The following is a 55,743-nucleotide window of genomic DNA, read 5'->3' as shown; positions in this document are numbered from 1 at the left end:
AAAAAATCAAAACACCTCACATTTATTTTATTGCCAATAAATAACTATAATATCGGTCTCAGCTCTGTGCAGTTATTAACGCGGAACTGCATCTGATGATCATCATGCATGCATGAATATTCGGAAGTTTCGTAAACCTGACTACAGTTTTACCGTGTTTTCCATCCGTCTTTGTTTTTTGCATTTCTTACACATCTGTTGTATTGCAATTTTTACGTTTTTCTCTGCTCCGCGTTTTGAACATTCGGGAAAGTCGTGTCATTTTGCGGATCAATAAGAGAGCAAAGGAAAAATTCACCATCCTTTTGTTTTTGGGTAAACTGATTATTGTTCTCCACAAAAAAAAAAAAATTAAAGATGCACGTTTTAGACTTAACTCGGTGTCACTGAAACGTTTAGAACGAGATTCATTGTAAGCGAAAGGTTGAACTCAAGTGCGCAAATTTGAGCTGGAAAAAAATGCAAATATCTGATATATTGACATTGCACTACGGTACATATCAGTAATGCCCTTTTTAAAATAAAATAATCCCCTTGATTAAGCGTGATCACCTGTCACTCACCGCTTATTAGACATAATAAAGCCCCCCTCAAGGAAATTGACCATCAGAGACTCAGCTGAAGGTTCGAGTTATAACACCACTACCTGTAAAATCTGAGCATTGGTGCCATTGAACTATTGTTAAACTCTTTACACCATCGTTTTCCCAACTGTCTCCATCACCGGGAAACTGAAAAACATAAACATGAGAAAAATACTTAAAGTTATGCACAATCCAAGACTAGTCAGTGTAATTTGCCACTAGAGGGCGCGTTCTGCTTGTACTATAATCGCAGGCAAATCATTTGCAGCCAAACCAGTTTACAGGGCGCTTGTCTCAAATATAAAAGCAAAGCTGTCGAGTTAAGGATAGGAAAAATGTGACTTGATTTTTATTAAAGGCAAGTTTATGAATGCTGACAGTGTTTGCAGCATCTGTGATATCCAAGCAAGGCAGCGGTGAGTGACGAATGAGTAGAGGTGACCTCTCAGTGTTCTCTGGCCTGGCAGTCATGGAAGGGTTTTCTTAAATGGTCAAGGAAGACTATTCCTGGTTTCTGTTGGCACATACAATCCCAAAATGCCGAGAAGCAGGTCCCTACAACCAGGCTATAGGCTTCATACCAGCAGGTAGGCAACATCAGAAACAGACTATATTATAGAGCACATTTAGCCATAGCATAAGTAAACCAAAGCATAGTGCTATGTTTTATATCTAAACATTGCAAAACACTTCACTATATACACACCTTGCCACAAAGCTTCACTACATTTATTCATTTAGCTGACATTTTTCTCCAAAGCAACTTACAATTATTTACCCATTTATACAGTTTGGATAATTTTACTGGAGCAATTTACAGCAAGTACCTTGCTGAAAGGTACTACAGCCAGAGGTGAGGCTCAAACCTGCAACCTTTGGGGCTAAAGGCAGTTGTTTTAACCCCTATGCTACCAGCTGTCCTACAGATGTATACATACACATTGCTGCAACATTTCACTATATATATACTGTATATCTACACCTTGCTCAGTGGTGTAGCAGTAAGAATGAGGATTAAAACAACTTCATCTTGAAGGGCCCCTGATTACCCACTCCACCAGCCACCACCGAAGTGTCATGGGTTCTTATATAAAACATCTAGTTTTAGCAAAAAACTCAGACTAGATGTAGTCATAAAAATAATTAAACTGCATTTTTATGAGTGGTATGAAAAAAAATGGACCAGTAAAAATGTAGTCTTCATAAGGACCTGAAATTATGGACCTATGCCAGAAGGTAATGTGGGGGTTTGAGCCGCCACCAAACTGAAGGTCACCAGATTGAAATCCCACTCCTGCTGTAGCACACGTGATCAAGGTTCTTACCTTGATTTACTCCATGAAAAAATGCATTTATAAATGGGGGCACCATTGTTAAGTCACCTCGAGGAACATTCAATTAAATAAAGTTTAATAATAATAATAGTAATAATAGCATGCAAGTTTTCTGGATCGAGATACATGATGATGGAGATAAATAGGTAATATGATAAATGTGGCATTTTTTATACGGAAAGATAATATTGAATAAGTCCTGCTCTACTAGGGCGGTCCGAGTCCCCGACAGGTGGCAGAAGAATGTCATCCATGGTGGCGACCGCCGCCCGGAAGGCGGGGTTACCGTGTCGCCCTAGGAGACAGACACTGCGCTTCTTAGCAACCGCTCGAGCGCGGCTGCGTGTCCGCACTTCCGCGCCTCTTCACCGCGTTCGGCCACGGTGCCGCCAGCGCACCGAGAAGGAACGGAGGAAGTTTACACTTCGGGAGAGACATGATCATGTGTTGAAGATCCCGAGGAGAAGCCGGCCGGAGAACCCATATGCGGACCCGGAATAGACGGTCCCGAGTCGGCGGCGGGCGAAGTGCGTTTAAAGGAAAACCGTCCGGACCGGAGAGTCAGAGTGAGGAGAATCGCCGCATTTTAGGTAACACTAGACTAGTAGTAAGAGTCCCACGTTTGCTCTACGACGTGGTCTAGTGTTAAACTGACCGCTGAAGGCCATAGCCTATATAGCCAGTCTGCGTTGTTGTCTCTTTTATGAATAAGAGGCCGAATTGAAGTTAGAACAAAAGAAACGGTGGAATCAAAGAAAGAACATTTTTCTGTGGTTTTTGTGGGCTATCATATTAAAACGTCGGATTATTTTTAATTTCGAGAACTGTGTGATTTGCTTGTTTTCTCTGGCAACGCGTTTACTTTATTTAGATTTTTTGCGCTATGCAATTGAATAAATATATATTCACGACTATATGGTGTGAGAGCTGCTGAACCTCCTGTATTAAAATTAAAATAAAAATAAAATACAGTACCACGGCACGATGAAGTCGCGCTGCTGGAAATGCCGCAGCGTCATCATTTAGATTAATGAAGGATTGATTGATCGATCGATTGACTCCACTGAATGATGGACTTTTCCAGGTTCCACCTTCCTTTGCTTCGTCGGACGGTCGGTTTTGACAACCGTGAGAAAGCGCGCCCTTCCCCCCGAAATGGGCTGTTTCTGCGGCGCTCCGGAGGAGTTCTACTGCGAGGTGCTGCTGTTGGACGAAAGCAAACTGACTCTGACAACCAAGCAACAGGGGATAAAGGTGAGACCGGGCCCCCGACCCTCGCCTCGGTACTCCTCTCCTGTACACCGGTGTCCGCAGCAGCCCCACGGGGTCGGTCGCGCCGCATGAACACACCTCTGACTGTCCTAAGGGTGATGTTCCAGCCTCTAGAGTCTAGGCTATGTGTGGTGCCTTCCTGAGAAGATCAGTACGACTTGGGGGTTTTCCTCATTATGCTCTCATAGTTGAATCATTAAGCATTGCATTTGTGCTGGAATAAAAGGCTGGACGTGCAATAGCTTCTCCACTGGAAATGGGTGCTTTGACATTTATATTAGGATGGTCAATACAGATGGCGGCACACTGGTGCAGCGGGTAACGCTAACGCCTCACGGCGACCGGGTTGTGCGATTGTGAGTTTGAAACCAGATCAGTTTCTCTGCAGTTTAAATGTTCTCCCGTGACATGTGTTTCAAGAGTATGTTGAAGCCAATGTGTGTGCAGGCCCTGTGATGTACCGGGGTACCACCCAGGTACCCTGCTCCGTGCCCTGTCCTTCTGGCATAGGCTCCAGATCACTGTGACCCTGCCCTGAACAGACTTGCCATTCATGTAAAAGGCAAATCATAAAGGTTGAATGAATGAAAGTGGTTAATGAAGTCTCTGCTGTTTCATTTCGATTCCTCTGATCTGTATAAGCAGTGATGTGTTCAGCGAATAGTGAAACAGGGTTGCAGTAACTAGAAGATGGCAGGTTTTCAGTCGTCTTTGAATCATTACGTAGTGTATTTACACATGGCACATAACCAGTGTTCCTCTGGTTCTACAAGCAGGTTTTGTAATCTTGGATGGAAGTGTCTGCTTGGCAGCTTCCTACCTAAGTGAAAATTAAAGCTCAGTTACCTTTACAGTTTGACGGTTATATGTCAACATGTCAGCTGGATTTAGCTTATAGAAAACAGCATAGCTCTCTAACTGCTTTCATTATCATAAAACCCAGGAAATTACATGTTTTTAGGGATAGAGCCTATTTTCATGCTTCTGCAATGAAGAGTAGTTGTGTGCTTTTTTGCGGTAGCCAAATACAAAAAAAGACTTACAGTTTTGTTCCACAATGGCATTTTTGTGTATCTGGAATCCTCCTAATTGATCTATTAACTGATGACAGCACAGGCGAAAGCAGCTATGACCTGAAATTTTCAGTGCGAGAGGTACAAGGAAAAGGGTCCATTCACTGAATTGGTAAAAATCCTATCCAGGAACCACTTGTTATTGTGAATGAAGGTAGAAGACATTTTCCTCTAATCAAGAAAGACACCAACAGGACATATTAAATACAGATACCGCACCATTCTCTCAGTCCAGAGTTATTGTTTTTTAAAAATGTCTGGCTTCCACTTATGATGTTTTGAAAGTAGGTGCCTTGGTCAATATTGTAAACGGAAAGTCTCGCTCCGGCTGCAAGGCATTGTTTGCAAATTACCCGTTAGATCTGACATAACCTGAAAATAAACATTTCAACGGTATGGAAGGTGTGTCAATCCAGTCGATAACCGGTTATTTTTATGTGTAACCAATTTAAATGTAACCGGTCAATACACATAAAAACAGCAGAAAATGGTGGTCTGCAGTTTGGAATGAGGTGAAATGAGGTGAAGTTTAATATGTCAAAGTGTTTTCATTACTGCTAGTATAATGACACTATAGATCCAACATATTTTTACCCTCTCTGTATGCAAGTGAATGTAAATATGCATGCTATCTTGGGTAAGGAGGGGGTGCAGTGGCGCAGTGGGTTGGCCCACAGTCCTGCTTTCCAGTGGGTCTGGGGTTCGAGTCCCGCTTGGGGTGCCTTGCGATGGACTGGTGTCTCGTCCTGGGTGTGTCCCCTCCCCCTCCGGCCTTACGCCCTGTGTCACCAGGTAGGCTCCGGTTCCCCGCGACCCCGTATGGGACAAGCGGTCCTGAAAGTGTGTGTGTGTGTGTGTGTATCTTGGGTAAAGGAGTTCAACTGGCTGAACTTTTTAGATAAAAAAGAATTAGGCGGAGGGGGTGTGGTGGCGCAGTGGGTTGAACCGCAGTCCTGCTCTCCGGTGGGTCTGGGGTTCGAGTCCCGCTTGGGGTGCCTTGCGATGGACTGGCGTCTCGTCCTGGGTATGTCCCCTCCCCCTACGCCCTGTGTTACCGGGTAGGCTCCGGTTCCCCGTGACCCTGTATGGGACAAGCGGTTCTGAAAACGTGTTTAGTCTCTTTGTTGGCGCAGTGGGTTGGACCGCAGTCCTGCTCTTTGGTGGGTCTGGGGTTCGAGTCCCGCTTGGGGTGCCTTGCGGCAGACTGGCGTCCCATCCTGGGTGTGTCCCCTTCCCCCTCTGGCCTTACGCCCTGTGTTGCCGGGTAGGCTTCGGTTCCCCGTGACCCCGTCTGGGACAAGCGGTTCTGAAAATGTGTGTGTGTGTGAATTAGACGGAGACTGAATGTTTACCTCAGACTTGTCTATATGTATTGGGGTAAAATGCTTGGCCATTCTGATGTTTAGTTGAATAACATTTACATGTGCATGGAGCAGCTGGTAGAGTAGTGGTTAGAGCTGCTGCCTTTGGACCCAAAGGTGTCTGGTTTCAATCCCACCTCTACCTGTAGTACCCTTGAGCAAGGTACTTACCCTAAATTGCTTTAGTAAAATTCCTCAGCTGTATAAATTGATAAATAACTATAAGTCACTTTGGAGAAAGCATCTCACACACACACACACACTGTCTGAAACCATTGTCCCATGGGGGGGGGGGGGTCACAGGGAGCCAGAGCCTAACCCAGTAACACAGGGCACAAGGCTGGAGGGGGAGGGTACACACCTAGGACAGGATGCCAGTCCATTGCAATGCACCCCAAGTGGGACTCAAACCCCAAACCCACTGGAGAGCAGGACCTGGTCAAACCCACTGTGTCCCCACGCCCCCCAATAAAACATCAGCTCAATGGATAACATCTTTACATGGTTTACATTTTACAGATGGATGTCTGTACAGATGTGTACTTAGTTGGGCAACTTAGATTAAACACCTTATATGAGAGTAAAATAATGGGATCCATTGCAGGACTTGAGCTTCAAATATGCTCTTTTACTGTTGCGCTTTCCGTTTGCGCTGGCTGGCTGATTTCTTTTATGTGTGGCAAGAGATTATAGAGATGAAAGTAATTTCATAGGGTGCAGAGTTCTGCTAATCGGACTAGAGGTTTGTTTAAGGATAAAACACAAAAGTTCAAATGCAACACTCATTGTAGTTGTTCCCAAGGCCCGCGGTCTATTGTGTGGAAGTCGGGTTAGCCAGTCGCCGACTCGGGAACGTCGTCTCTCCTGCAGCTGTACCATAATGTATAGCTGAGTGTCATTGATAAACAGTCGTAGTGTTTTGTGCTATTTTGAATTGGTTCTGTTTTATCTGTGTACATAAAGCCAACAATGCCTATTTTAATGCGAAAGGGATTGAAACAGGGGTCATGATGGCGCAGCGGGTTTGGCTTGTTCCTGCTTTCTCGTGGGTCTGGGGTTTGAGTCTCGCTTGGGGTGCCTTCCGACGGACTGGCGTCCTGTCTCGGGCGCGTCCCCTCCCCCTCCAGCCTTACACCCTCTGTTGCCGGGTTAGGCTCCGGCTCGCTGCGACCCCCGCTCGGGGCGAGCCATTTCAGTCATTGTATGCATGTGTGAATTGAAACATAGGCTGTTCAAATAAAGTGTTTGTGAATGCACATTAAGATTTTATCAAGCTTAATTTGTGGCTCCCACTATACCGCTTGGCCACATGAAAGGCTCTTGCTATTAAACAGGAGGTTTGTGGCCCCAGTGTTGGAGGATCAAACAAGGTTAAGTGGTGTCTAGCGCTGAGCTGAACCCACACTGTAGCAAATGAAGCAATTTACTCCTTCCCTTTTGTGCCATGTGCTTATACCTAATTAATATACAGAACACATTACACATTCATAACTACATAATAAAACGAGAGCCAGAGGATAAGAAAACCTCTGAATATTAATGCAGACAGTGCTGATGTCTGCAGTTCCTTTTGCTTTTGTCGAGAGTTTTATGATCTTTTTGCTTTTCTAGGGGAAAAATAAAGTATGGTTGTGAAATGCCATATCAGTTTTGCCAAAACATCTATTATTAATGCTGTGTTTTGTTTTGAATAATTATCTTTTTTTTCAGTGACAGAACGTTTCGGGGTAACATATGCAAAGATATCTTCCGATTTAATTAAAAATGTCACCCGTATCGGAAGAGGAATTCAAATGCTAATTGTCACTGAAAATGATGCTGGGGTGTCAGAATTGTCTCACTCATAGATTTTCATCATCAAATTGTGCTGTTTTTCAGATGCGTTAAAACAACACATAAATGCTTTAAAAGGTGCCATCCTTAAACAGATTTAAAAGTGCTTTAATCCGCATAATCTGACATGAGAAGATATCTGTGAAATTATGACGGTGCTAGGTTGGCAGAGAGCCATTCTTGGTAGCCTTGTTACAACTGACCAGCAACACCTGAGCGTGAATGTAGCTTAAGAGATGAGCATGGAAATCTGTGGTATTGTTTTACCTGCTTTGTAGGGGTGGTATTCATTAGGCACACACAACCTTTGTGTTCGCTGCCAGGTAGGAAACAAACCTCCTTCTATTTTGGCGCTCGGATCACTACATCAACCTCCTCCTGCAACTAGGACTGCCCTCCCCTACCATTTCTATAGCCGGTGTCGCCAGGGTTCGGTAAGCAAGCATGTTCACCAACGTGTCATCAATTGTACTAGTCTCTTGCTCTTGGGAACAGAAAGTTGTCGGTGAGATCAGGTGGCTGTTTCTCATCTAAATGTTAATGGTACATTCTAGCCGAGTTTAATCAGGTATGTTGCATCTTATAAACCCAAATCATCAGTTGTTTTAGTTCTACTCAGTAAAAAAAAGAAAAAAAAAAAAAAAAACCGCCAGAGCATGACTTCAGATCCAGAAGGGTGTCATGTTATAATAATGTCCTCATGACTATCAATGACACTATAAGTATCAGAATCCTTAACAATGATGAACTTTTTAAAAAAAAAAAAAATCTTTTATTAATGAAGGTTAGAATTTTTAATTTAACTAAATATTTAACAATGTCCAAATATCAGTTGAAGTAATAACTAAATCATACTTCCTCGACGCTCTTTCTTCCGTTAACATTTGATGTTGTGAATAGTTACTTCGATATAGTCCTTAATACATGGAAAGTTTACAGTATTCTGTATTTGTAGTGTTAGCAAAGAGGTTGCTGGATGGGTAAATGCACAAATCAGGAACGCAGAAGGGACTGCTGGAAAAAAAAATTGAGATTTCTAGAAGTGGATTATGTCGATTCTCAGATTCAGTCACCTCCGAAATGTTAAAATATCTAATGTTTGTGAATGGTGATCTATATTAGATATAAATATTCAGTTTTCTAGCTTAGCTACACTCCCATTCCTTGAGAAAAAGCACCATACAGTGTGGCCATTTCACTGCTACTGGGTCTCTTTATAAAAGGAAACTGTTCATGGGGAGAGCTTGATTTTGTAGTGTTTGTTTGTGTTTTTTGTGAGTTTTTATGTCTTTTTTTGACACCCCATGTTTTTCTTTCCTCTCTTCCTTGTGTTCTGGAGCCATCGTGCCTTTTTCTTTTCCGTTTATGTAAAGATACTGATTCGTGCTGCATTTTCATTATGGAAAACCAACTAAGACCACCCATTGCTGCTTCGCTCGCATCTGTTCACTCCCTGTGTGTCACAATTACCACATCTTTATGTTCAGTCTAACTTGCATCTCGCACCAGCATAGAAAGCTCATCTTTACAGAGGAATATATGTTAGTTTAAATAGTTTAAATGCATAACGGCATCAAAATGTCACATCATTCAAGCTTGCAGTGGCTGTTAGTGATTGAAAACAGCCTGGTAAAGATATATAGATTAAGCTGTAAAGCTCTATGTCAGATGATATCTATTCTATATTTTCTAGCTTTCAGTTGTAGCAAAGTATATTACTTAGAACTCAGTTCAGTACGTAGTGCTCGTGGCTTCTGGAGTCACTAATGTTGTGATGGCATGCTGCAAAAAATGAAGACAAACAAGTTTATTTATAGCCGCATGGTTGGAAGGGATAAAAGCTTGCAACAGAACTGTGATGGCAAAGAAAGTGTTCATTCAGGTGACAAATTTCCCCAGAGGGACAAGGCTCTTCTCGGTCTGGCAGATTTCTCTTTGAAATGGGCTGAGACGAGCCTCTGGGAACGGCAGGGCCTGACCTGGCATGTCCCTGAAGTGTCGTGCAAGACATTGGCAGCAGCTGGTCCCCTGCCCAAGGCCCTACCTTTGCCTTTTCCGCCATAAAAAAAGCTGAACTGAACAAGACCGCGCCTGAATTTGACATTTTGTCACCTTCTCTGGTCAAATAGATTTAAAAGCTAGTAGCCTAGTGGTTAGAGCTGCTGCCTTTGAACTAGAGGTTGCAGGCTTGAATCCCACCTCTAGCTGTAGTACCCTTGAGCAAGGTATTAACCCTAAATTGCTCTGGTAAAATTACCTAGCTGTACAAATAGATGAATATATACACACACACATTGTGTGAAACCACATGTCCCAAGCAGGGTTGCAGCAAGCTGGAGCCTAACCTGGCAACACAGGGCGCAGGGGATACTCAGGATGGGATGCCAGTCCGTTGCAAGGCACCCTAAGCGGGACTTGAACTCCAGACCCACCAGAGAGCAGGCCCCAGTCAAACCCACTGTGCCACTGCATCCCTCGATGGATAAATAATTGTAGGTTAATTTACGCTGTAAGTTGCTTTAGAGAAAAGTTTTAGTTGAATGAATAGATGTAAAAGAGAAGCCAGGACTGAAGGTTTGGAGGAGGAGGAGGTGGAGTATTTTGTCCTTGGTCACTGGGCTGTCTGTAATACAGTAAGACATGACACAGTGCTGCATAACACAGACAAAAGCTCTACTGAGTCCAGCCTGGGGCTCTGGGAGACTTTGCATGTGCCACAGAACCATTCACGTGTTGCTACCATAATGAAGATTAGCAGCCTAAAAACAACATTTCTACCCTTAAAGGAGTTTTTTTTTCTCCCCCTGTTGCTTTTACATCTTATTCTTGGGCATTGATTAATGAAAGCACAGAGCTTTTCAGCAGAGGTTCCATTTGTATTTCTGCACTGCATGATTCTGCTTTCATTTATTTTTTATTGTCCATGTGCACCATACCCATTTTTGAAGGTGACTTATGAGCATAGAATGATCAAAATGTGTTTATTCCAAGGGTGGGGTGCAGAAGCCTTGACAAACCTGTTTACTCCCAAAGACATAAATTTTATTGGAACACTGGGATAATTAGCAAAATTTTTTTTCAAAAAAGCATGTCCCCTTCTGCTGTAAAGTATTTCACGCTCAGATTTTTAAAGTTTTTAAACTTGAGTTTTGTAAGTGTATTGAGTCACAATAAAAGTTTGACTAAGCGGTACTGTTAATACAATCCAGTTAACATCCCCAATAAATTATACTCTCACACACCTCCGGCATTCAAACCTCCCAACAAGGGTTAGTGGTGAGATGATTCATGCATTCTTTAATGAGAATTCACAGCCACACATTAAAAACAGGTGATACACTTCTCATGCGGAATTTATATAAAATATATCGGTATTTTTTCTTTTTGAGGTACATTTTGTCATCAACTTTCTCATTTCCTTATCCGTTTGACAGATTCTGCAGTTTAAGCTTTATTCAAGAGGCACCATTTACATCCAGATTTCCTTAAGATGTATATAGTTAATGCACCATGAAACTTGTTTGCGCCTCTGGACAGTGCATGAGCTGGCATGTGTCTGGATCGTGTTGTGTGATGTAAAAGTTATGGTGGAAGGAGGTAGTTATGGCACTCGAAAATAAGGTAGCTCTTAAGTCGCTGTTAGAAGGGTTGTGTCATGTTTCAAAGCAACCTCAGGGCCTGTCAGTAGAGAATAATTTCTAATATGAACTGATACATGGACAGCATTTTTACTGAAGAATTTGATTGCTCTGCGATGGACTGGTTTCCCATCTGACGTGTACCTTGTCTCATGCCCTGTGCTTCTGGCTCTGGACCAAGGTGCTCCTGCATTGCACAAGTGGTTAGTGAAAATTTTAAAAAGGGGGCAATGTATGTAGTCAGAGTATGAGAATTTAAAATTTGCAGGTACCTTTTTATCTTGACAGTCAGCAGACCTGTGCATATTATATTTGCCACTGCATAAGCTATTAAAGATCAAGCCTCACAAGCCCCCTTTAGACTTCAACAAATCAAGGAGATAGATGGGATTTAAGTACAAGTCGTTATGTCTCTAAATACAAAAATTTAAATCCTCCTGAGTTGTTCAGCTGTTTCCAGTTTTGGGAGTGGAGCAGAGCAGCTTTCCTGATCAGTCTTTCTAATAATGGGGAAAAAGTGTGTGCTTCCCATGTTAAGAGGCATCATGGTGGTTCTGTTGAATGCGCGCATTGAAAGCTGCATCGCAGATGGACGTAAACTATATAATCTTCTTTGGCATTAATACCCAGTGGAAATGCACCCCTGTACTGACACAGAATGTTGAGGGATGTGTAAATACCCAGAGAGGGCTCGCTCTGACAGATGGCGAAGCCCGATTTTTATTATGACACTGATATTCCAGCTTAATAGCGGCTTATCGGAAGCTGCTCTTTTGTTACTGCAGCCCGTCTCTGATGACTGGATTTGTCTAGAGAGTACCACTTCTCTATCTTCAACCTCCCATCAGGCAGTCTGAATCAAAGTTTAATGGAGAATATGATGTGGATTAGCATATCCCAGTGGTAATTGTTTCCATTTCGAAACTCAGGCACCCTTTCATATTCCTGTGCTTGAATTTGAGTTGAGTGTTACCTGGGGTAGGTTTTTTGTTTTCTAAAAATAAAATCAAAGCTATTTTACTTAGCCATTTTACTATGAAATGTATAGGAATAATCATGGTACCAAAATAAAGGCATTGATTTTTTTTTTTTTTCTTTCAGTATTTCTTTGAATGTAATGATCAGTAACCACTCCTGTCTACCAAGTCTTGCATTTTTGTTGCTAAAAATTATAATTAAAAAAACCCTGCTAAAAATATTTTTATAGAAATTGTTTATGTTGTATATTTAATATGGCAAATCAGGGTAAAATGGTCCTGACTGAGCAATAGTATTTCTTTATACTTTCAGTATCAAGCAGTCATGTATACAAAGCTATAAAATGTTGATTAAATTGTCATGAACTGCTTCTTCAGTGTAGACTTGTGGTGGTCCAGAGTCTATTCTGGAAGCATAGGGAGTGAGACAGGGTACAGGATGCCACTTCTTCGCTGGCCAAGTTATACAACTGATGGTGCTCAATGTTGTCTGAAGCACACCGAGGCATGAAGAGGACATTGTTCAGCTGTAATGTGAACTGAACTGTGTTCAGGTCACATCTTTGGCAGAATCTCAGCAAAAACCATATCATCAAAGGTTGTTTTGAAAAGGACCTTGTTGTAAGTGCTGTATCAGTGGGACACCACTTCACAGTCTTCTCGGGGATGAAGCTTGATTATTTTATTGTTTTATGCATACTTTTCCTGAACTCATAAATAGCTGGGTTTCCTGGTAGGCATGCTGAAATTCCGTTGTAATTTAGCAATGCCAGGTTTGCGCTGACTTTTTTTTTTTTTTTTTTTGACAGATGCTTGATAGACGGGCTCAGCTCTGGTTTCTTTTTTTTTGCTTTGTTTTTTATTTAGTCTGTGACAGCTGCAACCCCATTCCATTTCTCTCTAAAAGTAAAGATTATGCTCACGGTCCCCATTGACACACAGCCTACAGCTACATTGACTTTCATTCAGTGCTTTACTCCTTTTTTGACAGCTCTCATAAAGAATTGCCCAAAATTCAGCTTCTGAATGCCAGCAATGAAACCTGATTTAATACTGATTTACTCTAAGTAATTATAATTCTGTTGTGGATTAAAAATAACAAATTACCTAACTGTAACTCCTTTGTCTGCATACCAAGTTAATACATTGCTTTTAATGTTTTGAAACTAAAGTAAGCTTTTGGTCTGAAATTCTTCTACAAAAAAAAATCCCATAGTCTGGTGTTCTCAGTGTTTGGTAGTTTGTGTGCGTGGTAATTGTTTGCTCACTAATATTTACAGCCAGATATAAATAAATAGATCACTAACAAAGTTTAAGGGAGGGCCTTGCATGTAATTTAGTCATATCAGCTCCCATATTGCCAGGTGGGGGAGCATTCGATGTCTGCTCCCTAAATAACACTTCTGGGTTCTTGAGTTAAATCGTCTGAATTACCTGCCAGGGATATAATCTAATTTTGCTTCAGGCAAGCAGCTTTTACACATGAATAACATATGAACATTTTATTCGGTTTTCTGTTTACTGAAAAGCAAGTTATTCATGAAAAATGTGTTTTAAGTTGTACCTTAGAGGCATGTACGCTCTTCCAAATCCATAAAAACGTCTGCAAATGAAATTATAACTTTTCTCTTGGTTTTTCTGTGCTTTTTAAAGTTTTTAACTCGTCCGAGCATAATTTATTATTTCCCAGACTAGTTCACCCCTTCTCCCAGGGCGATTGTTCTGCGCTGTGATTTATTCCTAAATCAGGCATAATCAGGCTGGCTGCTCTGTGTTCTTTCTGTGGCATGTGACCATTCTCCTGTTTGTTCTTAAATTACAGCTTAACAAGAAGGTGAGCAAGTCTGTGTAACCAAGTCACAATGCGTGATGAATTTATATGAATCATTGTAAACCGCAATCACTGCATATGGCTATTAGACACACAGGCAGGTACTTAAGGGAACATTTTGGCTGGTGTTAGCCCTTGTGTAAGCCCTGCACAGAAAAAGAAGAATACACTTGAATGAGTTGTGCTAAAAATGTTAGATCCCCCCCCTCCCCGTCCCCTTTTTGTGTATTTAGGTAATCCCATGTTTTTTTAAAAAATATTAGTACCTGCAGAGAATTTCTTATCAGAGGGAAAGATATGAGAGGAATTCTGACAGCAGACTTGGGAGGTACTGAGTTGAAAGCAGGGCTTGGCAAGGCAGCTGCAGCCAGTAAAGTATTCGCTTGCCAGTCCCCATTTGGAATTAGACTTCTGTGCAGCAGTGGTTCATGCCATCCCCTGTGTTCACTCCTCCCCCTGGGGGGACAGCACAGTGTGCTGCTCCTGATTTACTGCTCCTGTAAGGATATTCATATCCTACAGGGTGTGGGAGATGTCTTGCTCTGTCCCAGGTGTGCTTCCATACACCAAGTAAGTCTGGCGTCCCATCACGTCATTGCAGTGCGAGATTTCTGTGTCATGCCCGACATCTCCTGTGGCATCGGAGACAATGTTGAGTAATCTGAGTAAGAAAACAGCTTTCACCTTGTCTGCTGCGAAAATGAGAGCATGCAAGATGGTGTCTGGAGGGCTGGATTCATGTTTACTGTTCACATTGTCCCAGTGGCGGGAGTGTTGCAAAGGGTGTTTAAAAATCACCTGGTGTTTTGGTAAAAACACGTGAAATATTTCAGATTATGGGCTATTATTTCACTACTTTTTTTTTTTTTTTTTTTTAACACATACATTTTTCCTGTGGTGTTTCCAACTATACACTTATATAACCAGCTATCGGTTATCAGTAATTTATCTTTGTCACCATGTTGCTGTAATGCCAAATGGGGAACATTGTTGGGTTTGTATAAATGTACTTTGTAGAAATCACACACACACACACACACAAGCTGAAACCGCTTGTCCCGAGCAGGGTCGCGGTGAACCAGAGCCTAACCCGGCAACACAGGGTGCAAGGCTGGAGGGAGAGGGGACACACCAGGACGGGGCTAAAAAAAATATTTCCCTAAATCAGGACTGGAGTATAAAGGTGACTATTTATGGCCCGATGTAAATAAAAGCCCGATAAAGAACTGTGTGCAAAGCTAGACATGGGTGTTGGTGCTTGAGGTCCAGAAAAAAGACACCCCTAAGACAGAAGAATAAAAATTTCCTTAATTATTTGTCCTAAGGCGTTATTGTCCCAGGAGGATTTGACCCACACTCGTGGTTCCTTGATCCCTTTTTTTCTTCACACTTGACACAAAATTCACTAATACCTAATATTAATAATCAATTAAAGCATAATTATAGGAATTTTTTAAAAAGTGAAGGTTGTATGTTGTTCACATGGAAGCGCAGACAACCACACATGAATTTGCAGCCAAGGTGTTACGTGGAGGGGGAGAATGACGGAGACGAAGCGCTATACCGACTGCGCGGAGCTGGTAGCTGTAGAACCACAGATTATCTACACCTCGTTCACCTTCAGTTTGCTTCTTTTTCTAACGTCTGTGCTCTTTTGAAAAACTTATCAAGTGCTGTTTGGCTGTCTTACCTTTTTCATTGTAAATATCTTTATAACATGAAAAGGCCACGCAGACTGTGTTTGACACGTATGTAAAAGTTTTGGTATTGAGGACCTGTGATACAAAAGAATTTAAAGCCTTTTCTATCAACCTGAAACCTTCCACTCATGGCAGCACTTACTGTTCACATTTGTCATTTGTCAACTCGTTGGATGAACATTTGGCACGCAGGTTAGATTAATACACGCATCCCATTTTCAAAAAAATTAGTATTAAATATTTCTCAAATGTTTGTAACTTGAGGAGTTATTGTATGTACCCATTTATATATTAGGGTAATTTATTACTGCAGCAGTTCAGGGTAAGTACCTCACTGAAGGGTAGTTGAACATTCATTCAGAGCACTACACAGTGCCTCTAACAATATTATGTTTGCACGCTTCGCAGGGTGAAAGCTGTAGGCGCTGATCTTGGAAACGTCATTTATTTATATCATAAACGTTCTTGAGCCAATTTATCAACATGTCTCTGTCCAGGATGCACCTTGTCTCACACCCTGTGCATCCTAAATATACTGCAGACCTCTATGGAATTGCATGAGGCCAAACAGTTATTGATAAGTTAATTAATGGAAATATAACATAAAGAAACAAGCTTCAAAAACATTAACTTTTATAAAATATATTGGTGTTTCCATCCAGAAAAATACATTGATTTTTATTTAGATATTTTGTCGAAGAACCAATTAGTTAAAGAAGAAATAATATTTCAATCCCCTAAAAAGTTGATTTTACAGCACGAATTAATGCAGTTATTTGAGAAATTGGTGATATTGATTATATAGTATTCAAAGAAACTTGACAGTATGATTTTCCTCATGGTGAAAACCTTCAGCAGTTTTATGAAGGCACTAATGTTCTATCACTGAACATGTTACTAATGTACTTTTGCAGTCATTTATGATTGCTGTTTAACATATGTTGTAATAATGTCCTTCCAAGATATTCTTTTTGCCACACCTAGATGAAGTCTCATATTTTATCTCTTAGCAACAGCACGTTAGGGGTAGCAAAGTATTTGCGTTCTTTTGTTCTTGGAAACAGAAAGCAGGGATCTGAACTGGGGGTTTTTGAATACTTCCCAAGGTGTCACATTAGGCTTATGCCACAACCATTTCCTGATAGCTTGTCATGCACACTAAATATTGAAATCTTGTCATCAATAAAAGTATTGGATTTTGTGTGATTTGCATTAGAACATTACATTGTGCTATTGCATGTCTTGGTGACAAGAAGTCTGCTTTTGATGATAGAAGGATCATATTTTTACATTATGCAATGTGATAATGTAAAATATACTTATATTGTAAGTAGCATAAGTATTGGTTTAGGGTGTTTTACTGCATACCCTAAACAGAAAAACAATGTTTAAAAACTGATATGAAGGCTATTTTCAGTCCAATCCTTACATGCATTATTCATGAAATAAATGGGGTAACCATAAGTGTGCTATGGATTGTAATGAGGTTAAACCTCAATTAACCACTTTGATACTGTGGTCCATGTCTCATTCAGGGGTGACCAGGCGAAAGGCAGGAGTGGGTAGAGTTTTGCATTTTAATTTTCCTTCTTCCGGTACTGGAATTTCAAACTAACAGAAGTCCTGTAAGTAAGCACAAAGAAAATAGTTATACAGAAAAGCCAATAACAGATTCTACAAAATACTGAAATGTAGAAATTGTACCAAAATCTAAACGGCTTAGAGGAATAAAATATGCAAGTAAAACATGTAAAATTGCACCTTGAAGCTCCAGTTAACTATTTTGAAATTGGTGGCTTAATTGGAGAAAATGTTACACAATGCTTAAGAATTTGTTTTTCTAAAGCTGCTTTTTATACAGTACATTACATTTTCTTGTTAGCGTTCCTTTACACCACCAAAAAAATCAGAATGTCTTAATGAAAATCATTGCTGTCGTGTCACTTGTTATAAAGAGAAAAATCAGGATTTATCTTACACTTTAGCCTACGAGTTATTAATGACTCACCAAGAGTGAAGTCAGTTGGACTGTTTTTTTAAAGAAGGAAAAAAAGCCCACAAAGAAATGTCAGTTTCATTGTGTGCGTTTTTGCGATTAGCACCTCACAGGGTAAACAAGCAAAGCTATGTGCATTCTTTCCCACAGAAGTCAACCAAGGGGTCAGTTGTCCTGGACTACGTGTTCAGCCACGTGAACCTGGCAGAGACAGATTACTTTGGTCTACGTTACTGTGACCGCAGCCACCAGACGGTGAGTAGGAGGGGACTGGGGGGTCAACAGGAAGCGCCTCCACTAAACCCTTTTGTATTCAAGTGCAGTTTTTTTTTAAATGTCATTGCATTCCTTTCGGGTTATTTCACGCCCTTACTTTTTAATCTCTACCTGCTCCTCTGTTTTTTCTTCTCTAGTCAAAGAGCGAGATAAGTCTAAAATATTTCTGGAGGTCTGGGGAACTTCTCGTGGAGCATTAAATTGTCTAACCATCAGATGTTATTTAGAAGGTGTGATGCTCATGGGAGGGAGACAAGAATGATAGTGTTTGCCCGAAGGCCCAGAGGTTACACAGAGTGCAAGCCTGTAAAAGCACACAGTGCTTCCCCCGTACCTCCAACACTGACTATCCCCTAGAGTTGCATGCAGAGACCTCTCCCAAGTCACAGTTTACAATCCTTGGCACATCATTTAAAAACCTTGTTAGCATAATATTTATTATGATTTATTTGTTATTTAAATACATTTATTTATATTATATCTGAAGAAGACTAGACAAAAATGTTGACCTGAATTAAGAATGAAGCCTTTGATTTTGACCATTCATATACGTTGCGCTGCTCAGATTGCGATGTCTTTACCACCATTGCGCAAATGTTTATTATTTACACGTTTCTGTCAGCATGAATGGTTCTTTACAGATGAACTGTGCTTATTATGAATTCTGTAATAATAATTGCAAAAATTTAAAATCAGGTTTAAATTATTTTACCTGATTATGGTAATGCAGTGCATTTCAGGGAATATCAAGCATCATATTCAGCATCTTATTGTTATTCTGTTTGCTGTCCTTGAGTAACAGCTTGCTAGTGGCAGATTTCATTGAATGATGTTATTATATTTAATTATATTAAATTTCCTGTAGAAATGCTTTAAAAGCAGAACGTGGAGGTGGCCATTTGTTTTCAAAGAAATGCTTGAAGCTGTTAATATTTGTCAAGCGCGACTGCTGCCGGCACTGTTTCAATAAATGAAGCTTTTTTTCTTTCTTTATAATTAATGTTGCTCAGTTATATAAGTCCATTTAGAACTATATCTAAAAGCAAGTTTTACTTGAAATACAGTAACTTCTTGTATTTACTCTGAGATCATTACAGGAAAGCTATTAAAGTTGACATGTGTCATCAGTTTAAATATTTAAGTAATGAAGTCTCTTTCATATTGCAACTGAAAAGTGGCTTTTAAAAAAATATTTTCTTCTTAAAATCTCTCTGACTGATGAGATATGAAATGGGTGAACATACGTGGCAGGAAGAATGGAAGACTGGAAGAAATACTGGAGAATGTATTCTATATTAGAACCTACAACTTATGTGTGCAGTTCAACTTTTTTCAAGTATTTTCTCCAGTCTGCTCTACTGTAGCATTTGATAGATAGCGGGATTTTAGTTGCTTTCTGTGAGACTCTTCAAAATGCCATGATTTCTTGGTGTTTCAAAAAACATATCAATTCACATGCATAATTTTACCTTGAAGTTCAGCAGGTACTTTCTACTCTTAAGTATCACTCTCACAAATGTGTGAAATATACAAAAACTCACCCTATAGCTAATCTAATCCAAATTCCCTCTTTCAATCAGTGCCTAAAACGTCATACAGTGAATTAGTATTCTGCATATCTATATGAACTAATATATAATATAGTTGTATCTGAACCTAAGACATATTTTAATTAGCAACATTATACTTCCCACCTGCTATACACCTGTCAGTTAGTTCTCCTATAAAGAGCTACGTGGCCTTGTTTAACAAATTCACTATCGCATGACACTCATCATAAAAAGTGTTAGTTGCCTTGCAGCAAACTGAGTCTTTCCTTCATTCCTACTTAAATTTTTAAATAGCCTTTGAAGTCGTCATTATAGAGTGTGAGGGAACATGCATAAACCTGTAAAAAGAATCATGGAATATTTTTAAACAACTGCAGAGTGCCCAGGAAGGGTTTTTTAATGCAAACCCAGACTGGAAATAATTAAAAATTAATGTGGTATAATAAGTTGAAACCTTAATCCTAAATGATGAGGTGCATCCAATGATTTGCCCGCTTTATACAGCTGAGTAATTCAGGGTAGGTACCTTGCTGGAGTGCACTACAGCAGGAGGTGGTTTTCAATCCTGGATCCTTCAGGTAGAAGGTGTTGGCTCTAACCACTATGCCACCTGTTTCTAACGCAAAAGCTGCTTTTATAATTCAGAATAACATTTTTATTTCTGTGTGCTACATTCTTCATATTTTCAGATGTAGTATCTTTATTTAATATTGATTTAAACAAAGGAACAAGTTTAATATGGTGGCCTTGTACTGCCATAATTATCTGAAAAGAAATGCCAACTCTTTACAAATCGATTAGAATTAAACGTTGGTCAGATCGTATCCTGAAACCTAGGCTTTTATATCTCTCTCCTCCCACACCTTCGACCTCTTAGTTTAATGTGTCGCTACTCGCGGATCTCAAAAAGTTAATAAAAGCTATTGAACGGAGCATTAGATTTTCAACCAAGTGAATATTTTAAGTATTTTAAAAAGTGTTTTAAAAACACTTTGATGGAAGGAAATTTTACAATGTACAGACTGAAAATACTAACAGAATTGGTTGCTCATATTTTTAACCATGTAGGTATGTGTCATGTTGAGTGTAGGAGATCAGGAGAGCAGACTTAAATGCTTAAGTCGCTTTATTTGTATCACGCAAGGGTTGCACCCACAGAACAGAGCAGAACAGAGAGCCTCGGAAGACAGGTGAGGAGAACGTCTCTCAGTTGGAGGTTCCACGGCCAGGTGCGTCGAAGCGGGTGCTTTTATACTGCATCTCCGGGATTGTCACCGGGGGGGGGGGGGTCGTAATGGTCGTCCGATGTACAACTGTTGGGCGCGCCAGGGCACCAGTGACAGTAGTGACAGTATGTTGAGTACAACAAAAATATTTGAGTACTGAGTAGCTAATCATCCACATCTTATTGTTGTTGAATATAACTAATTAGCTGTAACCTAAAAATGCAAAAAAGGAAAACTATTTAAGTATTAATTATCCTTTTCTACTTTAAATCTGCTTTTCTGCCTTTCTTCTGCAGTCAGTCAGGCTTCTCCCAGTACAGGTACTTTGTACTCCTTGAAGATTAATTCATACAGAGTAGTGTACGTTTATTGACTAAACACGTCCAAGTGCCGTGAAGGGAGGTCGGCATGAATGTTGAGGCAATGTTTCAGGTCAGAAAAAGACTGTTCATGCCATGTTTTCAGATCATTATCGGAATACAGAAGTAGTTTTTTTTTCCTTCAACGACAGAATGGCTGCGGGCACCTGCAATTGCGGTTTGCAGCTTACAGTCATGTCATTCAGTTTGATTTGTACATGACTGAGCCTGATTAATTTTAACACATTGTTTGTGTTTATCGGAAGACATGAAGAACAGGCCTGTCAAGCTGTCTTGTGTAACCTTCCCCTCAGGGAAGCTGGGATTTAGGAGAATGATGTTGTGTGCCACAAGGGGAACAATGCTATCTCTGTCCCTCTGACAAAGAAGTTGCATACGGGAGTGTGCATTTAGTTCATGATGTAATAATATCCAGGATGAACATAGCCTTCCTCAGCCAGTAAAATGTATTTTGAACAATTTGTGACAACAGACATGGAGTGGGAGGGGGAAAAAATGAATATATTTTTTAAAAAGTGCACTATATCTTTCACAAAGTGATGAAATTGTTTCTTGAAGGAAATTCTGGAACAGGGATGACATAATCTGAAAACATCAGGAAATATTCCAGTAATTAAACGAACAAAAGAAGGAAGGAAGAATAAATCACAGAACTTCTGGCAAAATAAAGATCACGAAGAGGCACGTGTTTTCTCACTTGCTTTGGAAATGGCTACAGCATGTCATGACGTGAATTCAGGTTCACTTCGATTTAGCTTAACGCATCAAAAGTTCAGTAAAAATATACTGTCTCGTGGTTTCAGGTGAACAAAATCATTGAATGATGTTAACACAATTTGTATTTTTGTTAACTGTTAAACCCACACATACACAGTGACTGAAACCCCTTGTCCCAAGTGGAGCCGCGGCAAACCAGAACCTAACCCGGCAGCACAGGGCACAAGCTGAGAAACGCTGACTTTGTGCAACATCTTATATTGGGTCTGGAGGTCAACAGTGGAGGTGACAGTTAAAATAACAAATAGCAACAACTTTTGTACTGTTATTCTAAAAACCACGCAGTTTCTTTTTTGTGTCTTGAGGCTATGGGGAGTGATGTCTGTAGAGTTTTCTTGTATAGTCTACACTTAAATTAATTTCATGTGTTCTATTTATATATATATATTGATGCAGGTATAGTAATATTTTATGAACTTTGTCAACTATGACACTTATGTCAGGGGACGTGGCTGCTGTGATAGTATTAATCATTAAGAATTACTTGCTATAGATTGTATATAGTTGTAGACTATACATAAATGATTATAGATGAACTTCTTCGTTAATGGTAACTGGTTTTTAAAACTGTCTGAAAATATATTATCTCCTGCAGACCCCACCATCATAACATTGTTTTATTTCCTGAGTTGTAATAGAACATCATTCATCAAACTGGGGACTGAATGATGCTAAAAACAAATGAATGTAAATGGTCCAGTTTTAGTAGGATGAAGATTTAGATTTTCCATAGAGTACTACCTAAGTCTCTTTATACATGCAGTTATAAGGTTGACAACATATTATTTTCTTAATAGCAGTGTAGACTGCTGGTCTCTACCTGATAAATTAATTTTATTATTTTTTTGTCAAACTTTTTTCATTTCTCAGAGTAGTCAGACATCTTAGGACTCATATACAGTTACAATGATTCAACTTATGATTTTTTCGGCTTTACAGTGGTGAGCTGGCGATAGACATTCAGTAGAAACCTTACTTCGAATTTTGGATTTTGATTTATTCTCGGGCAAACAATATGCGGTGCAATACTCTTGTGATTCTGGGCAGCGGCAGCAATCCGCATCTCCCAGTCTGTCACGCAGAGGTGTGTATTAAATGCATTTTTGACTTATGATATTTTCGACTTACAATGGGTTTTGCGGAACGTAACCTCATCCTAAATCGAGGACCACCTGCAGTTTTTTCTGTTTTTCTCCTTTTTTAAAGGAGAAGACACAACTTAGATCCATTTGCCATGAAAGCTTTGCTTTGGAGAAAAGCATCTGCTAAATGAATAAATGAATAATATTTAAGCCACTCAAACAATTTAGTCTTTCTCTTAAATAAATATAAAAATGTTTCTGAATAGTTATAAGATGTGGCATGGTAAAAAGAAAAAGTGAGATATCCTTAAATAACTTGGTCTCTATAATTGCTTGTTTTCTCTCTGTATAACTGCTAAGGGCAATCATGTGGCATGTGTCAATGAATAACATTGACTCAGTGTTTAATCACATACCTTTATTCATTGAGCAGATGCTTTTCTCCAAAGCGACATACATTTCAGCGAAAATACAATTTGTGCATTACATTAAGAGAAAGAGACATAGCTGCAGACGTGAATCTTAAGTAAACCTAGTTTGTTACTTTCCACTTGATGCACCGATGTTCATCGATCGAGTAGGCACACAAAGCGCACTGATAGAATACTTCCTACAATTTTTTTTTTTTTTATAATAAGGTACACAAACATTCACATACAATGCAGGAGTACCGGCTGTGTAAAGGCTTATCTGTGGGTGATCATAAAGTTACGGTGCATGAACATTGACACCATACATGAGCTGGAGAGATCTTGGGCGAAGTGAGTCCGGAAAAGGTGACCTTTCAGACCCTTCTTGAATGTAGACAGTTTCTGCAGTTCTGAGTGAGAGGGGGAGGTCATTCCACCACAATGGAGCCAGAACCGAGAACCTCCGTGGTTTACTTTTCATGCGCGGGACTACCAAGTGAGCAGAAGTAAACGAGCGAAGGGGTCTGGCTGGGGTGTAGCGGTTGATCAAGTCCTGTAGATAGCTGGGAGCAGTTCTATTGATGCATTTGTAGACAATAACCAGTAGTACCTTGCTCAAGGGTACTACAGCAGGAGGCTGTATGCCACACTACGCTGTCAGCTGCCTGCATAATTTTCTTGTTTGTGAAAAAGACGTTTGTGTTTTTGCATGTTGTCTACAGATCCAGTGCTTCAACTGACAACCCATATGTTTGCAGTCATACTTCCGGTTTGAGATGGTATAATCCATAACACATTCCAGAGAAACATGCTAATGTCAAACTGTATTCACATAGTTATAGACTTGAGTTGTATCAGTTTCAGGTCTTTGTTTGTAAGGATTTGTTTGCAGAAGTGGGTAGTCAAAAACCATACTTAAATTCTAAATAGTAAAACAATGCATTCAAAAATTTGAATAGAACTACAAAAGTATCAGGTAAAAAGACTAATCAATTATTGAAAGTAACACTGTTTGGAAACAAAGGAACCACTTTCTTCATACAAGATCATTAGAGATTTTGTTTAGTTCTTATATAAGTTCTTGGGTATTATGAAATTATGATGTCATACGGGAATGCAATTGAATCTTTGTTTCATGTAACATAGAAGATGTTTTTTGACATAAGATTTGAAGGGATTTATAGCATTAATTGTCATAACTGCAACCATGCAGTTAAGGTGATTATCACCTAGGTAGTTTTATGTAAGGTATTGATAGAGCTAAGTCATTGTACTTAAATTTAAGACATCTCTAAACTCATAGTTCAGTTTTATGATGATCTTGCCAAAAATATCACAACTGCCCTTTAACCAAAATTACACTGTAGCAAAACAAAAAAGAAATCTGGCTTTATACTAACATGAACCCTTACAGTAACATTTTCGTTGCTGTCATAAAACTCAAAATTAGCGCTTCCATCCATCTGTTCTAGAAGGACATCGATGACCCAGTTTGAAATTACTTTTTTTAATTAGTGTCTGTCCTGTAGGCTGTAATAAACTTTTTACTAAGATCTTTGAAAATCAGCAAGTTCAGTAAGCTTTCATGTCATGCCAGTGTAAGCATGACTGGGTTTCTTTGCTGTAACTGCTATATTTCAGCAACAGTCATGATTATTTAAACAAAAATAATTTCTTCTGGCAGTTGTGTGACAAATATTCGTAACAACACTTTTCTCTTTTGGACAATTTAAAGATTTGTTTTTCTTGCCTTTAGATCGTTATCACTTTTAGGCAATAAAAATGTTAAACTTCCTGTTGAAAACATCATCATCCCCACATGACCGAATCCTATATAATGAAAACCTGTTAGAAAGGTCTGTGATAGTGTATACTGTTTGACTATCTGCCACCTCTAAAAGAATTCACATTGATCTTACACTTCAAAGCAACATACAGTGTTAAACTTCTTACAGCTATTTACCCATTTACTCTGGGTAAATTACTAATTTTTACTGGATTCATTTTTTTTGGGGGGAGTAATTCAGGGTAAACACCTTGATTAAGGGTATTACAGCAGGAGGTGGGATACAAACCTGGGTCTTCTGAGTCCTTATTGAAATAAAATATAAACACTTAATTGATGCAGTAAGTGGTTTAGTGGTTAGAGCTGCCACCTTTGGACTTGGAGACTGAGTTTTCACATCCCACCTCCTGTTGTATTACTATTGAGCAAGATTTTTGCCCTGAATTACATTTACATTTATTCATTTAGCTGATGCTTTTCTCCAAAGCAACTTACATTGTGAAGCTACTTACAATTATTTACCCATTTATACAGCTGGGTAATTATTTTAATTTATATATTTGAATTGATCAAACTGGTACTCAGCTGTATAAATCAGAAAATAATTGTCAATAGTGTAACATTGTAAATTGCTCTGGCAATCAGTGTCTGTGATACCTGAAATTATTTATGCAGTTATACAACTGAGTCATTTTTACTCAAGAAATTTAGGGTGAATACCTTGCTCAAGGATAATACAGCTTAGATTCAAACCTACAAACTTCGGCTCTAACCACTACACTACCAGCTGTCTGTGGTAACATTGCAAAACAAGCTAGAAATAATTTTTTTTTTGTTAGGAATATAAAATACGTTGACCATTGTCATGCATAAAATATCTTTTATTTTATTTTTCTTTTTCTGTTGACACATTTTTCATTCCAGAACCAATTATGTTTTTCCCCATAAAAAATAATGGCAATTTGATCCACTTACAAAAAGAATACACCTAAAGAGGTCATCTCACAGAATGGATTCTGTTAAGCAAGGGATGAGTGTATTAAATACCTCCTTATTCATGAAAGAATTACATGAGACTTCGATTCATTGCACAAATTCTAAACTCAGACCGTCTGTGATGTTTTACAGTATTGGCTGGATCCCTTGAAAACCCTTGCAGAGCATAAAGATTTGATAACAAGTAAGTAGTTGTTGGTTTATTTTTTTTTATCTTTCATCTTACCAGTGGCAGGTAAGCCATGCTGTATATCTCTGGATATTTTTATTTTACGTTACTGCAAGTACTAATGAAAGCAATTCAGGTGAAAGCTGAAATAATCTCTGTCAAAATCAGAAAAATAACAGAAGTGTATTTTCCTTCTACCAGATTTGTGCTAGACAAACTTGTCACTTATTTATAAAGTGTCAGTCACGTATTTGAAGATCAACACTTAGCCTGCATTTAATGAAAACGAGGGAAAGCATGTTTATGAATTACATCACAATGTGTAAATATGGTGAATTTTAAGTATGTTTTCATTATGCATGCTCTTTTCATCAGTGTAAACTCTGTGCCTCCTCTTACTGAATTTCAGTCAAAGATAATTTCCCATTAGCTATAAAAGGACTGTTATATTTAAATGAATATGTACCACAAAACCCTTTTGTTGTGAGCAGATTGTCTTTAAGACAGGAGCACTTAACCTTAAAGTTACTGGTAATGTTGTTAGTTGTCCATGTTACTTGTTTTCTTCATTTTGATTATTTTTCATTTTTATTCATTATTTATTTCTTTATTATTCTTATTTATTATTTATTATTATGATTATTTAGCACTCTGTGTCACTGTGTGAGAAGAGCGCTCTCTAAAAATAAATTGACTTGAATTGAATAGTTCTTTCTATTGACTTTAGTTCTTTTGGGCAGCAAAGTGGCACAGCTGACATTTGCTGGTGCCTCACAGCACCTAGGCTTTTGGTTCAGATGTGGGTTTGAATCTTTCTCTGTGTGGGGTTTGCATGCTCTCCCTCTGTTCATGTAGGTTTCCACCAGTTGCTCTGGTTTCCTCCCATAGTCCAGGTGAATTGACGATTCTAAACTGCCCTGTGTGTGAGTGTGTTGTATTACTGTGGTGTATGCATAAGTTAAAGATTGTAGGGAGTTATGCAACACTGAAAGTTGCTTCAAACAAAGGTGTAAGATAAATAATAGTTAATAATAATTATATATCCTTTTGGAGAAAAGTATCTGCTATTTAAATGTGTAATTATTTTGGAATTGTGATTGAACCTTCTTTTTTTTTTTTCAGCCGGACCACCATACACCCTATACTTTGGAGTCAAGTTTTACGCAGAGGATCCTTGTAAACTAAAAGAAGAAATAACACGGTATTCTGTATATCTATTACTCTTTGGGTTAAAAATTTATGTGGTTACTTTCATTATAGGAAAAACATAAAACATGTATTTTTTGTATGCCCTCACATTAAACATGCCTAAGACCATAGGCATAACAAAGTTAAAGTAAGCTTCATGTATCCTATAGTATTTACATTTATTCATTTAGCAGACACTTTTCTCCAACGCGATGTACATCTCATAGAAAATACAGTGTGTGCATCACATTAACGGGAAGAGAGACTTAGAGGCAGACGTGTGATTCTGAAGTACAGTTAGTTTCTTTCCACCATATTTCCACCACCTTTCCATCTTCCCATTACCACCTTTCCAGTATTTATGTTTAACTCCATTGACTGCTATTATTCTTAGACCTCCCCACTACCAGAAGATTTCTTATGCCCCATAATAGAAGTTAGTTATGATGCCAGAAAAATGCGAATTTACATTTACATTTATTAATTTAGCAGACGCTTTTGTCCAAAGCGACGTACATCTCAGCAAAAGTACAATTTATGCATTACATTAAGAGAAAGAGACATAGCTGCAGACATGAAAGTCTCAAGTAAACCTAGTTTGTTAAATTTTGTCAAATAGTCAAATTTTCATCAAATTTTCATTTGTCAGTTGTCATATTTTCATCCTTCACTGGACTCTGTTCCTTCAGATATACTGTATATTTTGGACATTGTTTTTTTTTTAAAACATGCTTGAAAAACATTGCTGCATTGACTTTTTTAGTTTGCCTGTCCCCAGTGTTTCCGTTGGTGCAGTGGTGCACTGACCTGCATTTCATCTCTTAGGTACCAGTTCTTCCTCCAGGTGAAACAGGATGTCCTTCAGGGCCGACTGCCCTGTCCGTTTAATATCAGTGCTCAGCTGGCTGCCCATGCCATCCAGTGTGAGTATGGTTTTGCTTGCCGCATCCGTGGACACATGCTTCATGAGCTTTTCTGAAGAAAGGTCGGCGTTGTTCAGAAGTAGAGCTGTGTGCTTTGGCTTGTCTGTTTCTGTGGAGTTTGCTAGTGGTGACACAGGATTATATTGTCACCTCGTACAATATCCAGCATGAGAAACATACAACAGAATGAGAATTCACGAAATCTTTGTGTATAAATTTGAAAATTTGGACCTAGGGTACTGTTTGGACCAAGGCCAGTATTTGTTTTTGGTATTGTTTTTCACTCCAATTTAAAATAACTAATAAAATATAACAATCATAATTAAAAAATTTCTGAGGTCTGTTTGCTTTTCTATGTCAGAGATTTGAGAACCCTTTGTAGTGTTCATTTAAACCTTTTAAAGATTGTATTGTATAAATTACTCAAGAACTATAAAATGTCAAAGCGGCTGAAGTCAAGAAAAAAGTAAAACTGAATTAATTCTATATATAGTGACATTGCCAGTTGTAAAGCAAGTGAAAAGGAGCGTTTATGTTGTAGAAACAACATAAAATAGGCCTACTGTTTTAACACTTAAAATCAGAAGCCTTTTACATTTAGCTGACGCTTTTCTCCAAAGCAACTGACAGTGTTAGTCTACCTACAGTTATTTACCCATTTATACAGCTGGGTAATGTTACTGGAGTAATTTTAGAGTAGGTACCTTGCTCAAGGGTGCTACAGCCGGATCAGGGGGATCAAATCTGCAACATGTGGGTCCAAATGCAGTAGTTCTAACCACTACACTACCAGCTGTCCCCTTAGCTGTTCCTCTTGTACTATAAGAACAATGTACTATCATGACTATGAGACATTTCCTTAAAATATTTGCCTGTCGGTTGTGCGGTGGGATTGGCCTGTGCCTGCTGCGTGGTGTGTGTGGGGTTCGAGCCCTGCGTGGGGTGCCTTGTGGCGGATTGGCGTCCCATCTAGGGCGTGTCCTCTCGGCCTTGCACCCTGCGTTGCCGGATAGGCTCCGGCTTACCGTGACACCGCCTGGAACAAGCGGTTGTAGACGTTGTATATTTGCCAGTTTTAGAGCATAGTATGCCTTTTGTATAATATACTGTCTTGCAAGAACAATATATTGAAGTACAATATATTGTACAATACAGTACAATATATATACAATATATTGAAGGAAACATTTTTCTCTGCTTAGTAGTAATGTACATAATACAATAAGTTGTACAGAGGTGTCATTAGACTCCTGTAATTTAAAACCTGAGTAAACACATTACAGATATAGATTTTTTTTTTTTGCGTTGTACTTCTGGTTGTCAGGGACGAACACTGGAGACAGGTAAATGGAGGACCCAAGTGCGGGTGAGCTTTATTCAAGCAGCCGGGTTCCAGGGACAAGGCGAAATCAAAGTCGGGGACGGGTGAAGGTCTGAGAGGCGCGAACGTCATAAACCGGGTAATCCGAGTCGTGGTCGAGGAGAACAGGCAAAGGTCAGGAACAGGAAACAAGCAAGGTGCTAATGGCAAGAACGCTGAGACTGCGAAGCACGAGGCGATTGCAAGAATCCGCGCCCGAGTGTGGACGCGGAGCCCTTTTATGCCCGGTCTTCCTGAGTGGACGCAGGTGCGGCTGCCTGCCTCGTTCCCGGGGGCGTGACGCTGGTACCGAATTAAGATCAATGCACATCTTTATGGTCACTGTTGAGAATTTAATGCATTACACTTATTGCTGCAGCTAAGAATGCTTGACTGTTATCCTTCATTTGTTTTTCCTGTGCCTTTTACTTGCAGCTGAGCTGGGAGATTATGATCCATACAAGCACATGCCGGGGTATGTGTCAGAATATCGTTTTGTCCCAGATCAGAAAGAGGAGCTGGAGGAAGCTATTGAGCAAATTCACAAGACCATAATGTAAGTGCTGGAATATGATACTATAATTGGAATATAATCCATAAAACATGCTATATATTCTGATAAGTTATACCCAGAGGCTACAGTCCATGTCTTCGTAATATTAGACTGCTGGTGGATTGCTATGGAGCCTACGCCAACCTGTTATTGTTACCTGTTCCGCAATTTTAATGCTGGGAAAAAGTTATACATTAGACGCACAGTGACTAACCAAATATTCATTGTAGTGATAAATTCTTTTTTGCCTGTTTTCTGGGACTCGTAATTTTATTTTATTGACTAAATTCATTAAGTAACTTTACTGTCAAAGAAAAATGTGGAGAAAGGTTTGGGTGATCTATTTGATCATTTACCCATGGGTTCCTTTTTTAATTACACTAAAAGAAATAATAAAATGCCTACACTTCTTTTCTTTAAATATGTGTTCAGATCATGATTATTTTTAAAGGAATTGAAATGTATGACTGAAATTTAACATCCATCTCAAATTGGTATAATGTACCAAGGAGAGAATTTGCAATAAAACCTTCCAGCTTCTGGAAATAATTCTTCTTAGAGGCTGAGAAAGAGATGACTGAACAGTGTCAAGCCATTATTTTCTGAGAAAAACATATCATTTATTCATGATTAAGAACAAAATGTAAACTTGTAGAGCCTGTCCATTTTGTTTCCTTGATTATTAGTGTCTTCTTCTTCAGAAGTTCCTTCAGCTATAAAAGAGCCAGTTCTTCTGCAGGATGGGAAGTCGATAGTTTAAAAATAAATCATTACTTATAAGTTTTAGATTGTGCAATATTAATAAACTGGATAAGTTACTAATTGTGGGTGGATATTACATTTACATTTATTCATTTAGCAGACTTTTTTTCTCCAAAGCGATGTACATCTCAGCGAAAATACAATTTGTGCATTACATTAAGAGAAAGACATAGCTGCAGACGTGTGATTCTTAAGTATACCTAGTTTGTTACTTTCCACTTGATGCATCGATGTTCATTGCTCGAGTAGGTGCATAACAGTATTAATATTATCGCCATGATATTCAACTCTTGGGAAGGTAAGACCTTAACTGTCATAGGGCAGTGATAATTTTTTTAAAACATTATTTCTGGTGGATTTATGAGTCTTTGCTTATTCCTTTTCAGTATTTGTCATAAAATTCTTTAAATGGTAAGTCTTCTTGTGTAATTATGAAGTTACTATTAGTTAAAGAGCAAGTGGACATAAAATTCTAACCCCTTTGGCTGATTTTGAATTAACAGGCTACATTACTTTGTACTTTTTCTAATGCCACATTTTATTAGTGTACTTTTCCTGTCTCATCAATCAGATTAAATCTATCTCCTAGAATTTTGTCTTCATGGCAAAACGAAATTAACTGCAGTAAAGAGGATTTCAAAGTTACTTTTGAGGATGTGGGCCAAGTTTCTAAATGGACCCTTTTTTCTCAGCTTTATGTTTATTTTTCCTAGAAGTGTAGTGCAACTTTCCGGAAGGGTGGTACAGGACAGACAATTTCCCTCCTAAATTTCCCACAGTCTTAATGCTGAATAGATTGGGCAACTTTGTTTTCACTGCAGAGTGTTAATATCCCAAGCTACTTGGCTGAGTCATGAATTTCTCCTGTGTAATAATGTAAGAAATTCAACATTTAATTTGGCCCCACCCAGTACTAACACATACCCCTTGAATGATCTGTCCAGTTGCTGTCTTGTCTTTACTTTCTGTAATAGTATGTGACAGAAAGATATAGCTACACTCCTTGAATTTATTTTATATACATTTTATATTTTTAGTATCAGAATACGGGTACTGATCTACCTAATCCTACTTAAACAATTCAGAAATTGGGAGCAAAGACCCAATTCCTAAACGCGTATCTTCTGCCAGGAAGTCTGACGCCCATTGCCAACAGCAATAGCAGTGAATTCATATCCCTGGTGGCAGCAGTCCAGGTTCTAGGTACTTTCCAACTGGTGAGTAATTTAAACATAGTATTCACGGAGTAGTAACTTCTTATCGACTTTGGACAAAGGCTTCAGCTACATAAATAAATACTTGAGGCAGTAACTAGTGTCATGGTTAGAACTGTCACCTTGTAATCCAAAGGACCGAGATTGAAATGCACACTTTTGCTGTGGAACCCTTGATTACAATACCTGAATTGTTCCTATTTATAAGACCGCTACACCCCAGTCAGACCACTACACTCTTTCGTATCTGCCCACTTGGTGGTCCCACGCACGAAAGGTAGAGCACGGAGATTCTATGTTCTAGTTCTGATGTGGTGGAATGACCTCCCCCTCTCACTCAGAACTGCTGAAACTCTGTCCACATTTAACAAGGGTCTGAAAACTCACCTCTTCCAGACTCACTTCGCCCATGACCTCTTAAGTTCATGTAAGGTGTAAATGTTCATGCACCATAACTTTAAGATCATGCCCGGATAAACTTTTACACAGCTATTCCTGTAATGTACATAAATGTTTCTAATCTCCAAAAAAAAATAATAATAATTAATTATTAGGAAGGTGATCAGGAATCGTCAATATTCTGAAAGCTTTATACAGCTACTTGTGTGATGAACATTGGTGCATATAGTGGAAAGAAACAAACTAACTACTTCAGAATCACAAGTCTGCAATTTTGCCTTTCTCCTAATGTAATGCACAAATCATATTTTCTATGAGATGTACGTCACTTTGGAGAAAAATGTTTGCTAAATGAATAAATGTAAATGTTGCAGAAAAAAATTCCCAGGTGTATAAATGAGGAAAATTATTGCAAGTCATGTAGTACACAAACCTAGTGTTTTAAGTCGCTTTTCAGAAAAGTGTCAGGTAATCAAACAATAGTAAATAAATAAAAATTAATTTACAAATTTAAGATCTATGATATTTTGTCTGTTGCCCACCAGGACTTGAGTTGCCCTGCCTACCCTTTGCCTTTGGTTTAAGTTCATTAGATTATATTTGTATCCCATAGGTACACCAATTAGGGACATTAGAGGAAACCTATAGCAATTAGAGGAAAACGCACAAAGAAAAAAGCCACGGAACCATCAGGCTAAGTGCCGACTTCATTTACGGGACTTAAAGATGTATTCAGAAATTCCGCTGAGATCTGTTGTTTGGCGCTTCATCCGTAAAATAGTCACAGCTCGGGAATACCTTCGCTTTAAGGCAACAGCACTGTACTCTCTGCCCATTAAAAAGTAAAGTTCTACAGAAGGCATTTTCTTCTCCGTAGTGAATATGAATGAAATACAACTCATTATTCCAAAACAAAAAGCAAACGGTAAAACAATGACTAAATGTATTCAACAGCTGGGACTAGCAAAGCTCTCAACTTCAGCAATATGTAGTTCTGTTGAAATAACATAACTAGTCTCATTCACTTTTTATATGCCCTGAATTCTCAGTCAAGAATGAATAATACTTTTTAAAAATTAATGAGACACAAGCAGAAGATTTTCCGTAATTATTTATGCTTACCATAAAATGACCTTTAGCTTGGATGAGTGATTATTGTATCACAGCTAAATAGGTGAAAATTGTTTACTCTTGCTTTGAGATTGTTTTATAAATATGTGGCTTGGTTATGTGTGGTGAAACACTTTTGGTCGTGTCTCAGTCAAGTCTTTTTCCTTCTTCTATCAGCTTAGAGCTAAACTTTCCAATGATAAAATGTTAGCGCATTTGTTGTACAAAGCATGAGCCATGTTAAGTAACTTAATGCAAGTAACTTTTTAAAAAAGCGACTTCAGCCCTTTGATTTTGCATAGGCCTTGGAATACACACACATTTTCGGAACCGCTTGTCCCATACGGGGTCGCGGAGCCTACCCGGTAACACAGGGCCTAAGGCCGGAAGGGAGGGGACACACCCAGGACGGGACGCCAGTCCGCCGCAAGGCACCCCAAGCGGGACTCGAACCCCAGACCCACGGGAGAGCAGGACTAGGTCCAACCCACTGTGCCACCGCACCCCCTGGCCTTGGAATATTCTATGAAAAAAGGTTATGAATTTTAATTACATGCAGTATGTCAATATAGGCTGGTGGGAACCATTTCCCATCAGTGTTATCGTGCAAGCTGTCCCCTGTAGTGCCCAGTCAGTGCCTGTAATCCAAAATACGCGTTAGGAACTGAGCCCTTTCTAAGAGTGAAACTCATGTACAGACATGAGAGGGACTGTCATACTTTACTCCAGGGCATTTTTTCTCCTTGTCATCTTGTCATTAATCACTAGCCAGAAATCAGGTTATTACTGCATTTTTTTTCTATGTGACATTTCCCTTCCTACGTTTGCCACCCAATCTGGTCCAAATGTCAAGGTGTGGTTATTTGCCAGACTCGCCGCTAACCCCGAGCTTCGTGCACTCATCAGTAGATGCCCGCTGCACTCCCTCTTGAATATTCATAGACATGCTGAACATCAGTGATGACTTTCAGCCCTTTCTAAAGACCACATGGTGGAAAGGTATAATTCCCACAAGCAAGGAATTGTGTTTTTTGTGACATGACATGAGTAATGCATTCAGAGGGCATTCATCACCCCGGTGTTTGACTTCTCCATTTGCCCACCATGAATTAACAAGTGGGGTGATGGATGATTAAGATGAGCACTATTTTACTTAATGTCACCTGAAACTTTTAGAATGGGCAGAGCTTAGATGTAGAGATACAGAGTGTGATGCTGAAACAATAGTACATGTAATCGCAATAGTAATAGTGAAGTTAACTCGTTCTGTGTGAAATTTTCCAGCGGTGGTGACTAGTAAATAGTTCCGTTATTATTGTTTTAGGGAGCATGCATGAGTAGTGTTGCATAAACCTTACACTGCTAAAGACTTCTTTTAGGTGGAATTTTATTGATAAACGCTCATGTTATGGATATTAAGATAATGTCTTTGGAAAATAATGAATATAGCAATAAATGATACTTTTTTCATGCTTTTTTATAATGGATGCATATTTATGGAGTAGGATTCCCACCTTTTTTGAAAACCGCCTTTTGCACGTGTGGGAACTGCAGCATAGTGATAACTAAGTGCTTGTTCCCAGGGCAGTTAAACATTTTCCTGAATGGAATTCCAAAAATCTTTCCCGAAGACTCTTTACTAAAGTTAAGTTTTCCAGTGCTTTGTGACCTTTTCGCAAAGTGTAATGAAGTAAATTATGCACAACCAAACTTTGCTTCATGCTTGTCTGCCCAGTAAATAAATCCCTTTTATAAAATAATACATAAGAAATATAACTTTTACTAAAGTCACAGCTGTGGACATGAAAAACATGTAAACAGTTTATTACATTTAGCTTCAGAGCATATCCTTCCCTGAAAATGGATTCTTTTTTAATAAATCCAGAGCAACATGCAGTGGTTGTTTTATTGGAATCATTCACATTGTTACTTCCCCAAGGATATAATATTAGATTTTTCTCAGAATGTGAAGTTCCAGCCTTCAGATTACATGCAAATCTTTCTCTTAACCTCTGCCACCTACGTACCTTACCTCACTATTTAAATTTATGTATCTTTTCTTCCAGAATTAATTTTTGTAATGAAAAATTCCCTCTGTACTCTTTGGGTAAATTATATTGACCTAGATTCCAGCATATAATTACCTCCAAGAACTTGTATAATAAGGCAACAGTCATTCTTAGCATTAAAAAAAAAAAAAAAAGATTGCTCTACAAACACGAAGGTTTAATGTAAATTTACATTTACTTTGCTCACTTTACTGGTTACTTAGTTGGCATCACATTTTGGACATTTTTCTTAATTTCTCGCTGGGATTATGTGAATCAGGTAACTCTGATATGGGATGTTGATGTGACTGATGTACAAAGTTATCAGCTAGAATGGTCACTTCTAACTTCTGTAATGAGAGCATCATCTCTATCTCAAAATTCCAGCATTAATTTCCCACTTCTCCCAGCATGAGCCACAGTCTTTACTGAAATACTTACTTCAGTGTCAGGTCCTAAATCTCACATACGCTGTAGGCTCTGGGCTCTCTACTCCACTGTGCACTGTGGTTCCTACAAAGCTGTTTAAATGAAGGCTGCCCTCTGTTGCCTTTTTGACAGTATATTTTGGTTTTTAAGATATATTGGAATTTCAAAGCTTGATTTTTACAAATATTGATTTACAGTATTACTCGCTAGTTCTATCCCTATGATCACACCGAAAAGATTGTGTCTGCCAGATCAGTCTGGAATGACTTCATTCAGCTGTTCAAAGGCCTGCAGTGCATTCTTGTTTAACCTCATTATGACCTTCCTTCAAAGGTGGTTTACACCATTTTATTTTAACGTCACATAACAAAATTAATCAGTCACGATGGGCGAACCAGAAGAGTGTGTGTGTATATAACATTGTGTTCCTTAATTCAAACATAAAAGGCCACATGGACTAAAGTGGAAGTTATTTGTTGCAAAAGGCCATAATTGCTTGCATAAATACAGTTTGAGGAAATTGAAATCATCTGGCTTTTCTTGGTGGGGGGCGCAGTGGGTTGGACCGGGTCCTGCTCTCCAGCGGGTCTGGGGTTCGAGTCCCGCTTGGGGTGCCTTGCGACGGACTGGCGTTCCGTCCTGGGTGTGTCCCATCCCCTTCCAGCCTTTTGCCCTGTGTTGCTGGGTTAGGCTCTGGCTCCCCACAACCCCGTATGGGACAAGCGGTTTCAGATGGTGTGTGTGTGGTTTTTCTTATTTTCTACTGTGATTTAGCACAGGCTGTGTAATTCAAATGTTGCTTATACACCTCACATATGCAGTTTAAAGTTATGTGTTGTCATCTTACCTTTCAGTTTTTTGATGTTAACTGTTCGGTGATAACTAAACACACACACACACACACACACACACACACACACACACACACACTTTCAGAACCGCTTGTCCCATACGGGGTCACGGAGCCTACCCGGCAACTGAGGGCGTAAGGCCGGAGGGGGAGGGGACATACCCAGGACGGGATGCCAGTCCATCGCAAGGCACCCCAAGCGGCACTTGAACCCCAGCCCCACTGGAGAGTAGGACCCGGTCCAACCCACTGCGCCACCACGCCCCATAACTAAACACAAGTTTTATTATCTGGGGAATCTGTTTCAGCATTTTTGTTGATCTTCAAATTATGATTTTGCCTCCTGTATTGAACATGTTTAATTTCTCAAATATTTGAAGGCTTGTTAGTACAAAGACTTTTTTTTATTTTTGATGTACCATGGATTAGGTTGAGGATACATATATGAGTTTGATTCCCAGCCAGTTCTAGGTCTGTTACATTTCTGCTATTTAAGATGTTCAAGATGTTTGATTTTGGTCTATATTCTGTGAATTGCATCTGTGTGCTGTGTGGAGCAGTCAGGTTTTTAGCAAAGTGAGCAACCAAATCACTTAAAATGTTTTAATATTCTTTCTTCTAAAATGTGGCTATTTGAATTTCTGCATATGGGAATAATTTGTATTATAGTTTTCATAATGTTTGATCAAAGATATTGGTTGTTTTTTTCTTAATGTAAAGTAAACTGCATCCAAAAGTAAAATAATTGTACAAATGCACATACATTTGTGTGTATGTGTAACAATACTATGTGTTTGCAGGGGTCAGGTACCTGCAGAAGCTGAAGCTAATTATTTAAGAATTGCCAAATCACTGGAAATGTATGGTGTTGACCTTCATCCTGTATTTGTAAGTGGTTTAAATTTCCCCACCGGTACTTATTGAGCATTTGATTTGCATAACAATTTAAAGGAATTCTGCAGTGTCTGGGCACCTTTTTGGAACCTGTTTCACAGTGTCATGTGACCATATCTGTGATATACTGGAATCTTTTGACCTTGAGCCGTTGCTCCATGTACATGGACATATTTGCAATATCTCGGTGTTTTCTCTTTGCCTATATGTTGCTGTTGCCCAGCAGTTTTCATACATTTTAAAGAAATCAATATGTTAAATATATACTGAGTGTTTTTATTAAATAAAAAGTAACCAGCAAAAACCAAGGAGACAAATACTTCTGGAATTATTTTGAAATACAACACATTATTGTACTAACACATATAGTTATTATGTATCATTTGTTTAACTGAAGTTTTTTCCTCACTTTACAGGGAGAGAATCGCTCTGAGTACTTTCTGGGGTTAACACCAGTTGGAGTTGTTGTTTACAAAAATAAAACCCAAGTTGGGAAGTATTTCTGGTAGGTTTTTTGGAACCGAGGTTGTGTTCTAGATCCCTGCTATTACTCAAGTAAATACATCACAAACAGAAAATTGTACAGTGTTTTATGTTGTTTCTGTTTTTGTGTTTTCAGGCCAAGAATAACAAAAGTACATTTCAAGGAGGCCCAGTTTGAATTGCGTGTCATGGGGAAAGATGTGAGCTTTATTTATTTACACATAGAACTTTACATTATTTACATTCATTTGTTTTGTACACACACACACACACACACACACACACACACACTATGCCTACAACACGGCACAAGGCTGGAGGGGGAGGGGACACACCCCAGACCCACCACAGAGCCAAACCCGCTGCACCACCGTGCCCCCTCATTTGTTTCATTTACAATTCAAATTTCAGTTGACATTTGTACAATTCCTGACTGTTATTTGTACATCCTGTATTGTTTGAATACAAATTTAGCCACTAGAAAGAAAAAAACATGTTCATCAATTATGAAATTTTCATTAACTGCATATAGTCACAGTGGTCCAGGTGTGTGAACAGCATAGCGCATGTGTAAGGCAGAGTACTCATTCATTCACATTCACATACTATGACAAATTTAAAACGATTAGTTTACCTGAAACTCATGCATGTTAACTGTGGAAGGAAACCAGAGAACTTGCATCTTAATTTATCATGGCTGCACCATCTTCTAACTTTTTATAATAAATTCTAGGTCATGCATTTTCAGTCATAAAAAGTAAAACTTAATATTTTTTAACCCTAGCTGTCAAAATTACTGCTTTAACTAACTGTATTTGCTTGAAGTACTTTGATCATACTAAAATTTAAAAGTTGGTGTTTTATACTATCATACTGTGATTTAAATTGAATTTATTTAAGTCCTTCAGCTATTTGCAAAAGAAAAGGCCTTCCATACATTCCGATAACATTTGTAAGCTGTCATTGCTAAGCTTTCATTGTTGTGACTGATATCCGTAGCTTTTGAGATTCTCAATGGAAAGCATATATGAACGGCTCTGAAAATGACCTTACGCATCTTGGTGCACAGATTGTTTTGTTATTGAAAATTCCTTATACGGCACTAAGGAGTGTCTTTCAAAACGTTTAGTTGTGATGGCCAAAGTAAAACTGTTGTAACAGATGCTGTTGCCTTCTACATTTTTAATTTTGATTGGAAGTCTTGGCATAGTAAACAAGAACAAAGAATCTGTTTACTGGTGGCTATTTTTAAGGGCCATTCATTCAGTTTTCTGTCCCTCATTTGTTATTACTGCTTTAACAAAACACAGCAAACATTCTCCAGTACTCTGCTTAGCACAGAATGTCTTTCTTTATCAAAAATAAATCAAGATATTAGCTTTGCACAGATCCCAAGCTTCCAGAGACAGTTCTCATTTCTAATTTATCTTGCAACCCCCAATGTTTGTACAATTTAAAGATAGTGGAAGTAATTAAAACTGACAAGACATCTCATTTATTGGCAGACCAGGCATATATAATGTTGTTTCTTCTGCTGCTGAAGTGTCAGACATCACTTATTTCTCAAATCATTGTGAATATTTTACATTGAAAGTGCGTGTGTGTATTTTTGTATCTATCTGTGTATGTGTGTATATACAGTATATATAACTTTAAGTATTTTATCAATTGTTGAATTATTCATATCCACTTCCTCCTATACCCATTTTCTAAAAGTTAATTACTTCTCCGGGTACAGTCATACGTATTTAGGAATTCATGAATATAAATGTTTCACTCTGTAAGAAAGAAAAACAAGTTTTAGGGCATTAAAAAGCACAGATGCACCCTCTGACACTGTGTGCGTGTATGTATGGCTTTAGTTCACATATACAATACAGTTATACTCCTGTAGCCAATAATAAAGAAAGAGACAACATTACATGAGTACAGGTTCACAATTGTCGTACCATCTGATGCAAAACTTGGCGTTGACTTGCGTGTGAGAAGTATAAATAAACCATCTTATTTATAGTGTAATATAATGTATAGAACGCAATGCACACCTTATCTAAATGTGTTAATAGCTGATTATTTTAATTAGGTGTGAAATAATTAAATGAGTAAGTTTAAAATAAACGCTTTCTAATATATGCATTAAATGACTTCCTTGATTATACTTGGAGATTAAGGACACTTAGGTAAAAAAAAGCTTTCCAGGGTAAGCCAGCCTAGACAATCAACATCTTGTACAGTACTCGCTGCATAAAAACTATGCCCCAAGAGACAGCACCTATGGCAGAACTGTCAAGTTCCAGCCCAACCCCCTCCAAGACACTGTGGACTCATATGGCACTACAATAAATTAATTCAGCCACAGTTTGACATGCTGCACAGACAAGTAATTTTGCATGAATTCATTTGGGGCATCAGCTGTTATGTATTTGTAAGAAGCTTTCTCTGGAATAATTTGTTTCACCTGTGTAAGTTTTAATTTTGAAACTGAAGTGTAGACAACTAGTCAGTCATATTACAAAATAGATCAATGAGGTGGATAAAGGAGAGTATTAAGATTATTTTATTAGTATATAAGAATAAAATTTTTACCTTTTATGATCCTAGCATGAAGATATTGAGTTCCAAGTATCTGCCATATTTATATTGCCAGTTATCCTGTGGATAAGTGGGATTACCACTTGGGATTATCATGTTTTATAATTTGTGTGAGGTACAGAATAACATCTTCTTAAAAACTGATATTAACCTGTAGTATTGTCTAGTAAATGCCTTCCATGTGCAGCAATAACAAGAAAATGCATTTTGTATAACTGCGCTGCACTGATAAATAAGATGTTGTCTGCAAACAGAGTGGGATCAGAATTTAGATGAGTTTAATAATAAACCAGCTGTGAGAGGGGCAGGCTGTCTCTTAAGCCTTGAGCTAATATTCAAACTACAATAGGAAGCCTTAGGTGCTTACACTGGCTCAGTAAAACCCATCAACACTTCATTTTCCTTTAAGTTGGAATTTTTCATTTGCTTTATCTGCAGGCGTTATTCAGAAATATTTAAAGTATAAATGCAAGAATGCATTGAAAATGATCTGCATATTACCTGCTTGAGATTGTTGTATGTTCCTAGTGTTATGATAATGAAGATATCAGAATTGTAACTTCATTTTCAAAAAAATGATTGTGTCACTTTCACATTTTTACAATGCCAGGATAATAAACCCTTCCCATTAATTTATACATAAGAGATTTTATTTAAAATGTTATGATCTTTCTAATCCTTTTGTGGTATATAATTGCTGCTCTTCTACTTTTAACTATGAACCTTCAAGTTTGCAATAAGTCTTTTTTGACTTTTTTCAGTGTAATGAGACCTCATTCTTCTTTGAAGCCCCCAATAAAATGGCTTGTAAGCATCTTTGGAAGTGCTGTGTGGAACACCATACATTTTTCAGGTAAGGACTTCAAAGTAAAGGACCGTGGTTTCAACCCTAGCTGTGTGAATGCAGTTTGACTCAAAGGTCTTCATGTGTGCGTCTCTGCACGTGCTGGCATTCAGTTTATTGGAATGGGTTTATTCATTTTAGAAAGTCAGTGGATATTTGACCAGATTTCACCATGCAAATGCTGACACCATAATAATGAACGTTAATTCGTAAGTGCCCTTTTGGAATCATTGCGCTACCATTGCTTAGGCAGCAAATATATTGACTGTTAAGTGAATACAAAGGTGCCACCCAAACAGAAAACTTAATAAGGGTACTTAACATAAGAAAAGTTGGAAGAAATGTTCACAGAAACTGTCAGAAAATGAGAATAATTAGTATTTTGTATAAAAACATTTCATCAGGGGACTTGTATGTGAGCTACATGTAAAGTGTTTCTGCTGATTGCTTATAAAGGAATTAAATATTAATAAAACCTGGTACATTATAAGAAGCTTTTATTATTTGCTGACTTTTAAATATTTCCCTTTCTTGTAACACTTTCTTTTTGCAGAATTTCACTTTTTTAAGTGGAAATTTTAAGAGCGAGGAAAAGCTTTTCTTGCATAAAACAAGAAAATTGAGCCTTTTTAGCTTTTTTTAAAAAACAGCATATGAACCAGCCTTATACTTTAATTTATTTTTTCTCAGATTCCTGTTCATAAGCTCCATAAAACTATTAGTTTACTACAAATAAAAATGAATGATATTTTTAGTAAGGAAAATATTACTATTTTTACTCAATACAAATTGAATTCCTGTGTTTTTGTACAGTATATTCATGATTATTTTGGTGCAGTTCAGTTCTTCCTAAATGTTGCTTTTGTACTTCAAGAAATATTATTGCTTATAATACACCCTTCCATTTGAACAGAATGCCTGAAAATGATTCCAGCTCCTTGACGAGAAAACTGACAAAATTTGGTTCTCTTGGATCAAAACATCGTTACACGTAAGCTGCTTTTATAAATATAGCAGTAATATTTTTCTTAGGTTTTTTTTTGTTCATTCAGAATAATTCCATGACAGTTACAAGAAAAAAGGTGTGGTGTTCTGTGCATGTATGTTAAGTGGGAAGACCGCTTTCCAGATGGGGAAAGATCCATCTGTCCAGCTTCCACGACCAGATCTGCAGGTTCTCAGATGTCGTAGTAAGACATACCCAAAGAGAGTCGCCCAAGCACCAGGTAAGTTTTATAAACGTTCGTCCAGCGAATTCACTTCAGTTACACCTATTTTTGAGAAATACGTTAATTGTCTGGATGACGATGATTTTGCTGTCCATACCAACATTTTCATAATTGACATAAGGCCAATTGAAGAAGCAGACCTAAGTTCAACTAAATAGACCTAACTGAAATACTTTGACAAGCTACAATTATCGGTACAGTTCAAGCTACTTACTTACGCTCTAAAGTAATTCAAGTTAAGATGAAAATGTGTGTTCTTATGTCTGTGTCCCTTGTATAAATATTCAACGTAACTGCAAAAATTTGAAACAATACAATAGTTATACGGCAGCTTTTCTCATGCTTTTTTTCCAAATTGCTTTCATTAATAGAATATATGTGGTTTCTTATTCAAAAAATTTTCAACAGGTCGTTCTTGCTGCACGGTTTCTGCATACGTCTTGCTCTTTAGTTTCCTGTCCTTTGGTTCTTGAGGGGAGATTTCACTATCAGAGAAATGATTCAAGCCATACTGATCTTGAGCCTCTGCACCACTGGTGAACCGGTCTGCCTTTCTGGCTCTTCTTTCCAGTAGTCTGACATTAGCCAGCAGCAGGGAACCACAGAGTATGAATTCACAGATGGTTTGCGAAACCCAAGCCCTCAGGCGACACTGTGAGCCTGCACCTCTGAAAATGATCTCACCTGCACTCCTTCTGTTTCGTTCAAACAGCCATCTGTCTAAATAATTGGCTTACATCCTAATATTCATTCTTTTATAGATTATATATAGATATGTAAATACAGTTTCTTACAACACATGTAAACTTTTAAAGGCATAGTAATCAATGTAATTTAGTTAACTAAGTAAAACGGAAATACTCATTTAAACTGACGAAAACCTGCCTAAACATTCTAACGTTCTAACTGATTTAGACTAATTGTCAGAATCATGGTTAAATAATCTTTATTCTACTAATGGTAACAGAGGAGAAATGACAAAATGTGATTCATGCAAAATCAGTAATTCGAAAAATTCTCATCCTACTTTTTACTGATGTTCTGTTGTTCATCTTTCATAACAGCTTTATGTCAACATTTTGTCTTTTGTCCAGCGGCAAACAACATGAATTGATCCAGAACGGAGAGAATGAAGCTTTATGTCAACATTTTGTCTTTTGTCCAGCAGCAAACAACATGAATCGATCCAACGCAACTGCCGAGAACGGAGAGAACGAAGCAGCAAAAAACAAATTTGTTGGACCTTCATCTGGTAAAAGGTATCTTGTTTTTTTTCTTGATGTAGGAACAATAATTAAAATGGTAAATTATTAGAATTATTTTTAAAAATTTCTATAGTAAACTCTTGACATATAAAGAATAAATTACAGATTACATTTGGGATCAGCACATAAAATGAATATGGATTTTGCAGCAACACAGATAGTTAAAATAGCACGTAACCAGGGTTTCTAGTTCCTCAGTTTATCAAAAAAAGATTCAATTATACTTTTACATTTCACACTTGATGAATAAATGACATTTATTAACAAATGTTTTGTATCAGTCCCCATAGTTCCAAAGTGACAAAAGTAGAAGGCAGTATGGAGTCACCTTCCAGGATATCTGGTGCTCCATGGGAAGAAAATGCAACACAGAGGTAGGCTTTACTCACAAGATTCATACCTGATATCTTTCACAATGAGGAAGGGAAGGACTTACCAGTTTTTAAAGTGAGCGGAAAAGCTACCTCACTGTGGTATTCTTTTGTGGTGTTTCTGCTGCTGTGTACACCACATGTTAGTTTTTGTTACCCTCCTATTTTTTACCTCTACAGCCTTAATTTCAGATTTTCTAACAGATATGGTGAAGAATGCAGGCACAGTATATGTCATCACAGAGCTAAGTTTGGCCAACCGAAGTAAAACGCCAAGCTTGGGTCTAAAATGACAAAATTTCTACTGTTGAATGTGATGATATGTAGTAGTAAAATGGGGAAAACATAGATTTTTTTCTCCTTCCCTGAAGCAGGCTGATGTCGTTTTCTGAGCACACAAAATTTGTAGCGAGTGTCACATTAAAAATTCATTTCTGGCACATTTAGAAAGCATTAAGGTCGTGAAGTGATAAATAGGCCCTGGCATCCGCAGACTCGGAAGCCACGCACGCTTTGTGGTAGATGACTCTTCGGCTCCTTAGTCACAGCTGTACGATCCCCATAAAAATAGTTAGGACCTAAAATAGCCACAAGGAAATCACCTGGGGGCTTAGCGACCAGCTCAAGCTGACTGTTAAAGTGCTCCCTCTGAGCCCTCATCATCGATCAGCTTTTCCTAAGTTGTCATTAGTCATCTCTAGACGGGGAGTCGCTTCCCCGCGGCACCGTGTCACCCTGAGGGTCCGAGCTTGAAGCGCCTTCAGTGAACTTTGTTCGAGCCGCACGTTGCGAGCGGTGAGAGGCGGCCGTTCCTCGGACCAGCTTGAGCGCCCCTGCCTCGCGTCACCTGTCCCGTTTTGTGAAAATAAAGCAGCGAGTCTGGAGTCCGGAGGAAGTGGAGAGGTGTCAGGAAAAGGTTGAAAAAATGAGCAAAAAAAGGAAAACAACGCTGAAAGTTTCAAATACGTAATAGCTGCGTGCATCATCAATGCCCAGTTATTATTTTTAACCAAAAAATGAAATTGAAGTTGTACGTTTTAGGTTGTGGTTTTTCATAATGACAGACATTGAGAGACCTGTAGTCTTTTTTTTTTTTTTTTTTTTATTATAATGTCTCAACTTGTCAGTATTTCAGAATAAACAGCAGCAATCTTTAGTTTTTGATAGCTCGAAGCGCCGCTCTTTTTAGCTGGCAGAGACATTGCTATTAGTTTCCCTGCAGCTCTCTTTAGTCTGTATGTCCACCTTTAGAAGTTCAGGCCCACTGCAGATAAGCCACAGCACAATGCCCATCACCTGTAAAATACCTGATAGCAAACCGAATTTCCCAATGCCACGGAGCAAGGCAGACACGGCCTTCTTTTCAAGACAAAGAGATCCTTTTGTAACCATTCCCAGCTTTGTGTGAGCCCTAAAGGCTACTACCAACAAGAATGAATGTAGCTTTAAATAACAGTTTACTGTTCCATGAGTTATCTCCCCCACAGCTAAAGGATTGAATTCCAGTGCTTGGCGATTAGTTTTGAAAGTAATGAGCCCTTATACATGTTATGATTGCAGATGTTTTTTCCATCTTTTTTCTCCACGTCCTCAGTGGTCTTTACAATTCTGCCGGCGAGCGAAACAAATCCCCCAAATTCCCGGCAGCGAGACGACGCACCCCCTCCGGTGGTAGTGAGAATGAGGCATCTCAGCCAGGCAGACGCAGGTATGCTCCTCTTATAACCCTATCCTATCACCCACCACTCTGCCCCCCCCCCCCCCCCCCCCCCCCCCAAAAAAAGGTGTAGTGTTACCGCTCCAACCCAGTGGTGATCTGATACGCGCACTTACTTGTACTGTATCACTTTTCTCTCAAGGATGTAGTTCGCTAGAGTTAGCACACACTGGGCATTGCCAGGTTACCCACTGCTGCTCAGCACAAGGGGATACGGTCAGTGTCTTCTAACTGGAAATGCAATCAGAACTGAAATATTACAACCAAGCTTCATAAAAACCTGCAAAAAAATGCATTATGCATTGTTCTGGGGTATTAAAAAATAAAATGACATTTTTAAAGGCCTAATTCTATTTGGATACAAAACGTAATGCTTAAATAAGATAAAAGCACATCTAGAATGTTTGCTATCCATATTTAACAGTATGTAACTGAATAAACCGTAAATTTCATTGTGGAACTCAGTTGTGGCTGATAGAAATCGCTGGCTGTTGTATGGAAATAAATCATGAAATGTTGAATTTCTGTGTAATAAAGGGGAGCTTCTAGATGTAATAAAAATGTATTTATTCAAAAGCTTTTGTACATTTTTTTGCTTAAGCTTGAATAAACTATAACCCTTTACCTTCCTCAGGAAAGGGCAGTCCAACGAGGAGTCTCAGCAACAGAGGAGAAGGTATAGTGTATGACATTCCTTAGTACCTTGGTATTTTTTGTGATGTTTTTTTATGAAAGACTAAATATTATTCTCTGTTGCTCATTGAGTAAATATGATGGCAAGATCTGATTGTTTCTTTCATAGAACAAGTATCTATATGGGCAGCCCTCAGCTGTGAACAATATTCCATTCTGACAACCTTGTCATGAGTGCATAGTGCAAGTCAGAAATGCCTTTATGCTGTGTCTCTCATCTAATGATAAATAACACAGAGTGATAAATAAAAGCTAAAAGCATTCCATCACCAAAATGGGCTGCATCATAACAAAAACACATCGGTACCGTGGCTGAACGATTATCGTGCCATAGTTTCTTTCAATGGGTCTTAAAGCCTTATGACTGACGTCACAAACCAGAAATAAAATGATGGTGCTTGTGGGATTTTAACCATAAAACTGAGCTGATATTGTACAGTGAACATTTTCCCAAAAAGGATTTTTATCCTGGAAAGTTATAGCTAAATAGATGTATTCTGCCTCCAGCTACGAACATATACATCTGCAGATGCATGCATTGCAAAATAATATTCTTCTAGGGGTGGATTGTTGAATGTACTATTGTAGAAAGTAACGTACAGTGACCAGACACCAAGCGGCCTCTTTTTCACAGAGGATTCTTTGTAGTTTATTAACTGGATTAGTCCAAACAGTTGTGTGCTTTCTTTTTGGAGAAACTCTTTCCCTCTCAGGTCAACATTCTAAAACCCATTCTTCCTCAGGTCACGTTCCCGTGGCAACACCAGTAGTGGAAGTGAGTCCGAGAATTCCAACAGGGATCATCGGAAAAAAAAGAATAGGTGACTCGGTGCTCAGTTTTTTTTTTTTTTTTTTTTTTTTATTGTGCCATTTCATGTTTCATGTGCAAGTAAAGTTAGCAGTGGATCCTTTCTGGTATCCTGGGGTGGTAATAAAACAATGATGAGAGTATTCATAGTCATTCAGGGCATTTATGGATTACGCTGGTGTATTATGAATTTGATTTGGAGTAGCAAACAAAACACATCAGTATCTTCTGTAATTTTCTAGAGCTGAAAATGGTTACGGTTAAAGAAGGTCCTTTACGCTCACTCTCTGTGCTTATGTGTGCAAATGCGGGATTTTTTCTGCAAGGTCTCGACAAGAGAATGAAATGGTGGATTCTGGTCCTCAGTGGGAGGCTGTGCTCCGCCGTCAAAAAGAAAGGTCGCAGAATGATCCCAGTCACAGGCGCTCCAGGCATCGCTCACGATCGTAAGGAACATGTTGAAATGACCCCAATAACCAAATACTTCAATACTTCGAAGCTTTGGAGAAAAGTGTCTGCTAAATGAATGTGTGAATGTAAATAAACGTAATAAAAACAATCCCATGGCATGACAAAAAGTTATACATACATTTTCGGTTATAAATACATTTAGGTACATATTCTAACTGGTATTTTGCTCAGAATGAGCAGGTAATGTAAATCAAAGTTGACCCAGTAACAGTTATTATTTGAATGAACGAATGTCTAGTTTGACTATGTCTCCATCTAGTGGTAATATAAAACATAAGAAGTAACCTATTTACAGTACAGGTGATCCCCGATTTACGATGGGTTTACCTTCCAAACACATCATAAGTAGGAAAGATCGCAAGTCGAAAATGCATCTGGGAGTTTTTCCCGGACTCCGTGTATCACTTGCCCGGGAAAAAAAATCAAAATTCAAAATTCGAAGTACGGTTTCTACTGAATGTCTATTGCCAGCTCACTATCATAAAATTAAAAAAATCGTAAGTCGAACCATCGTAAATCGGGGGCCACCTCTATTTTGAAATGATAAATTAAGAATGTTGCTACAGATTTAAACACGTGCTTTAATTTTTGTTTACGGCATATTTTCATTTTATGTGCATGGTGGTGAAAAATCTTGTTTTGCAACGGTCTCGTATTTTATATATAATATTGTATATGCTATAATATACATTCCTGTTTTATTTTCAAAGTGATCAGTTTTAATATAAATACAACAGCTATATTTAATTGTTCCTTTAAATGATATACTTGTTAAGGAGAAGCCCTGATGTCCAAGCAAAGGAGCAACTCTGGAAGCATATTCAGTAAGTTCTTTCAAAATTGCTTTTTTTTTCTGAGCAGAATATGTGGTTTTTTGATTACTTTGAAACATTAATAGTGAGTTTAAACTGCTGTGTAACAGTTTTTGTGGAATTTGTGTTGTGCTTAGGGAGCTATCAATGGAAACAAGGTTAGATACTGAAACGATGGACAGAAATCACCATATAAAGGAATCTGCAAAGTCTTCAGTGACAGTTTCCTTACCTGCAATGTACAGTTGTATAAAAGGGTTTAAGTGTAGCCACTTATTAAATCCGTGAATATTTCTGAATGTAACGTTTCTGAAAAGTAACTGCCTTGTTTGTGTGTAAGGAAAGAACTTGTAGATCCATCAGGTCTAACTGAAGAACAGCTGAAAGAAATTCCCTACAAGAAAGTTGAGTAAGTAAAGATGTATTTTATCATTATTGGTATGAAACGGTATCCTTGTTAAATGTGCTATTCATATTTCTAAGGCTGACTGCCATATAAATTTATGTTCAAAATTACATTTGGATTTGACGCATAATAGGTTATTATTTCACGTGTATAACAAGGATGCATGTCTTGTACACACATACAGTTCTGTCATTTGTGGTATTTGTTCCGAACGGAATCACGTGAAAATGGTTAATGAAATTGAGACTGGATCTGTTGAGAATGGATGAGTGCACCCCTTTCTGAATATGTAGTTTGCAAGGCTGTTCTCTGATCAGCCTAAAATATTCAGATTTAGAAGTTAATTTCACCATGTTCCTTATAATACCGAATGCCGTCTCATGTTAGCAGTTTTGTAATGTACAGGATGCTTTTTGATCTCATCATACTCAGCAAAGCTCTCCATATTTGCTTGTTTCTGTTGATGACTGTTTCAGAACTCAAGGGGATCCGATCCGCATTCGGCACTCGCATTCTCCCAGGAGTTTCCGCCAGTACCGAAGATCGCAGTGCTCTGATGGAGAGAGATCCGTTCTGTCGGAAGTCAAGTACGTCTAAACTGATGCAGAAGTTTTTCCATGAGAAACAACATTTGAGCTGACAAAGTACAGTTTGCAGAGGAGTGAGAACAAATGTCATAAAAACACTGTGAGCGTTCCGTGGTATTTCTCCATCTCCTGTCTTTTTCCCCAGTTCTCGCAATGATTTTGTGGCCCCGTTGCCGGTGACGCGCACAGCTGAAACCCCAGGATCCAGTGCACCTTCCACTCAACAGGTCTCTTTGACAACTGCTGTCTACTTCCCTTTGCTTTACTTTCTCTGCTGATTTGCGGCTGAATTTTTAAGTCACTTGGTTGCAGTGCGGGGAGGCGTGGTGGCACGGTGGGTTGGACTGGGTCCTGCTCTCCGATGGGTCTGGGGTTCGAGTCCCGCTTGGGGTGCCTTGCGACGGACTGGTGTCCCGTCCTGGGTGTGTCTCCTCCCTCTCCAGCCTTATGCCCTGTGTTGCCAGGTTAGGCTCTGGCTCCCCATGACCACAAACGGTTCAGAAGGTGTGTGTGTGTGTGGTTGCAGTGCATTGATATAAACAACCTGAGCTAATTATTATGTCTACAATGCTGAATACTGGAAAACGAAATGGGCTAACATCTAGTTATCAGCCTCCCTGCTTGGAGGACGCAAATGTGGGGAAAAAATTGTAAGCTGTATACCTTACGACAGTAGGCCAGCTTTTGATTTTATTTCTCGGTATATTCAAAAGAGCGGGACAATGGTGCATCGAATAGAGATGTTCTGGGATGTCCGTTTGGACGTAGTTCGAATCCAGCTCAGTCTTTGTGGAGTTGGCATGTTCTCCAGTGCTCAAGTATGTTTCCTCAAGATGCTCTGGTTTGTGTGTGTGTGTGTATGTGTGTGTGTATATTTTTGTATGTATCTGTGTATGTACATATACAGTATATATAACTTCAAGTATTCTAGTAATCGTTTAATTATTCATATCCACTTCCTTCTTTACCTATTTTCTAAATTCATTACTTCTCTGGGTACAGTCATACATATTTTGGAAATTATGAATATAAATGTATCACTCTGTAAGAAAGAAAAACTAAAGCCCTATCCCAGGAATATCCTGAATAATGAATGACTGGATAGTATCGGAGGCTACACCTAAAACATAAGCTATTGTTGGGGAAAATATGAACACGTTACTGTTGTTAAGCAAATGCTGTACGGTAAATTGATTGTGTTCATTGATAAAGCCTTTGTTTCCTGTATTAGTAACTTCATTTGACATTGTGGTACTGTCGCTTTCTCTAGAAAAAGAGTGACTCCAAAGACAACCTTACAGAGAGTAGAGACCCTGAAGTAAAATGCGGCATCAAGGTGGTGAAGATGGCTCACGCTCTACAAACAAAGGCAGAAACGTGACCCAAGGGCCACTTCCTCTGTGATGCATCCAACCAAGAGCCCGGCGTTGCTCGAAAGCCTGGAAAGAGATGAGCCAATGGAAAGACCAATATTGGCAACACTCAAAACTTTCAGCACCTTCCTCCTCCATTGAAATGTCCCATTTACACTTTAGGTAATGCATGGGTAGATTGAGTACTCTTTCTTAACTAAGACGTGTCCTCCTGTAACCCTGTATGATGGCAACACTGAGTTGCCATCACTGCAAGAACATCGCAAGAAACCTAAAGCCCTCCACACTTCCTGCTGCAGACTGTGATGTGGTAACGTACGGTAATAGTGTAAAACAGCAAGGTTTTACTGAATACACCTGGCACAGAGTCCCTAATCAGTGTGTTGTTTAAATCTAAACATGATTTTATCCAACTTTTGTCATCACTACAATCTCATAACCGATCAAGTGCGGTATGCAGATGGATTAAGGAATGTCTGTGTTGCACATACCTCTAAGGGGTTTCGGCTCCACTTCGTACAGTATTAAATTTGTTCTGCTGAGATAAGTTTTGGGTTTCGAATCAACATAGCCTGACTGTGTCTTCAGTCATGTTTTACCATTGGATTTCAGCTGCTGTTTTTATGACTTATTTGCACAGTCATGCTTTCGTTTTCACTGCTGTTCGGAACCAACTCACTAGATGGCATAGTTGAATGAGTTTCACTTATTAATAAATGTTCTAAATGGATATTATTCCTTTTGTCATGAAGCAGAGATGAACATGTATCATTGCACACGTGCAAAATTCAACACATTTATAAAATTCGTATGTAACATAAAATTTGTTTCAAATAAATGCAGTATTGGTCTTTTCAGTCCAGCACAAATTACTGGGTCTCTGCCACACCATCTCTGTGTGTGGTATGTCTGGCTTTCTTTCGTGCTGTGATCAGGAGGATGCGTGTGTGTGCATGTGCATGCTCGCACACCTTGCAACACAGTGGTACCCTACGCTCTGAGGACTTGTGTCCTGTGCTTCCTGTGCCTGGCTCCGTCACCACATATGTAACCGGTTAATCGGCTCCTCAGAATCCACCGATTGACAGATATATTACTGTGCAAAATTTTTGAAACTCTTGTTGCAAACCACAGCATTTCCTTTACACCACATATGAAGTTAATCTCTTGCTGCATGCGGTCGTGGTAAAACTTGTAATAAATAGTCTGCTTTGTAATAAATGGTCTGGAGAGCCAAAGAGGAAACATTCTCCTAAGAAACCAAATATTTAATGCAGAAAGTAAGTGTGATAGTCAGCTGAACTCTACCCTCATCCTAGAAGCTTTAATTTCTCTGAAAGGTCTTAATTTGTTTTACTGCACTGTGCATTTTTTTACTAACACAAGCAATCAAATTCCTTCCTGGACTGTAATGTAGAAGGAGTGAAAAAAACCTTTCATGAATGTCCCAGGCTACTGCCTTTATTATATATTAACTATTATTTAGCTGACTCCTTTGTCCATGGTAAATAACAGCAACATGACTCAGTACATGGCTAAATTAACATGCTGGACATATATTAGTATCTGTTTTTCTCTACCCAATATTATCCATTCAGTATGCTTTCATCAGTGTTTTTTTTTTTTTTGGAAAACTGGAAGAGAACACAAGGAGAACATGCAAACTCTGCATAGACTGAGCCACATTCAAACCCGCATCTGGAACCAGGAGCTGTGGGCCACCAGTGCTGTCCACAGTGCCATCCTACTGGGTCTAGGTTCCTGGGTTAAGCCTTTCTAACTTGACCAGGGTCTTTCAGCTTGCAGCTGCATAGGATGCCAGCAATAAGAGGTGTATTCATCCACACTGCACTTTAGGCCTTTTGCTCACTGACTTTTTAGATATAAAAAATCATTTGTTGGGGTTTTTACCAGACAGTTATATGCAGAATGTACACACGTCCCAATGCACACGCATAATTTTGAAACATCCGACCATGAGTAGGTCAGGGTTTCCTGTGATCCATTTGTTGTTTCATAATGTTAATTTGTACAAACTCAGAAGTACTCCCGTGTGGTTTTATACAGATGCCATATCAGGCTACATTACTGCCACCTACTGTATCTCAAAGGACATAATGGTACATTGCTGCAGTGCCCATGCATACTATAAGCTCACCCTTACTGTAGAACAAGGCAAAAGCAACCCCGTGCCTACTGAGTAACTCAACATCCAGTGATTAAGCAGGGACCCAGGATGGAAGAACAAACACCTGACATCACTTTTTCCTTCACTGAAATGACTCATCTCTCATGCATTCAGTGTTTATTCCCCCACCCCCAAATTTACTTGAGAGCCCACTAAAGCTTGATAGACTGAGAGAGTACAGAGAGTTGCTGCATGCTGCTCTGGTTTCCTCCCACAGTCTAAAGACATGCTATTCAGGTTCCCCCATTGTATGTGAGTAACAGAGAGAGTGTGTTCCACTGATGTATGGATGAGTGACCCATTGTAAGTAGTGTATCTAGCAGTGTAAGTCACCTTGATGAATAAGGTGCGAGGGCTGATAACACTACATTGGAGTTCATTGGAAGTTGCTTTGGACAAAAGCATTTGCAAAATAAATAGATGTAAATGTAAGTAAGAAGAATATATCTCTAAGGAGCAGCATGCTGAGAGAGGCTATCTCGTGGAGTGAAAGTGTACATTCTTTGCTCTAATAAAATGCCAGACAAAGTCAGACATGAAATATGCCACATGGTGTTTATGAACTAACACTAAATAAATAAATAGCTGTAAGTCAGGTCAAATAAAAACTGTATTTAATGGGTTTTTTTTATCTGATACTAATGTTATGCTTTTACGCCTTTCTGGCTGTTCAGCCAGCGGCAAGAACCCATTACAGAAAGAATCGTAGCATTTGAGATTTTTAAGATTTACGTTTTCAGACTTGTAGTTAAAAATATTTTTTAGAAGAACAAAGCAACATCAAATGAGAATTAAAATGTATTATTTTTGTAAAATTACACAGGTTTTACTTGCAAATGTTTCCAATACCCCTTCTTAAAAAACATAGAAAAATTGTCTAAAAGCACTACTATTCCAGTTTTAATGTGGACAAAATATAAATAACACTGGTACTAGGGTTTCGCTTTTGTTTAGTAAGATAAAATTTCATTCAGGGTCTTGGGCTCTCACTAAACACGACTTTACCTCAGTTCAACTAATATACTTGGAAGAAAATATAGGAAACCAGACTTTGTTTGCTGTGGTCTGCCAGAACAAACATTTGTTAATCCTGGAATGATTTCATGTTCTATATTCATACCAGATGCATAAAAAATAGGAACTTTTGCAAAGGGATGAGTCAGACATATATGTTTAACTGTTTCGCTTTCATGGTTGGATTTCCCTTTTTCATGTGTCTCGGTTTTTCATGCGTGAAATTCTCACGTATTCTCTGCTGCTTGCACCACACTGTCTCTGCACATCTGCACTGAAACCGTGACTACGCTGCTATTTTAATGTGATGTGGCAGCATACCAGTTAGCTTTGCCAAATGCACTCACTCACCTCTTTCTAAGAAGGATATGAATAGGTTCCAAGAATCAAAATTCGGTTTGCTCCGGCTGAACTAGGGCTATTTCGCAAAGGTACAGAAGAAGTTTCAAACTTTATTTTCATTAGAATTCTATTTCAAGAGTTTGTACTTCTACAAACTCATAGAGCAAAGCGTGGTAACAATGATGAATACCAAAAGTACTCAGAAGCTCAGTCCAATGCCTTGTAATATCTACTGTCATGCACTGAGAATGAAGTAACGATATGAAGCACAAATGTACCGTTTGTCATTTTACCATCAATAAAACAGCTAAATTATCCTGTTATTGACAACGGTTTTATGACTTTGCTGCAGTCTTTGATGATGGCCCATCACAACACTCACCACTGAAATCGGTCGTGAATTGGAAAACTACGTCACAGAAGAGGAAAAAAATAATTGTCGAGAGTATTGCGATTCGTGGCAAGCAGCATCAACCCTATTATAGGTGTACTAACATGCAGATTGAAACTGGCCCCGGTTGTCAGAATGTGTGGTACTACAGACACCCCTCGACTTACGCAAAAAGA

At 38.7% G+C, this 55,743-nt stretch overlaps 1 protein-coding gene across 4 annotated transcripts; it reads left to right on the top strand.

The window, feature by feature from the left end:
* The first annotated feature begins 2,247 nt into the window (after window positions 1–2,247).
* Window positions 2,248–52,433, top strand: epb41l4a (erythrocyte membrane protein band 4.1 like 4A). Of its 4 annotated transcripts, none has more exons than XM_018736615.2 (24): window positions 2,248–2,484; window positions 3,003–3,172; window positions 17,750–17,854; window positions 26,215–26,266; window positions 27,374–27,452; window positions 28,265–28,362; window positions 30,158–30,278; window positions 37,888–37,975; window positions 38,398–38,486; window positions 38,601–38,664; window positions 41,818–41,909; window positions 42,814–42,891; window positions 43,011–43,126; window positions 44,298–44,388; window positions 44,676–44,768; window positions 46,360–46,473; window positions 47,117–47,158; window positions 47,919–47,996; window positions 48,310–48,429; window positions 49,231–49,278; window positions 49,607–49,675; window positions 50,149–50,259; window positions 50,405–50,486; window positions 51,530–52,433. In XM_018736615.2, the coding sequence occupies exons 1-24, from the start codon at window positions 2,403–2,405 to the stop codon at window positions 51,638–51,640; spliced, it is 2,193 nt and encodes a 730-aa protein (XP_018592131.1). In that variant the 5' UTR covers window positions 2,248–2,402; the 3' UTR covers window positions 51,641–52,433. The 4 variants fall into 4 exon arrangements, with proteins under 4 accessions (XP_018592131.1, XP_018592130.1, XP_018592132.1 ...); XM_018736614.2 differs by having other exon boundaries at window positions 44,295–44,388; XM_018736617.2 differs by lacking the exon at window positions 2,248–2,484 and adding an exon at window positions 2,497–2,508 and having other exon boundaries at window positions 44,295–44,388.
* The last annotated feature ends 3,310 nt before the right edge of the window (window positions 52,434–55,743 follow it).

The sequence above is a fragment of the Scleropages formosus genome, chromosome 6 (assembly GCF_900964775.1).
Source record: "Scleropages formosus chromosome 6, fSclFor1.1, whole genome shotgun sequence".
Classification (NCBI taxonomy): Eukaryota; Metazoa; Chordata; class Actinopteri; order Osteoglossiformes; family Osteoglossidae; genus Scleropages; species Scleropages formosus.
This window is presented reverse-complemented; position numbering and strand designations above follow the sequence as displayed.

Bases quoted from the DNA above. Each gene is read 5' to 3' on its own strand.
- epb41l4a (XM_018736614.2), top strand. From the start codon at position 2,403: ATGCGGACCCGGAATAGACGGTCCCGAGTCGGCGGCGGGCGAAGTGCG. The intron at 2,485-3,002 runs GTGAGGAGAATC...GGACTTTTCCAG, and splicing joins GTCCGGACCGGAGAGTCAGA to GTTCCACCTTCCTTTGCTTC. The intron at 44,389-44,675 runs GTATCTTGTTTT...GTTTTGTATCAG, and splicing joins GGACCTTCATCTGGTAAAAG to TCCCCATAGTTCCAAAGTGA.